General features: G+C 51.8%; 1 protein-coding gene and 2 long non-coding RNA genes across 3 annotated transcripts; 1 reads left to right on the top strand and 2 right to left on the bottom strand.

Annotated features, from left to right (window-relative positions):
* Positions 1-10,786: 10,786 nt before the first annotated feature.
* Positions 10,787-32,835, bottom strand: LOC123779249 (uncharacterized). The gene is made up of 3 exons (XR_015721899.1): positions 32,580-32,835; positions 32,001-32,095; positions 10,787-12,135 (listed from the first exon to the last, which is right to left on the bottom strand). It is a non-coding gene; the product is annotated as an uncharacterized LOC123779249 (long non-coding RNA).
* Positions 12,800-15,917, bottom strand: LOC148107731 (uncharacterized). Its single transcript, XR_015721900.1, has 2 exons — positions 14,047-15,917; positions 12,800-13,021 (listed from the first exon to the last, which is right to left on the bottom strand). It is a non-coding gene; the product is annotated as an uncharacterized LOC148107731 (long non-coding RNA).
* Positions 15,962-17,258, top strand: LOC123779251 (ras-related protein Rap-2a-like). The gene has a single exon (XM_045777164.2). It carries the CDS (start codon positions 16,039-16,041, stop codon positions 16,639-16,641), a length of 603 nt encoding a protein of 200 aa, XP_045633120.1. The 5' UTR covers positions 15,962-16,038; the 3' UTR covers positions 16,642-17,258.
* Positions 32,836-70,774: the final 37,939 nt, after the last annotated feature.

The raw sequence follows: 70,774 nt of genomic DNA, 5'->3' as shown, positions 1-70,774 counted from the left end.
CCGACCCCCAGGTCCCTTCCCAGCTGGCTTTCCCTGGTGTCTGTGGGCGAACAGGTATTTCCCGGACGCAGCAACTCCTTCCCCGCATAAGCTAGTCCCCTCGAGTGCAGACCCTATGCCCCGCTTGGGCGTGCCTGGTCATGACCCTGGTTGTTGGTCTGAAGGCATGAGGGTTGGTGAGGTGGGCGGCAGACCCCCCAGGTGAGGGGAGGCTGCTCTCTCTCCCGAGGCCACCCTCAACAAGCAGTCAAGGAGACTCAGCTGGCAAGAAGCCTCGTTTCCCTGGAACATTCCACATGCGAATTCCGAGGGCTCCCAATGGGGTGAGCCCTAGTGGCCATGGTGGGCCCCACTCAGCAGTGTACTTTGAGTGGCTGCTGGACGTCGGGCTAGGATCTGATCTTACGGGTGGCCGAGCTGAACATGGGACAGGTCTTTTATAACAAAGACGGGGCTCTGACAGGAACAGAGCAACTTTCAGATGTGGCTGAGAATCTGCAAGGCCACATTCCTGTGAGACCTCTGAGCCTGCGGGAGCAAGGCTCCCCCTCCCCCGAGAGTCCGCAGAGCTTCCCCCGAGGCAGGTGCCTCACACCACGTTGCTGGTGTCTGGCTCCAGGTCTGTCCCTGCCAGGCCTCCCTGCGTCCAGCTGATAAACAGGGGGCACTGAAGAGAGCCCAGCAGGGAAATGCAGGCTCTGCTCTGGGAGGGTGGGGTGCGTGGGGATCGCTTCTTCACCAGCGTTCCAGCGGACGCATGCACCTGGCTGAAGTCTGCCATCTGGCTGAGAAGGGGCCAGCAGATGCCGGCAGGGGAGGGGGTGGAGGGGACGGTGGTGAGATGGATAGACACGAGCGAGTGGGGATTGGTCTAGCTCTCTCTGTGGCTCAGTTTCGCTTCATGTAGTTTGAAGCTCTTACAGATGCATAAATATTGAGGTTTGCTATGTTCCCTTGATAAACAGACCCCCTTACTCTTTTTTATCTCCGATAATAATCCTTTCTCTGGGGGCGCCTGTGTGGTGCCGTGGGTTAAGTGTTCGACTCTTGGTTTCAGCTCAGGTCACGGTCTCAGGGTGGTGAGATCGAGCCCCATGTGGCCTTGGGCTCCGTGCTCAGCTGGGAGACTACTTGGAATTCTTTCCCCCTCTGCTTCTCCCCACCCCACCCTCGAGCTCTCTCTCTAAAATAAATAAAATCTTTAAAAAAATGATCCTTTCTCTGAAATCTATTTTATCTGATGTTATTAGAGGCACATAACTTTTCTTTGATTTGACATGGCACTTTTCCCATCCTCTTTTTTTTTTAAGATTTTATTTATTTATGTGACAGAGAGACAGCCAGCGAGAGAGGGAACACAGCAGGGGGAGTGGGAGAAGAAGAAGCAGGCTCCCAGCGGAGGAGCCCGATGTGGGGCTCGATCCCGGAACGCCGGGATCACGCCCTGAGCAGGGATCACGCCCTGAGCGGAAGGCAGACGCTTAACGACTGCGCTACCCAGGCACCCCCCCATCCTCTTGCTTTTAAGCTATTTTGTCTTCATATTTAAAGTGGGTTTCTTATATGGAGCATACAGCAGGATCTACATTTTTTTTTTTACCAAATCTAACAATTTTTACCATTTCATAGGGGAGTTTAGACCATTTGCACTTATGTGGTTATATCCTTTTCTCCTCTTTCATCTGCGCCATTCATTGTTGTAACTGGTGGCTTGTTCTTATCGTTATGGGTTCTGTTTTCCTATTTGTTGATGGTCTGATACTGGGAATTCAAATGATATAAGTTTACCTTTATGGTATTAAATATTTTTATAATCTATAAATATTCCTTTTTTTTTTGTTAAGATTTATTTATTTGACAGAGCAAGAATGAAAGAGAGCACAAGCAGGGGGAGTGCCAGGCAGAGGGAGAAGCAGGCTCCCACTGAGCAAGGAGCCCAATGCAGAGCTCCATCCCAGGGCCCTGGGATCATGACCTGAGCCGAAGGCAGAAGCTTCCCCAACTGAGTCACCCAGGCGCCCCTATTCTATCAGTGTTCTTGCTCTTTGTTCTGGGATGCAGTTAAGTTACTCGGTGGGATCCAACCAGCATTTGGTCTAGGCTTAGTTTCCCCCGACCCTGTGCATCGACCACTAGGACAGGACACAGAAGGTGAGCACATGCCAGCAAGCCACTGCCACGAACGGCCCCAGCAGCACCCTCAGAGGAGCTCACGCTGGGACAAGCGAAGAGCCAACCACAGGAGAGTGCACAGCTGTCGGCCCCACTCGGACACGGAACACGATTCCGCAGCACACGGAAGGAACGAGCTACACCCGCACATTCTGAGAGATCCCCACACGGAGGGTGACACCGCGGGCGTCCCTGTGGATGACGCCGACGACAGCGGAGACCAGTTCTGCTTCAAGAAGAAAGCGCGGTGCTTCCCCCTGCGCAGGGCGGGGGAGGGGAGACGACGAGGGCTGCGGGGGTACTGACACGGGGGTGTTCACACTGTGCAAATGCGTGCAGCTGCCCGTCAGTAATCCGTATCTATCTCTACAAGTACCTTACACTTCACTTTAAAGTTTTACCCACACGTGTTTACAGCCCGGCTCCATGCAGAAAGGGCCCCCTCCCTGGATGCCCTCAGGGGCCTGAGGCACAGGCCCTGGCTTTGACCCTGATCCCAGGCGGCACCGCCCAGGGGGAGTGAGACCCTGACAGCGAGATTTGCAGAGTGCGCGCCCCTGGCAACAGGGAAGTCACAGCAAAGACACACCAGCACCTGGGCTTCTCCTGCTAAAAGCCCCCACCCGCTCTGCCTGGGCGCAGCCACCCCCTCAACACCTCACAATCAACCCAGCACTGTTTCTGGAGCAAATGGCTGGCGAACAAGCCCTCCGTCATCCCCGGGCTCCCCCCGAGTTCTCACTTAGCCATCGTCCTGCCACGCACAGCGTGCTAATGTGTCCCTTTCTGTGCTCTGCCCACGAGGAAAAGAACAACGCAGAGACGTGCACTCGCTCGCCGTCCGCAGGAGCAGACGAAGGTCGAGGACAGCCGGCAGATTCAGGGCAACTGCAGCCACAAAGGATTCAGGGGAGCCCCCTGCCCAGGGCCCCTGCGACCAGCTATGGAAAGCTTGGCAGCTCCACTCAGAGCTTTGGCCAAGGCAGTAATTCGGGACAGGAGGCTCAAGGACCTTGGGGAAGACACAGAACGGTGATTTTAAACTGCTCCAAGAGCAAAGCGTTCACTGGAAACCACTAGATGCAGAATTCCTCCACGACGTCAGAGGACTCACACCTTCAAGCACAGTGAACTGAGTTCTGCAAGTACCTAGTACAGGATCCTGGCCACTCGGGGCGCATCCACGGACCCCGAGACCACACAGAAGGGGGGGCCTGGGTCTCATTTCCAGGCTTTCCAGGCAATTCCAAACCCCAGAGCTCCAGATCACTCCCACGGCGATGAGCGGTTTCGGAGGGGAAACGACCTGTCCCAAATGAACCACAGGTCCCTTACGAGTGTCACCTCATTTCCTAAACACACCAGGACTCAGAGACCCAGAGGAGCAAGCGAGCCCTCAGTTAGGATCTGTTCTCTCGGAGGGAAGGAGGGATTCTGGGCTTTCCCAGCGTCCTTTGGTCCATCTGAGACGTCTGCTCTCCTGCCCCATCAGAACGAGATTTGCCAGGACAGGGCCTGGGTCCCCAGCCCGTGGAGGCCGTGGGGCCTCCACACTGCGAATGCGATGGAGAAGCCGGGCCCCCACACCTCTGGGAGCCCGTACCCACGGCACCACCGGGGCCGCGGGAGAGCATGGGACACTCTGAGGGGGAGGGGAGAGCCCCCCTGGCAGCCCTCTCTTGCTGCGGGGGATGGGGAGGGCCTGCTGAGTTTTAGCCAGAGCGCACGGTGAGCGTTGCATCTCCGTGCTCTGTGACCGGCTGAACACGGAGTTGTGCTGACTGTCCAGAGCCAGTTTCCCTCATCTTGAAAGTGTCCTTGCGGGGGTGAGCTAGAGGCCTTGGCGCTGGGAGACCCCCGCCCCACCGCTTGCCCTTCATGCCACTGGGACCCAGTGACCTCCATTCTGGCCACACGTTCGAATCACCTGGGCAGGTCTGAGATCAACGGCTTCTGTCCGCTTTGGCCTGAGCCAATTCACTGGGGGTTTCTGTGGTTGAGGACTCACGATCCTCCACAAGGGTTGTCACCTGGGGTTAAGAAACACCGCCTTGCTCTAATCCTATGGGCTGCAGGGTTGGGGAGACCCTGGGGGGCTGTTCCTGGGCGGTCGGTGCTCATCTCTTGCCCTTCCTCCAGGTCCGAGGAGCCAGCAGTCCCTTCCCAGTCACACCCCCAACTGCAGGGCTCTCTCCGCTGACTTTCCTGAGCCTGAGCATGTGACATTCTGACTGGGTCGTTTCCTGCGTGACCCCTGTATTTCGGGGTTCAGCTACGATGTCTGGGACAGTATGTTCCTGTACATGGGCTGCGTTCATTCCCTGGGGGTTTGGCCCTGCAGGATCCCGTGTCTGGAAATGTGGGTTCTTAGCCCTGCCTCTGTCATGGGGGCCAGGCTGGTCACTGGCAGGCCTGGAGCCAGGCCCTGCCCATCCGGGGGTTCCTCCTGCCCCTCCTTCTCTGGGGTTTTCTCAGGGATGCCCACTGGGCTCAGGGGCTTTCTCTGGAGCCTCTGGTGTAGCCTAGGGGCAGGTGAGACCCTCCAGAGGCCTCCTGAACGGAGACTCCAGCCCTGAGGGCCGGGGCCAGGCTGCGGGGAGACCATATGGAGTAGGGAGGGGGGTGAGTTCTTCTCCACGTGGCCCCGAGTTCCGTCGGACACTCACCTGCTCTGAGCACTCGGGTGGCTCAGGAGCCTTGCTGTCGGCGAGGAGCCCAGGTGTGTGGTCTCACCAGGTCCCCACCTGTGCTGAGTGATACCCCCAAGCAACCTATTCCCTGGTGACCCCCGCAGCCTCACAAAGGAGGCTCAGAGGGTGAGGGCGAGGGCGGCCCCAGGTAGAGCTCAGGCCGGCAGGTGAGTGCCAGGTCCCAGGCGTGGGGCTCCGCTGCCCCGAGGTGTGGGCAGGGCAGAGCCAGTCTTCCAGGTGAGGCAGAGATAGGTGATTGGGCAGGTGAGCTCCGGGGTAAGGTCAGGAACCCTTGTTATCTCCAGGTCTTTGTGCTCATAGTTAACTGGCTCGATTTGAGCTTCTCCCTTAGGTCCAGACAGCTCGTGTGAGAACATGAGACACCCAGGCTCCAACAGGTGAGACGCTTCCACTCTATCTTTATATACCGCGAGCGACCCCGTGCCTTGTTAATGTGTTCATTCCATTTTGAAGCAATCAGAAAAAGAGGGTAGGAGATGGGGATAAAGACAACAGGTGCCCTTTAAAAACCATCAAAGCAGAGTAAGCCCTCTCAGGCCTGGGTCGGCCCTCGGAAGGTGTTAGGGCCATCAGAGCAATTCCCTAAGTCAGAAGACCCACGGGGAGGCGGACCCCACTGACTGAAGTCTTCAATCCTGCAGAGACCTAGGGGCGGGGGACAGATGGTGACACTGTCCCGATGGCTCAGGGCCGATGGGTGCTTACTTAGAAGATGTTAGGGGCTCATGACCCTTCAGAGCAACACCGCACATCGTGATAGAAAACCCCCAGCGCCCTGCGTCTAGCTGGTCTGTGACCAACTAATCCCGAGTGAATGGTAGGCTCCTTACAACACCGGGAAGCTATTTGTTGGAACGCTCTCGAATTGTGGTAGCCTCTTCAAAGTCAAGCTGCAGTCTGTGTAGCTTCTTGCTGGGTTTCCTGTCTGTCTGGAATCCACAGGACCCTGTCCTGGCCTGCGGCTCTCAGCCTGTGCTTGCGTCTCATTCCCCCACTGCCCTGATCTTGCTTGTGCCAAAGTCAAGGAAGAGCGCCATCCAGAGGGTTCTTTACCATGATCTCTCCCTGGGATTACCAAGGCGCCACTGGGCTGATCAGAGACGTGCTCCTTCCTTGCTAGAAACCAAGTGGGTTTGGAAGTCACCTGATTGGTTTTGCACTCACCAGATTTGAATTGAGCTCGGCACTCTTGGGAACAGCCCTGTTTACCCTGAGGGCAACAGGAGACCTGGCGGGTCACGAGTTCCACACCCCTGGCCTGTGTCTTCCAATAACGTTGAGGAGAATGGTCAGCAGCTGTGTGCTGAGTCCAAGTGCGCTGGGGCCGCCCCACCCACACCTTTCTGGAGTTGTGAGCCCTATGATACTGGTCTGCGGTATGATCAAGCGCGTTGTACGGGATAAACCAAAACCTCCTGGAGGTTCGTCCAACGTCCTCTCCCGGCATGGCCACTGACGAACGCCTTACGCGCCATGTTGTCCAGAGGACGCCATCCTCCTCCATTCGGACGTTAGGGGCTGTGGCAGGAATTCAGGGCTCTGAGTCCTGGTCATCCGCAAGGGCTTCTGCTTCTTCAGAAAAGGGGGAGGGGCCTTGGCCACAGAAGGGCCTTCCCTCAGGTCCTGGCAAGAAGACTTTATCAAGGGACAAAGGGAGGGACCGGTCATGATTCACATTTTGAGACGCTCCCAGGAGGAAAGGGGTCTGGAGGGGTTCAGATGGAGGCGGGGGTTCCAGGTATCCCAGGCATAGGAGGGGACACCAGAGACCGGGGCTCAGTCTGAAGCTTCCTGGCCGGCTCCCCCTTCATCTGCCCTTGAGTTTTGGGTCCTCCCAGCAGGGATGGGGGTGGACAGACTTCAAGGGCACTGCCCAGACATGCCTGACTTTGAGCAAGGTCAGCCTGGTTCTAGCCACGTGAGTGGATCCAGTGGCCAAGGAATCCCTGCATTTCCTGGGAGCATTCTTGCAGGGACCAGATCAGCCTCTGTGCCACAGACAGAAGGGCCTCTCCTTGGAAGCAGGGGGAAAGCCAGGGACTGAGTGAGGGACCCTGGGTGGGGTGGGGATCGGGCAGAGGCCAGAGAGAGAGGCTCAGAGCAGCACCAGCCGGCTCTCCCCAGCCTGGGCTAGGGTGGGGAGAAAGAGCTGGGTCACAGGGGACTTGCCCCAAGATCCAGGCACATGGGGAGAGAAGGTAGACAGGGTTTCAGCCCAGCTGATGGGACAGAGAGACCTGGTCCTGTCTCAGGGCCCCAGCCTCCCTTGCTGCAGAGATGGGCAGCTGACCCTGCAGGGCAAGGGCCCCTCTTCTGCCCTGGAACCTGGTTGTCAAGGCCTGGAGGGGGTCACTGGCCAGGGTCTCTTTCTGACAGTAGCCCCATGACTGCAGACTCCCCAGGACCCCTGCTCTGGCCCCACATGTTTTGGGTAGGGAGGGACCCATATTGTTATCTGCACAATGCCACTGTGGGGCATGGGAGGGGGGTGTGCTGCCCGAGCCCCCATCTGTAGTCAGGGGGACGCGCGTGTTCCAGCGTAGCAACCCGGAGCTGCGGCGGCGGCGGCGCAGGGACCAGGGCAGCGACCTGCTGGCCCAGCTGGGACCAGGCGGGACGCGCGGGGGATGGGCGATGCCTCCCTTCCGGAGGGCGGGCGGGGACACGCGCCACCGGACAGGGGTACCATGGCGCCAAGGGGGAGACCTGGGCCGCCTCCGCGCCTGGCTGCGCCCCCTCCCTGGCTCCCAGGACACCCCCCATCGTTCTCCGGGGGTCCCCGCGCCCCACCAGGCTCCGGGGCCCAGGAAGTTTGGAGGTGCAAGGGCAGCCCCAAGGCGGTGTAGGGTCGGCCGGGGGCAGGGCGGGGTCCCGGGGCAGGCGGGGTCGCGACTCTCGTCCCCTCCCCACTCCTGCCTGGACGCCCCGGAGCGATCGGAGCGCCGAGGGCCCCGTGGGCAGCCTGGCGTTGCCTTCCACCCGGTGTCTGCCCCGAGGGGCGCTCCATCCCTGCTGAGAGCAGCGCGGGCTCGAGGAAGTCGCGCTGGAAGGGCTCGGACGTCCCCTGGTGCCCGCATCCAGGTCCCAGTCAGCCTGTCCTCTCCCCACCGCCTCGCCCTGCCTCCCCCTGCAGGGCTCACTCCGAGGCCACCAGAGCGTCCGAGGGCGGGCAGGCGCCTGCGGCTCTGGGGAATCCGTTTGCGGGTGTGGCCCCCACGGGACTCTTTCCTGAAACCCGGCTCCCCGCGGAGGACCCTGGGGACGCGGGGTCCTGCCGGGTCTCCTGCCCTCTCACTCGCATGGCTCCTCCTCTCCAAGCAGGGCCCACGGGGGCTCCGTGGCGCGGCCCGCTGCCCCTCGCTGAGCAAGTGAGGCGGGGACCTCCAGGGCACAAAGGAGACGGTCCCCACGGTGGTTGGGCAGAGAGGAAGCTTCCTGGAGTGGTCACCGCAGATCCCGGGAGCACTTGGTGTCGTCCCCCTCACGCTGAGCTCCGGAACAGCACCCCGAGGTGGAAACCGCATGCTTTGGCCCTGGCTGAGCTGCTCCGAACTCATACGAGTGCGGGGCCACCCTGCGCTGCAGGCTCTTCCGCCTGACCTTGCCCACCCCAGGCGGTGGCCCGAGGGACAGCAGGAGCATCAGGAAGCAGCTTCTCCTTCCAGCCCGGCTCCCGGGAGCAGAGCGGCTGCTCTCCGTGTCTTATGTTAGAAGCCCAAGTCAAGTGAGACGGCCAAGTGGGGTCCTGTGTGGGGGTGTCCAGGTCTGCTGCCGGACATAGTGTCCACGGGTGGCTTGTCGGGAGGGGGGCTTGGTGAGCAGCATGTACCCCTCCAGTCCCTCCACCCGCAGCCAGCAGCAGCTCCCATGGAGACACACTGAATTCCAGGGCATGTGCTGCCCTGACTCTGGTGACTTCAGGATTCCGCACAAGCCGGTGTTTTTATTTAGTATCACGTTTGTTTCTCACATGACTCATCTATTTTTTGTGTCTTACTATTTATTTCTTTTATGTCTTTTATCTACTAATCCTACTGCCTGAAAATTAGAGTTTTTGTGGGCTCTGCTCGTGGCCTATGTCTCATCTGCTCAGTTATCTTTGTTTTTTTTTTTTTTTTAAGATTTTTTATTTATTTATGTGACAGAGAGACAGCCAGCAAGAGAGGGAACACAAGCAGGGGGAGTGGGAGAGGAAGAAGCAGGCTCCTAGCCGAGGAGCCCGATGTGGGACTCGATCCTGGAACGCCGGGATCACACCCTGAGCCGAAGGCAGACGCTTAACCACTGTGCCACCCAGGCGCCCCTGCTCAGTTATCTTTGGACCATGAACTTGAGCTGCAAGGATGACAGGACGCCCTGGTCAAGGTGCAGCTTTCTAGAGAAGCTAGCATTCATCGCTGGTGGTATCCTTAGGGAACTAGTCATCTGGCCCATTTAATGCTAATTTTCATCTTGCTGTTACCGGGACCTAAAGGGACGTTCAGTTTAAACCCAAACCTTCTGGAGGACCAGACTCTTGTTACAAATCTAACGGAAGATCCTTTCTTTTTGTCCTAGCATGAGTACTGGGTAGGACAATTTTTTTCTCATCTCCTTTTGCTGATGGTTGGAAAACTCTCGGAATCACTCATTCACTGAGAATATGGCCCTTCCTGGATGCACATGTCACATGGGGTCCTAGGGCTAACTGGGAACTTTATACAGGCTCCAAGTCTTGTCTCCTGTCTCCATGACACCCCAAAGCATTGATGGCCAAGATGGTGACTCCCCAGGGTGGCTCCCTGCCTCGGTGTCAGCAGGCACTTTGGTTTTCAGCAGTTTCTCTGGGGCGCTTCCTTTTTCCCAATATGGCAGTTACGCAAGAAAGCGTTTTGTGACGTTCATTCAGAATTTCTAGTCTCGGAGCGCCTGGGTGGCTCAGTCGTTAAGCGTCTGCCTTTGGCTCAGGACATGATCCTGGAGTTCTGGGATCGAGCCCCACATCAGGCTCCTCCACTGGGAGCCTGCTTCTTCCTCTCCCACTCCCCCTGCTTGTGTTCCCTCTCTCGCTGGCTGTCTCTCTCTCTAATAAATAAATAAATAAATAAAATCTTTAAAAAAAAAAAAAGCATTTCTAGTCTCGAAGATTTTTCCCACTCATCTAACCGACTTGATGGGCAGAAAGGGAGGGATTGCTGGGCTTTGCGATGACCGCATCCACATTTGTCCGCACGCATATACTTGCTGGCAGAGACCACCCGTGTGTTCACACTCTTTCCAGTTCATCTCAGAGGGTCCATTGTTCGCCCCCCACCCCCACCCCCCAGCCCCGGGCGGCTTGCACAGTTGTTCTCTGCAGATGCTGGCGGCAGCTGCTTCTTCCCCAGGAACGCTGGTCCCCCTCTGTACCTAGAGGTACTGGGATCCCAGTTCCTCCCTTTGGAGGTCAGAGATATTCTCTTTGGTCTAGGGCACAAGGTTCAGAGGGTAAAAGGCTCCCCAGCACTACAGGCTGAGATAATGAGGCAGGCCAGGAGCCTGGGGGTGGGGGGCACTGGGAATATGGTGTGAGGTTTACTCCTGCAGTTCCCCTCAGGGGCCGTGGCTCCCAGTGGAGGTGGACAGTGGATATACTGGTTTGCCTACCATGGGGCAGGTGAGTCCAAGGAAGGGACTGAAGATTAGGACGGTCTGTAGTGCAGCCCTCTAAAGGCACCTGCTCCAACCCAGAGGTCATCTGTGATAAGGTAATCATTGTATTTACATGTTCTTCAGTCCCTTTGCCAGATCTCTCTGTTGTTTGGGTCTTGGGCAGGACTACCTAAGGTGTCACTGACTGGGCCCCTCCCACCCTACGGCAACCACTAGATTGCTCTATACTATGCCGTTCGGCCTTTTGGAGACAGCCAGCCTCAACAACCAGTTAGCAACTTTATTTCGTTAGTATACTGAAAAAGTCACATCCCAGGATACATGAGGGTCTAATTAGAAAGGCAAGCATTTAACCAGTCAACAGATTTGGTCAGTTTGCTAGGATGCATCATCCTGTTTTATAAAATTCAGGGTACCCCACAAAGGTGCACAGTAAAAACCATGGCTCTCGTGGGGAAAATGGAGCTGGGGCAGGACCTTCAAAATATCTCATCAGTGACACACTAAAAACAGATAAGAACCTAAGAAAAAAGGGTGGCACACTTGTATACATGAAATTGTTTTGAAAAATACATTAATGCCGTAATAAATGTGCGCCTTTATCTAAAAGGCCTGAAGATAGCTTCCAGAAGTAGACATGGGGTGGGTCGCGGCCTGTGAGGTGCCGCGAGGTGGTGGGCGAGGGCCGAGATCCACGCTGCACGGTGCGCTCGTAGCGCCCCGGCGGTTATGCGGCAGCTGGGACGTGTGTGAGGCGTGTGCGTGTGCACTGTGTCTATCCCCTACACACCTCTGTCCAGCTGGGGCACTGTTTTCTGTGTTTACCTTGCCAATAAAATCACACAAAATGCAGAATTCACTCTGCTCAAATCATTCCATCATTCTTCAGTGGTGTTGGAAAAAACTCACGTTTCCAAACGGAGCATTATCGCAGAACTGTGGTTCCGGGCCCCGCGCAGAGTCAGCAGTGAGCCACAGCCTGTCTCCGCCCTGGCGGGAGTTACGTCGTAAGGAGGGAAACAATAAGCAAACAATTTCATATAGTACGATAGGTGCCCCTCCGTTCACCTGCTGCAAGTGAGCCCCCAAAGTGATGGTATTAGGTGGGGCCTTTGGGAGCGGTCAGGTGAATAGCGCCCGTATAGAAGAGACCCGGAGAGGTCCCTTGCCCCTTCTGCGGTGAGGGCTTGGAGAAATAACAGCCGTCTGTGAGCCAGGAAGTGGATCCTCACCAAACCCTGAGTCTGCCAGCGCTTTGACCTTGGACTTCCTAATCTCTGGAAGAGAGATCAATGGGTTTTGCGGAAGCCCTCCAGTCCGTGGACCAACGCAGCAGGACAGTAAGGGATGGATTTGTGGTAGGTGGTAACAGAGCCCCCCAGACGAGGGGGGTAACCAGGAATCTACTGTGTCAGGGTTCTGGAGGCCAGAAGTCCTAGATGAAGGTGTCAGCAGGGCTGGGACCTTCCGTGGGCTGTGATGAAGAACCTCTTCCTGGTCCCTTGCCCTCAGCTCCAGTGATTTGCCAACATCTTTGGCATTCTCTGGCTTGCCGAGACACCAGCCTGACCTCTGACTTCACCTTCATTCTTCCTGTGTATCTCTGTATCCGGATTGATCCCTTTAAAAAAAAAAAAAAATATATATATATATATATATATATATATTTAGAAAGCAAGAGTCGGGGAGGAGCAGAGGAAGAGGGAGGGGGAGAATCTTCAGAACGCTCCGCGCTGAGTATGGAGCCCTGACTGGGGTTCCATCCCATGACCCTTAGGTTAACCTGAGCCTAAATCAACTGTCAGATGCTTCGACTGAGCCACCCAGGCACCCCCAATTTACCCCTTTTATGAAGACACTAGTTATGTTGGATTAGGGGCCACCCTCCTCCAGTGGGACCTCATCTTAACCGATTATATCTGCAGCAACCCTATTTCCAAATAAGGTCACATTCGGAGGTACAGAGGGCTAGAACTTCCACAAATGAACGTAGTTCCACCTTTCACAGTTGCTAAGGAAAGACACCTTTAAGTAAGTGACATTCGAGCAAAGCCCCTCAATAACACGAGGGAGTGAGCCACGCAGACATCAGAGGGTACAGCATTCCAGGAGAGGGAACGGACCATGTGAAGGCTGTGTGATGAAACACAGATCGGCTGAAGGAGCAGTCAAAGGACCACCGTCTAGGGGGAGCAGGGAGAAGAAGAGGGGTGAGAGATGAAGCGAGAAACAGAACGACTTATCGATAGGAAATCCATCAACTATGAGTCATAAAATGAACAGAATTAAAGGAAGAAAAAATGATAAATTTATTGGAGACCCCCCTCCCCAAATCCCAGCAGACATTTCCAATACAAACTCTGAGGTATAAATTACACTAAAATTTCCTCTTATGGTGAAGGACACACATCATATGAGTGGTGTGTTGTGAAGGCGCTTCTGTTCAGCAGAAATGCAGAGGGATGCCAGCTGTCGCCTCTGTGGTTCAACATCGATGGTTTTGGAGTCTAGCTAACGCAGTAAGAAAAGGAAATAAGCAATGTACTCATCACTGTTTGCAGATAATATGCTCCTAGGTCACCCCCTTCCAAAGGAGGCATGTTCAAACTACTAGAATGGAGTCAGCCATCGTGTACGCCCTCTTCTTGTATGCTCTGGGTCCACCGGTTTGGCCGTCGTCACGGCTGTGGAAGCCGGCTGGCCACGCAGGTAGAGCCTGGCCATCCCTGGCCTCAGCTGCCCCACTCACTCCCAACTGTCTATCCCAGACTCTCCACTGCTGCTGCTTTCGATGCTTCTGGAGCTCCACCCAGCTGGCACACGTGCCCTCCTGGAAGCCAGAGGCGGAGCGCTGAGGGGTGGGTGCCAGCAGGCACATGCGCCCCTCGCTGCCGTGCACCTGCGCACTGCGCTGAGGCCCGTCGCACACTGCTCCTTAGAGCACTCCCACAGCAGTCCTAAGACCAAGATGCGCTCTGGCTTGGATCTCCTCGCTTCCCTGTTTCTCCCTTCCAGGGTCCCCATTCCTGATCTCCAAGATCGCTTCCAAAAATAAACCATTTGCGCAGAAGACCATGTCCCGTGTCATAGATCCTGCTTTTGGAGAGAAACTGAACTAAGAGAGGAGACCCTAAGGCGCAGAGCTTTAGGGTAGGATTGTAAGATCGATCACACGCCCTTCAGGCCCACTTGTAAGGACCCTAGTGTTGGCGGTGAGTGAGCTGGTGGCGAGCCTTGCCTGTGGCCCAGCGACTCACCAGGACGCCGATCAGGATATGGTACAGGTGGAAGGGGAGCCGCGGGTTCCCGTGATAGGGGTGGGGGAGCTGACTTTTGTTAATGGCTTTAAAAGTCCCCCAAAATACTAATGATAGGCTCAAATTAGCCAACTCTCAATTTAAGATACTCTAGGGAAGTCTGACACTTCTAGGCGACACTGGAGCCCCCATCTCCTACAGGCACAGGGCATTGATGACGAAAACCAGGCCAGATTCCCCACAACTCACCATGTTGCTGTTCTCTCTTCACTCACCTTTAATCTACTGTTTAATCTATCAATGGATGCTTTACGTTAATTAAAATAGTAAATTATCGTATTTTCTATTTCCAAAACGTTTTTTGTTTTTTCTTTTGGAGAAGCTCTTTCAAATTACTTGGCCATACTTTATAGTCTCTTGTTCCTTGCTCCAAATTTATTTTTTAAATTTCTTTAAACACGTGAAACATAATTATTATCCGTCTGACAATGCCAGTGTCTGCAGTTTTCTGGACATGGTTTTATTGTCTGTGATTCCAACGGCTGTCACTCAGAGTGGTTTTTTTCCCTCTTGCGTTCTGCGACTTTTCAGCAGTGACTTGCCTCGATTCCTGCAAAAGCTCTCTGTGGGACGTTGTTGAAACCTGGCTGGAACTCCCATCGTCCAGTGAATATTCAGTCACCCTTTTTAAAAAGGCGTTTATACTTTTGTTACTTTGCAGTCAGAGAGTGTCTCATGAGATGTCTCTATTTAGAAATCAAGTCTTCTGTTGTGTTCCATGTATGATTCATGTTATAAGTTAAGGATGCGCCACGCCCTGTGTATAGAAAAGCACCTTCTGTGACCACAAACACCAGTGTGAAGGGTGTATCCTGATGTCGTTTAAACTTCAATCTTAGCCAGCGTTGGGGCCCTGTCCCCCTCCAGGGCTGCACAGAATGACAGCTCAACGGCACCCCACACAGGGAAAGGGAAAGTGTAGATAACTTCACTTTCAGCCCGGGCCTGCGGGTCTGAAGTCCTAAGGCATCAGCTTGTGCCTGAGGCATAAGGTGGGTAGAGATCCCAGGACTTTCTACCCAGCCCCACTGTCCCGCACCCAGCCTTGCTCTTCTGATATCAAGAAATAGCAAGAACTTGTGTAGGCAGAAGCCTGAGAGAGAGTGCAGCAGGGGGGTCCGACCTGGAGGACCCTCTATAACCAGGGTGACCCCAAAGTCCTGTTGCCAGGGACTCTGTGGGTTTACGCTTGCTGCTGGGTGGAGGGGTGCACACTTTCATTTTCAAAAGTGACCAGTTTTGGATGGTGCTTATGCCGTCTCTCTTCTCTTAGGTCAGGAGGGCATGATGGAAAGCCAGGGAAGGTTGGAGTCGGGGAGTACAATGTGATTTACATTTTACAAAGTTCATTCAGCGCTGCTCCACGACAAAGGGGTCTGGAGGGGCCAGAGTAAAGGCAGGGGTGCGAGGTACTCGCAGAATAGGGGCCAGGAGTCACTTGGGGCCCTCCATCCAAAGCTCCCTCGCAAGTTACCCCTTCTCTGGGGTCCTCCCTGTCTGGAGAGGGGCCCCAGCTGCGCAGGCCGGCCGGGCCTGACCTAAAAACGAGGCCAGCCTGGCTTCCGGCCTCGAGGCTGGTTCTGGAATGGTGGAGAAATCCCTGCATTTCCCGGGTAGACATGGAAGGGATCAGGTTACCTTCTAGCCTCGGGACATAAGGGGCTCTTCTTGGAAAGGGGGAGCAGAGGGCAGGGACTGTCAGAGGGGCCCCAGCAGGTCGTCCCGTGGGGTAGGGGAGAGAGGCCTGGCAGGGCCTGGCTGCCGGGGGACCCGCCGGGAGCGAGGTCTGGGGAAAGGAGAGGCCTGGGACATGGAACTGGTGGGGAGGGCGGCGCCAGCACGCCCCGGGCCTTAGGCGGGGGCAGACACCCGGGTGCAGAGCGGGGCAGAGAGGCCCGCGGGGCCCACACTCCCGGGACACCCGTCTCGGCTGCGGGGCGCTCTCTCCCAGCCCGGCCGCGCTGGTTCCCGCGCCAGTCGGGACGCCCACCCAGGCCCAGCGCCGTGCCGCGCGTACCCGCCCTCCGGGCCCCCTCCCCGCCGCCGCGTCGCCGCCCCCGTCCCGCCCCGCCCCTCGTCCCCCTTGCCCGCCCCTCCCGCCCCTCCCTTCCTCCCGCCCCTCCCCCCTCCCCTCCCCCGGGCCCCCGCCTCCGCGCGCCATTCCTCGCAGTCCTCCGGCAGAGCGCCCCGCCAGCCGCGTCTCGGCCATGGCGGGCCCGGGGCCGCGACCCGCCAAGGGCTACCGGGTGGTGCTGCTCGGGAGCGTGGCCGTGGGCAAGACGGCGCTGGCCACGCAGTTCGCCTGCGGCAGCTTCCCGGAGCAGTGCGAGCCGTCGGTGGAGGAGCTCTTCAGCAAGGTGATCGAGGTGAACGCGGCGCCCGCGCTGCTGGAGATCGTGGACACGGTGGGCGCCGAGCACCTGGTCACCCTCAAGGACCTGTACATCAAGAACAGCGACGGCTTCGTGGTGCTGTACAGCGTGTGCAGCGAGGCCTCGTTCGAGGCGGTGCGGCCCCTGCGGGAGCGCATGGGCCGGCTGCGGGGGCCCAAGGCCGTGCCGCTCGTGCTGGTGGGTACCAAGGCCGACCTGGACGCCGAGCGCCAGGTGCTGACGGCGCGGGGCCGCGCGCTGGCCCGCGAGTGGCGCTGCCCGTTCCTGGAGGTCACTGCCAAGAGCAAACTGATGGTGGACCAGGTGTTCACGCAGGTGGTACGCGAGATGGAGGCCCTGGCCCCGCCCGAGGAAGAGGCCCCGGCCCCCCCGACGAATGCCCAGGATACGTGGCCGTCGGAAAGATTCATTGGCTAATCGGCCGCGGTTACTTTTGGCTACGTTCAGCGCTTTTCCGATTTCTGAAGCTCAGCCTTCCTTCCCTGCTTCTTCAAGAAAGTTACCAGCCGAAGACAAGTGGTCACTTCCGCGTGGTCACTCAGACTGGCGCTTCCAGCTGTTTGCAGAGCTTCTCAAATGTTTGCTGAACCCTCTGCCACGTTGGGCAGCCCCAAATCGGTATCTTTTTCCTGAGTGGAGACAGCACCACCCTTTTCTTCAAATGGGATTTATTAGAGGATTCCCCCACCCCACCCCGCCTTGTTCCATAACGAATGCCCTCAGATGTCATCCGACCTTTGAAATGGATTGAGGAACGTGAACTAAAGACTTGAAGCTTCGGATTCCAGCAGGTTTTCTCTCTGCTTTGCAGCCTCGAAGTGAACGGTCATATTTTCCTCTCTGCGTATTTCTAAATATAGTTATGACACACGCAGCATTGGTTTGAAAGGGATATTGTATACCCTGGGAGGGGAGAAATAATGTCTGCTCACCCAGACGTCGCTCAGCCCTGCCCTCCCGTCTGTAACTGACATCCAGTTGATTTTGCATCTGTAAATTGAGTGAAAATAAAGTGATTTGACAAGTCTTTCTAATCCTTAGAGCTGTAGCTCTACATTTGCATGCACCGTCTGCTCCCCAGTTACACTCCAGGAAGCACCACAGTAACCAGAGGGAAAATGGCCGCATGGGGTGTGTATTTGTCGTAGGCTGAGTAGGGTGTTTTGTCCGGTACCTGCATGGTTCCCAGTGACCCGGGGACTGAAGCAGAAGCAGACCGTGTAAGCATCTTTTTCTATAGTTTTCACATAACGAAACAAACTTTTCCTGCACTGGTTTAAAAACGCCATTGTTTTATAATTTTAAGAATTTGTCTTTGATGTGAGTGCGTGTGCCCGTTTTCACGACTTAATGATTCTGCCTCACCCGCTACAACAAATCTTCCAAATTTAGGAACCTAGATTACCACGTAAACATCTTCTAAAAGAAATAAGCAAGAACTCTCAAAACTGTGCCTGTGACCTGAAAAATTGCATTTTTTTTACAGGAAAGTTATGTATAAAGTGATGGGTTACGCACGGCTCTGAGAATTTTATTTACATTATATATGATATGTGAGCAGAAAGATGGATTTTATTTTAATGTTCTAAGTATATATTTTAGAACCTGCCAGTGCCTGACAGCCAGTCCGCCAGGGAGAGGGCTAGGTGGGGTGTCATCTGTCTTTTCTCTCTTCCTCTCTCTGGGACTTTGGGGGAGGGGGTGTTGGGCACTTAATTTGAAGCCTTGAAGTCCAGCTAACTCAGTCCCTCCTCTGACCCTCTGTGTTCTGGGGTCACTCCTCCTGGCAGTGTTTCCTCACACCCCCTTCCAGAATCATCTCTAAGGGGTCATTTCAAACACAGGGAGGAGGGGAGGGGGCCCTGTGGAGGTGTGTGTGTGTGGTGGGGGGAGGACCTTCCTGGCCTCAGCTGTCTTTGTCCAAAGCTGTCCCTTCCTCTGCTGAAACAGAGGCAAAAACCCCAGACTGTTCCCGGACTGGACGTTGAGCTGTGAGGAGGAAGCACGCAGGGAGCGAACAGCGTCCTGTTCTGCGTCGTGAAGCTGGGCCCCACGGACCGCAAGCTGTGTGACCCCCCCGGCCCTGCCTGCCCTGCCTTTCTGACTCTCTACCTGCTTGTGCTGTGGCCTCCTCGGGGTCTTGTGTCCCTGGATTCCTGTGCCTCTGGATAATAGGTTCAATCCAGGAAAAAATGTCCAAGTGGACATTTCTTCCTTTAGATTCCTGGGGCCGCCTCAGATCCTTCCACTCAGATCTACGTTTCGGCTCAGAGCCCAGGGTGTTCAACATGACGAATGATCAGGCCCACGTGATCAGCTCCTGTGACCTCAGGAATAGGTTTGAAGCAGTTTCTGGGTGTGTATGCGCACGCCTGTGCACGCGTGCACACACACACGTAAAATTCCGGACCTACACGCTAGATTTTCTTTCTCTTCGTGCATTTCTTACTTCTAACTTAGGTGTGCCACACACGGACTGCCCCTAGTCCCTCTGGAGCCAAGAGCGGCCCGGGGGACTCAAGTGGGTTTACGAGCAGCACGTGTGCCTCTCGGCAGGCCCGGGTGCTGTGGAACCTGGAAGCCCCGTGCCCGGGGGAGGGGGCCCCAGGAACCGGGCAGTCAGCGTCCTAGGTTGCAGGTGGTGGTACCGACTCAAGCCGTTCGAGGTCGGGCCCTGGGCCTCGGGCTCCGTGCGCGCTCAGCATCACCAGGGAATGGGAAACTGGTTTCCAGGCTGGTTGTAACAGTCCCGTACCCACGCGCTCCCGAAGCTCCAAATGGTCGGCAGCTCGGTCTGTGCAGACGCTTTCTTGCCGACGTGCCGTGGTTGCCATTTGTCTAAGTCAGACTGCCAGTGACGTTCACAGCCCTTTTGGAGGGTTTTACAGCATTTGATTTCCTCTCCAGTGAGATGCCGGCTCTTCGTCAGCTGTTAAAGTTGTGTGATCTGCCCTTTTCGTCCCAGTTCTTGGAGGTGTTGCTCTATCTCCGTGGTGGACAGCCTCTGAGGTGTGTCCAGTGACCCCACCTCCTGGTCCTCCTGCCCTGGGTGGCTCCCTCCCCTGGAGGGTGGGCAGGACCTGGTGACTCTCTTCTAGGGAATATAACAGGACAACAGTGACGGGATGCCCCTTCTGAGATTAAATCACAAAACCACCGCCCCCTGTCTTGATCAGGCTCTCTCAGGGTCCTTGTTCTGTGAAAGGCCAGCCGCCATGCTGTGACTAGCCTGGTGGAGAGGCCCGTGTGGCAAGGAACTGATGTCCCAGCCAGCAGCCAGCGGGAACCTGAGGCCTGCCGACAACTCCTTGGGAGCTTGGGAGGGGGATCCTTTCCCAGATGAGCCTTGAGATGAGGGCAGCCCCTGCCCACCCGTCACCGCTCCCGTGAGGGCGCCTGAGCAGAGGCCCCAGCGGAGCCGCCCAGAGCTGCCTGACCCACAGACACTATGAGGCGGGAAACGTTTATTGTTTTACACAGTAAGTTTTAAGGTGAGTTGTCACGCAGCGACAGACCACTCCTAACAGCTTCCTGGTGCCTGGGGAAGCGTACCGACATGCAAATGTCCAAACAGGCCAGAGTGGCTTTGGAACCAGACTGTGGACAGAGCCAGGTGGGGTTCGGGGGAGTGTTAGGCAAACACTAACGCACCCTGGACAGGCCATGAGTAGACGGCGGGGCTTTGAGGACACTGCAGGGAGGGTGCCCAAGAAGTGAGGACCACGGGTCCTGGGGACGGAATGGCAGAAGCATGGCCACCGTGTCACCTGCAGCTGCCTACTGATGCCCATGAGCCCACCAGGAGGTTTGCAGGCGGAGTGCTGGCCTCTTCCCGTGGCCTGTAGCACAGGAGGAGGAGGGAGGCAGGTTGAGAGAGCTGGGAAACAAAAAAGAACCGGTGCCTGGTAGTTTTGAAAATTTGCAGTTTCTCCAAATGGTAAAAGATGCTAAAATTAAGAAATGACTTCCCAGGGAATGTCAGATCCAGGAGAATCGGTCTGCAAGTGAAGCCAAGGGTGTGGCAGTCAAGGCCCCAGAAAGAGCAAAGGTGATCCCTCAGAGGGCCATTCAGGGCCTGTGACAAAGATTAAGGTGTACCCCACAAATCCTCTCCCCCAGAGACAGGGCCTCTCGGAAGCCCCCACATCGCCCCTCAGCCATCTCAGGAGCCCACGCTAGAGCAGAGCTCATCTCAAAGACCTTCACAGGTGTGCCTTTTCGCTAATGGGGTGAACCCAAACACTACCCACTTGGACGAAGACAAGGACAGAGCCATTCAAAATGAAGAGAGACTTTGGATTCCCCCACCCCCCACCCTGCACAATTTTACTGGAAGGAAGCAGGCTGAGAAAACTGCTTGCTTGCAAACATGTGCTTTCATTTAAAAAATGGGGAGGGGGGCGGGTGGTGCCTGGGTGGCGCAGTCAGTTAAGCATCTGACTCTTGGTTTCGGCTCAGGTCATGATCTCAGGGTCCTGGGATCGAGCCCAGCATGGGGCTCCGTCCTCAGCTCGAAGTCTGCTTGAGATTCTCTCCCCCTCTCACTCTGCCCTTCCCACTTGTTCTCTCTCTAAAATAAATAAATCTTAAAAAAAAAAAGGGGGGGGGGATGGCTCAGAGGGCAGACTAGAGGTCAGAGGACAGAGCCCAAAGCAAAGGAAGATTCTTTCCAGAACTTAAGACCTAATCAGAGAACTGCTTGGCTGGGTTTCAGAATTGCTATGGGCCAGTGACTCCTTTGTGTCCCCCACCGCCCCCCTTCTGACCAGGCGTGTCTAGAGCAGTTACCCCGTGTCAGCTCTGCCACTGGACACGATGGGGCGCATGGCAGCAGGGCGGCCGCTAACCTGGATCTGCTGTATTTGAGAAACGGTACCAGAGATGCCGCATCTTTGCCTGGACTCGATTTAGATGACACGATTGTGAACTTGAAGATGTCAGACATGGGAGATTATATTCCTCCATTTTATAATATTCAACCAACCTTGCGTTCCCAAGATAAACCCCATTGGTTGTTATTTGATATAAATATTTCTACATTTGAGGAATTGACTTTGCTATGGTTTTATTCCGTATTTTTGCATCTATGTTCGTGAATGAGACTTGTTGATACATTTTTTCTTATACTGCTCTTGTTTGCATTGGTATCATATTAGGCTAACACACACACACACAAATCTAGTTGGGGAGTATTCCTTCTTTTTATATTCTCTGGGAGGTTCTGTGTAAGGCTGGAATTATCTGCTTTTTCCACATTTGGTAGATATTGCTTGTAAATGCATCATTTTGGGAAAAAAAATAATGTCTTTAATGGTTATAGGTTTTTAATTTTCTTCTTAATTTAGTTTCCTAGTTTGTAATTTTCTAGGGATCTATACATCCTATGTCTTTCCAAACAAACTGGTATAAAATTGTTCATGACAACCTCCTAAGCAAGATTTTTATTTTATTATTTTTTATTTATTTTTTAAAAAGATCTTATTTATTTATTTGACAGAGAGAGAGACAGCCAGCGAGAGAGGGAACACAAGCAGGGGGAGTGGGAGAGGAAGAAGCAGGCTCATAGTGGAGGAGCCTGACGTGGGGCTCGATGGTTACATCCTCTCCTTTTTTCTAATATTGTTTATGTCTGCTCTGTGTCTACCTCCACCTCTGACTCACTGCACGATTCACAGAAGAGCTTGATGGGGTCTCAGAAGCAGACCCGAAGAGGAGTTTAGCTTGCAGGGCACTCAAGAAGAGCATCTAGGGGAAAGACTGACGGAAGGAAGGGAAGGGCAGCAGGAAGGCAGAAGAAGTTGAGTTACAGTGCAGCCCTAGAGATGGCCTCAGCCAACCTCACGAGCATCTCTGGGACTAGAACGGCCCTTTGCCTGCTCTGAACGGGTCAAAATAGCTAGGTCTTTATACTCCTCCCTCAGATCACTCATCTTATATGGGAAGTCCTCAGGGAAGGGCATTGTAATGAGCAAGGCTGCTCTCTACAGATGGGGTGGTCCCTAAAGGAGCTGACAGCTGAAGTCTTGTCCACCAGCAGCCCTCCCAGCAGCTGAAGCAACGACCCAGCAGAAGGAGACTCTGGGCAGTACATCTACGGTCCATCATGGTGGTGGTAGAGTGAGTGAGTCACATCTTTATTTCCCTCGGTCGGATTGCAGTCTAGCTAACTCATGCCCCATAACAGGCAAGCAAGAAAATACCCATGCCTGTTACCTCATCGTCTCTGTAACTGGTCATGAGGCCATAGTTGATTTTGAAATTGTGATAAAATACACATAACACAAAGTTTACTATCTTAACTATTTTTCAATGTGGTGTTCAATAGCGTTCAGTATCTTTACATTATTGTACAACCCGTCTCCAGAACTTCTTTTTTTTTTTTTTAAAGATTTTATTTATTTATTTGAGAGAGAGAGAGCAGCAGAGGGAGAGGCAGAAGCAGGCTTCGTGCAGGGACCCGATGTGGCACTCCATCCCATGACCCTGGGATCATGACCTGAGCCAAAGGTAGAGGCTTAACCGGCTGAGCCACCCAGGCCCCCCCACCCCCAGAACTTTTTCATTTGCAAAACTGAAACTCTGTATGCATTAAACAGTAACCTCCCCCAGCCCTGGCACCCACCATTCCACTCTCTGTCTTTCTAGGAACCTCACGTAAGTGGAGTCGTACAGTGTTTCTCTTTCTGTGACTGGCTTATTTCACTCAGCATCATGTCCTCAAGCTTCATCCCTGCTGGAGCATGTGGCAGAATTTCCTGGCTGAATAGGTTCCACTGTATGGGTAGACCACCTTAGGCTTATCCATTCACCTCTCAGGGGCCACTTAGGTTGGTTCCACTTTCTGGCTACTGTGAAGAATGCTGCTCTGGACGTGGGTGTGCAGGTATCTCTTCAAGACCCTACTTTGGATATACACCCAGAAGTGGAGTCGCTGGATCATATGTGAATCCTATTTTTAATTTTTTTGAGAACCACCATACAGCTTTCCACAGTGGCACATTTCCACCAACACCGGCAGTGCACAAGTATTCCGATTTCTCCACATCCTCACCACCACTTGTAACTTTCTGTTTGTTTGTTTTTTCATAATAGCCATTCTAGTAGGTGTGAGATGACACCCCGTTGTGGTGTTTGTTTTCCGTAACGATGAATGATGTTGTGCATCTTTTCACGTGTTCATTGGCTATTTGTATCTCTTCTTTGGAGAAATGTCTATTCAAACTCACTGTCCATTTTTAAATCAGGTGGGTTTTTTTTGTTGTTAAGTTTTAGGAGTTCTCTATATATTCTGGATATTAACCTCTTATCAGAGCTATGATTTGCAAATATTATTTCCCATTCCATAGGTTGCCTTTTGATATATATACATGTGATATATAAATAAGGATGTATAAAAAATTTTTGATGTCTTTTTATATGCATACAAAATCTTAACATTTTCACAAAGTCCAGTTATCCAGTTTTTCTTTGGTGGCCTGTGCCTTTGGCATCATATCTAAATCATTGCCAAATCTGAAGTTGTAAAGGTGACCTATGAGAATGCGGTTTGGGTCTATTTTATTCCATGGGCTACGTTTGTCTTTCTGCCACTACCACACTATTTTGTAATAGTTTTGAAATCAGGAAGTGTGTCTTCCAGCTTAAGACTGCTGTGGCTATTTGGCATCCCTTGAGAGTCCATACATATTTTAGGATGGGTTTTTCTATTTCTGAAAAAAAAAATGCCATTCAGATTTTGATAGGAATTGCTTTGAATTTGTAGATAGCTTTGGGTAGTATAGGCACCTTTACGATCTTAAATCTTCCCATCCATGAACATGGAATGTACTTCCATTTACTTCTGTCTTCTTTCTTTCAGCAATGGTTTGCACTCTTCATTACGCAAGTCTTTCACCTCCTTGGTTAAGTTTATTCCCAGTATTTTCTCCTTTTTGATGCTATTGCAAATGGGATTGTTTTCCTCATTGCCTTTTTGGATTGTTCATTGTTAGTGTATAGAAACACAATTGATTTTTTGTATTGATTTTGTATCCTGCAATGTTCTGAAGTTATTACTACTAACAGTTTTTTTTTAATGAAATCTTTAGGGTTTTCTGCATTTAAGATCATGTCATCTGAGAACAAAGATAATTTTATTTCTTCCTTTCCAAAGAGGATCCCCCCCTTTTTTTACTTGCCTAATTGTTCTGACTAGGACTTCCAGTACTACCCTAAATAGAAGTGGTGAAAGCTTGCCTCCTTACCTTCTCCCTGATCTTAGAGGAAAAGCTTCCAGTCTTTCATCATTGCGTATGACGCTCACTATGGGCTTTTCATATACCACTTCTGTTATGTTTAGTTTCCTCCCATTCTTAGCTTGTTGAGTGTTTTTATCATGGAAGGATATTGAATTTTGTCAAGTAATTGTTTTTGCATCATGTGAGAGGATCATGCAGGTTTTCCCCCCTTCATTCTGTCAGCATGGTGTATTACACTGATTGATTTCTGTAGGATGAAGCACTCTTGCAGTCTAGGAATAAATCCCATTTCGTCATAGCATATCAGCCCTTTAAAGTGTTGTTGGATTCTATCTGCTAGTATTTTCTTGAGGGCATAGTTGATATTGCCCCCAGCTCTACTGAGATATAATTGCCATGTGACATTGGATACGCTTAAGATATACGATGTGACCGTGCGATACATGTATATCTTACAAAATGATTGTCACAATAAGCTTAGTTAACACATCCTTCACCTCACATAACTACCATTTTTTTTTGCTGTTGTTGTGATGAGAACATTAAAGATCTACTCTCTTAGCAGCTTTCAAGTATGATTTTTCGAATTTTCTTCTTCCGTTACCCGTTCCATGTTTTCTCTCCCCTTAGGCAGGACCTTGGCTGGTGGGGTTTTTCATCTAGTAGTATGACCCAAACATACCCAAAAGGTCTGAATCCTCAGGAGGTTTCCAGTTTTTGATTGACACTATTTTCTGATGACCTTTTCCCTTTGGAATGGAAGTTCCAAGAGGCGCCTCCAAGGACCCACTCAGTTCCTGGGAATAATCGTGAGAGGAGCTAGTTCCTCTAGTACCCCTTGGCTCCCAAGTGGCACCTGTATTTGAGTAACTGCGTTATGACTCTTATTTAGATAAGGTCACAACCTGTCAGACGCAGCTGCACCCTCTCGGAGTGTTGCCTCCCACAGGGCTCACACGAGTCCTCACTGGACCATCTATCAGGCCACACGTTCTGGCTGGGTACATCAGGGTAAGAGCATTGAACTCCATGTGCGTATCTGATTTCCTCATGTCTTCTGCTGTAAAATTAATCTCTTTATCACAGAAATGTGCTGTGGGATTCCATAAAGGTCCACAAGGCATACTGTAAATCTGTGGACGGTGGTGCCGACAGAGGCATTACAGGCAGGGAAAGCGAATCATGTCCACACTAAATGTCTACACCAGTGAGGGCAAATTGCTGCTCCTTCCATGACGGAAGAGATCTGATGAAATCCGGCTTCCGCCAAGTGACCAGCTGGTCCCCAGGAAATGACACCATGTTAGGGGCTCCACATGAGTCTCTGCTCTTGGTGGGTTAGATTCTCAACTGCGACGATGTCCAGGTCATACCCGGTGAGGCCAAGTCCATGACACTGGGCCCACGCATAGCCTCCAGCCCTGCCTCCTTGGCCACTTCGTACATGAGCCCATCGAACAAGCATTTGGATGGCTGGCTAAAGAGGCTGGCTGCTGTCCCAGAATGGACTGTCCCGTCCAACTGGTTCCCGAGGGCCTCCTCTGCACCAGATGCCTTTGGACGCGTATTCACATGTGACCAAGTGTCTTTACAGTCCCTGTCTACCCAGAGAGGCCCCTCCTCATATGTCATCCCCAGATCACCTCATTACCGGTCTTGCAATGTGGTTTTTGTCTAAGGCTCTGATGAGCAAGCCAAGCCATTAGCAACCATCCATGAATCAACAGAGAGCCGTATTTCTGGCCATCTTTCAGGCCAGGCAAAGCAGACAACGGGCAAACGTGGTGCTTGAAGTAATGACCACTGAGAGGATTTCCCTTCACCTCTGTCCTTTTGGGTCACCACGTGAATGCTTGAACCCTCCGCTTTGGCGCCATCTGTGAACCAGGATAAAGCTCTTTCCTTCTCCATCAACTAGTCATAAAGCCCTCCCTGTGAGGTCAGAGGTGTGGACCGTGGGCGAGGAGATGCCGCCGCAGGAGCAGGTGAGAGGCACGGCCCCTCCGCACACTTGGACAGAGCGTGAGAAAAGCAGTGCCGGCCACGTGGGAGCTAGAGCTGGCCTGGGCCTCGCGGCGAGATGGTGGCCTCCTCCTGCTGCACGGAAACAGTCCCAGAGAACACCAACATCAGCAAGACACAGCCGCTCTGTGACCGGATGGACCAAGCCCCACAGGAGCCCTCTGTGATCATGTCTGAATACGGACAGAAATATGAGTAATTTCCAAACCACAGAAATGACCAAACACGCCCCTTTTGTGGTTTCTGCGAGTGACGGCTGCTTTTTCACCGGTTACAGCTGACGCCTTGTAGAGCGCGAGGTTTAGGGCGCTGACACCCCGCCGCGCGGTTGAAAATCCGCGTATGACTTTGACTCCCCCACACCAAGGACTGAAGTGCTAAGAGCCTCTGCTTCCTGGAAGCCTCGCCGAGGACATAGCGCGTTTTTGGTGCGTTGCGTGCGGTCTACACTGTATTCTCACAATGAAGTAAGCCGGAGGAAAGAGGATGTTAGTGAGAAAACCATAAAGAAGAGAGAATGCAATTCACAGCGCGGGACTGTATCTCTCCAACCTATCCGCATCTAAGTGGACGCAGAGTTCAAACCCATGTCGTTCAAGGGCCAACTGTACAGCCTTCCCTCCTTCTAGATAAGACGTACTATGAGAAATGTCCCCCACTTCCTGACAGCATCCATTCCAGAGAGAAACCCTACTTTCTTGAACTTTCACTAAAATCACTTCCTACAAGCCCAAATCCAAGTGCTTTCTAGCACCTTCTCACTGAGACATCCCAGGGCTCCCCATGGTGTGCGCTCCCCTCACTGGCTCAGCAACAGGTGTGTCCTGTGGGCTTAGCTGGAGGACACTGATGCTGCCCACGCCCCGTCCGTGCTATTAAGGCCACGTCACTGCTGGCAGCAAATCCTGTGGCAGGCAGGGCGAGGCAACAGAACCACTCTGGGTAATCTAAGCAGGGGCTGACTTAATAGACATAATCAGGTGCTGATGAAAGTTCTGCAAGACTTGGAGGAGAAGGCTCTGAGCGGCTTGGGGGTGGGGAAGTGTTGGACCCCTGCACCTGCCATGGGGTCAGGAGTTTACAGAACAACCAGAGTGGCCATTCCAGGCTCTGGTCCCCCCACAGAGCTGCTTCTGCTGTCAATGTCACGGCCTGTCACCGCTGTCCCAGCCCCCCAGCATCTAGGCAGCTGGGAAGAGACACTGAAACCTGCTCAGAAAGGCCCCGCCCTTCATGACCTTGTCCGTCAGCAGCGAAGAGCAGAGTGGCGAGGGGCAGAGCCCCCCCCTTCCCACTTCCACATCTACAGGGAGGACGCGCAGTGGGCAGAACCACTCTCCCATCCAGATCGGGGCGCAGGGAGCAGGAAATGGGCAGCTGTTAGCAACCCCCAAAGGTGGCCCTAAGCAGCCGTCTACCCAATTCCAGAATTTTTTCTTTCCTTTTTTTTTTTTTAACAAAACAAATGTTTAAATTTAACCCCACTGGGTTAAACTTCTGACTGGCAGCCACGTGACTCGTTCTAGCTTACTCCTTCCCTTGACCTTGGGAGGGGCGAACCCTTGGCTGCTTCCTTTCCCTGCGGTTTCCTCTCTAACTCTGACTCTTTCCAGCCCTGGCACCGCGCCCCCCCACCCCGCCAGGGCATCCCCAGCCAAGGTCCAGCAGGAGCAGGCTTCCCTGACATGAGTCCAGCAGGGTGCAGGGCCTCTTAGGAGTCTGCAGGAGGTCGGCGGGGGGGGGGGCTTCCTCTTTCCTGGGGGCTCCCTGAACAAGTCTGTCCTGTCGCCTCCTCTACAAGGCCCCACCAGCTCCCCTGGGGCCCAAGTCCAGGTCCTAAGGCACAAGCCCTGCCATCAACTGTGACAGAAATTGGCTCTTGGGGTCCGCTGGAAAAGGCAAACCTGTGGGGGAGTGGGGCCTGGGGTGAGCAGTATGGGGGCCATGAGGTGGTTTTAGGTGAAATGGGGGCAGATATTTAGTCCACAAGGAACAGAGTTCCCTGAACTATCTGAGGGCATCTGAAGGAGGACAGGAATCAGGTGTTCTCTGGGAGATCCATCCCATAGGGAGTGTACGCCTGGGCCCCTGACCTGGGCCTCCCAGACCGGCCTCTGGTGCCTTCCTAGAACCTCAACTCAGAAGGTCAAGGGCTTCTGGGAGGAGACCACTGAGCCCGGCGTCCCAAACACCTGTCATACTAGCCCTTGGTGAAGTCCCTCTTGGCCAGCGAGTTAGGCCCAGCCCCATTCCAGAGAGGACTGAGGGTAGCTGGGGAGGTGCCTCCCGCAGGCCAGGCCGGGAGAAAGGGCTTATTTGGAGATAGCGTGCATTTTCCCGGAGCTCAGTCTGCTATTTAGAGAGGCCTGGATCCGGCAGCCGTGGGTGGATCACAGCCCCCAGGGGGGCAGGGCTAGGGCAGGAGAAGCCCAGGACACTGGTCCTCTCATGGTGTCTGTGCTCTGACAGCTTTGGGACAGACTCACCAGAGGCAGGGAAGGAGTCTTCCCTAGCTACCCCAATGGCAGTGGACTTTGGTGCCCCTAGGGTGACTTGGAGGGAGAGCTGTCTCCCCATCCCCCTCTGACATGGAAAGAGGTCCCTGCTCAGAGTGTAAGGTGACACCACCAGGGGAGGGGAGGCCTCTGCAGCAAACTGTCCAGGGGCCCACCCAGCGTGGGAGGAGGGAAGCAGAGTCTTTTGGTTCCAAGGCTTCAAAAGTTAGTCCAACCCCTGGGAGGGAGGGGACAGTGAGGGAAGGCTCAGCCTCAGGCTGGGCATTGAGTCCTTTGGGTTTGTTTTTCTGTTTTGGGAGGTAGAAAGGTAAAAGCCATCACCTTACTTGAGTGGGATATAACCTACCAGCAGAGTTTCCCTTGACAAACTTGTTTATTGTTAAAGGCTGAACCCAGGGTGGGGTTTGCGGGGGATTTGTTTTACTTGGAAGCCAGGAGCTCCTACAGCTGGTGTAATAGCGGAAGTGCACAGCAACACAAACTTCTTAAAAAGAGCTAAACGGAATCCGTCCTAAAGTTATAACAGGTGAACGCTTTCGGGAAAGAGTTCCCATACGCTACTATCAAAATACGGGATATAAGAAAGTTCTTCCATTTTATAGGCTATCTTTCTGCTCCAATGCTCATGCTACTTTTAAAGTATTCAAACACTCAGGTACATAGTGCGGTCTGCTAAATAGCTTTTGTTCGTTCATTCATTCATTCATTCATTCAGCAGGCTCCACACCCAGTGTGGAGCCCAACACAGGGCTTGAACTCATCACCCTGAGGTCAAGACCTGAGCTGAGATCAAGAGTCAGAGGGTTGCCTGGGTGGCTCAATCCATGAAGCAGAGACCCTTGGTTTTGATCTCAGGGTGGTGGGATCAAGCCCTGTTGGGTGTGGAGCCTGCTTAAGACCCTCTTTCTCCCCCTCTGCCCCTCCCTCTCGCTCTCCCACTCTCTCCCTCTACAAAAAGCGTAATGATGCATATGGGTGGAAGCAAACAACAGCAGCATACGTACAGTATGATTAGACACCACAGGTCCAGTGCACGCACCCCCACGTCAGACAAAGTCAGAGCACAGGTTTGGAGGGCCGAGGGATGCAGGCTCGGGTGCAGCTCACCCATGCAGTCCACCCATGCAGTCGCAGACCAGCTGACCCACCCACTGAAGAGGGGCTGTTGTGGGGTCTGCACTGCTCAACCTTCCCGAGATCCTCCTCCAGCTTCTCCGACACCTGCAGCAAGAGTGCGTGTTTAGCTCAGCCATGGAGGCCCGGCTTCCGCGGGGTACCCTCATCACCAAGCTCAGACCACCACCGCTGACACGGATTTCAGCATGTCTCCCTGGGGGGCAGCTGCTGGGTGCGGGTGGAGGGACTGGGGGGGGGTACACGCTGCTCACCAAGCCCCCCTCCCGACAAGCCACCCGTGGACACTATGTCCGGCAGCAGACCTGGACACCCCCACACAGGTCCCCACTTGGCCGTCTCACTTGACTTGGGCTTCTAACATAAGACACGGAGAGCAGCCGCTCTGCTCCCGGGAGCCAGGCTGGAAGGAGAAGCTGCTTCCTGATGCTCCTGCTGTCCCTCGGGCCACCGCCTGGGGTGGGCAAGGTCAGGCGGAAGAGCCTGCAGCGCGGGGTGGCCCCGCACCCATATGAGTTGGGAGCAGCTCAGCCAGGGCCAAAGCATGCGGTTTCCACCTCGGGGTGCTGTTCCAGAGCTCCGCGTGAGGCGGACGACACCAAGTGCTCCCGGGATCTGCGGTGACCGCTCCAGGAAGCTTCCTCTCTGCCCAACCACCGTGGGGACCGTCTCCTTTGTGCCCTGGAGGTCCCCGCCCCACTTGCTCAGCGAGGGGCAGCGGGCCGCGCCACGGAGCCCCCGTGGGCCCTGCTTGGAGAGGAGGAGCCATGCGAGTGAGAGGGCAGGAGACCCGGCAGGACCCCGCGTCCCCAGGGTCCTCCGCGGGGAGCCAGGTTTCAGGAAAGAGTCCCGTGGGGGCCACACCCGCAAACGGATTCCCCAGAGCCGCAGGCGCCTGCCCGCCCTCGGACGCTCTGGTGGCCTCGGAGTGAGCCCTGCAGGGGGAGGCAGGGCGAGGCGGTGGGGAGAGGGCAGGCTGACTGGGACCTGGATGCGGACACCAGGGGATGTCCGAGCCCTTCCAGCGCGACTTCCTTGAGCCGGCGCTGCTCTCAGCAGGGATGGAGCGCCTCTTGGGGCAGACACCGGGTGGAAGGCAACGCCAGGCTGCCCACGGGGCCTCGCGCTCCGATCGCTCCGGGGCGTCCAGGCAGGAGTGGGGAGGGGACGAGAGTCGCGACCCCGCCTGCCCCGGGACCCCGCCCTGCCCCCGGCCGACCCTACACCGCCTTGGGGCTGCCCTTGCGCCGCCAAACTTCCTGCTCCTCATAGCCCGGCGGGGCGCGGGGACCCCTGGTGACCTATGGGGGGTGTCCTGGGAGCCAGGGCGGGGAGCAGCCAGGCGCGGAGGCGGCCTGGGTCTTCCCCTTGGCGCCGTGGTCCTCCTGTCCGGTGGCGCGTGTCCCCGCCCGCCCTCCGGAAGGGAGGCGTCGCCACATCCCCCACGCATCCCACCTGGTCCCGGAGCGGTGGGTGGCCGGAGGTGACGCGGGAGACGGGTCACTGCGCGGGTCCCTGACCCCCGCGGCCCCGGGTGCTCTGTGCTCTGTCATAAGCGACCCTCTCGGGCCCCCCGGGGCCGGACCTGAAGTCGCGCCCAGACCCGGGGCTGCAAGGGGGTGTGCCACTGGCGGGAGGAGGGCAGGCTGCCTCGCGGCCTGTCCCGTGTCCCCCGTCCCGCTGGAGCACCCTGGGACCGGCCTGGAGGGCGTGGGGTCAGAGCACCGCCAGACTGGGCCTCCGAGATGGATGCACCGCGAATAGGTCGCCGGCCGGATTCCGCGGGTTCTCCGTCTGCCCTGTCGCAGCATTCCAAGCTCCTAGGAACGGCTACATGCAAGACAATTTCCACCCCCGGTTTTCTTACCATTTCCCGTCTCCTATCTATTAACATTCAGGCGCGGCGTCGTCTACATCCCCAAGTGCCTTTAGGAAACGGCTGAACGCAGAACACGCGGGGATCTGAAAGGAGAGTAGGTATGAATCATCTGGGGGTCCACGGGGCCCCCAGCATTCTAACGCTGTTTCTGGAGGGCCGTCCTGAAGGACTGTGGCCAAGATCACATCTCCCACGTTCCCCCAGAATGGAGAGTCGCCGTTGGCTCGAGGGCCGGCCGGGCTTTGCGCTGTGGCTGCTCGGTAACCACAGTTTGTGGGTCCTGTGACTGAAGAGTTGAGCGCGGTCCCCGGAATTGGGCTGCAGACTTAGCCTCCTTCGCTGCGAAATTCCAGCCGGATCCTTTACTTTCCGCAGGCAGGACCTGAGCCCCACCTGTGAGAGGGGCTGGGATGCCCTCCCCGCACAGGAGAATGGGGTGCCAATAAACCGATTCTATTTTCTGTTCCTAACATTTCCCTTTGTGAAACGATTCTGTGGCAACTCTCCCCGCACTTTCCTTGCAAAGTCCCCTTCGTGTCCCCGTCCTTTCCCGGGAAGCACATTCACCTGGCAGAGGAGCTCAGACTCGGGCAGTTTCTGCACCAGTCACCAGTCCTTCTCCACGTGTGGTCTTTGCTCTCTCCAGGGGAGCGTTTTCCCTTAGGGACGCCCTTCACACCTGTCCCGGTGCCCGTGCCCACGTGTGGAAACAAAATGGAGCCATGTGGAAAACAGATCGACCTACTGTTTGTGACATGAATTTGAAAGAAATACTTCCACAGTATTGAAAGCCTTGCTGACTGTGGTTTGGATTTTCATTGTGCCTCTTTTCTCTGAGAAAAGTCGTTAACTGCAGGTTACTAATTACCAGGGATTTGGATGGCTGCGGCTCAAGGTCAGTCACTCGAAAATGCTGCTGAATTTATAACCGAGGCCGCTCAAGAAGGTGTATTTAACATTCATAGCTAACTAACTTTGTTAGGACAAGATGCTGGTAATGGTTAGCAAAGCCCGGCAGGTTCTGTGCACAGATGATGGCCCCCCTCCCAATGCAAACACAATCCTCACAGGTAAACATCCGGGACTTCGTTACTGACCCCCTGCAAGACTCCAGTGCCCACAATAGGCAGGGGCTGACCCAGGCCTTCAACACTTCCCTCTTTCCCCACAGACACAGGGGACTGACCTCAAAGCCTGAAACAAGAGTCCCTTCCCACCCAAACCCTGGATTAGCTGCAGGCTGTCCCTCCTCAGGGACCTCCCTGGGCAAGGTCACCCCGACCCTGAGGCAGATCACCTCCTTCCCCCCTTTCTGCAGAGACAACCTTAATCACCTATTGGCGCACAGACTGAGCTCACCATAGGTCTCCTGGGGGGGGGGGGGGGACAGTGGGGCCTCAGTGGGGAATCACCTTCTGGAAGCCTGTCTGCCCTGGCGGTGGAGCTGAGCCTGTCTCTGGAGTGGGGCAGATAAACAGGGCTAGACATCACTCCTGGCCCCATTCATGGCTGGGCCTGTGTCAAGGACAGAGCAGGACTCCAAGCTGCATATGGGGACTCGGGCAGCACACCCCCCTCGCATGCCCCACAGTGGCATTGTGCAGATAAGAACATGGGTTCCTCCCTACCCAAAGCATGTGGGGCCAGAGCAGGGGTCCTGGGGAGTCTGCAGTCCTGGGGCTACTGTCAGAAAGAGACCCTGCCCAGTCACCCGCTCCAGGCCTTGACAACCAGGTTTCAGGGCAGAAGAGGGCCCCTTGCCCTGCAGGGTCAGCTGCCCATCTCTGCAGCAAGGGAGGCTGGGGCCCTGAGACAGGACCAGGTCTCTCTGTCCCATCAGCTGGGCTGAAACCCTGTCTACCTTCTCTCCCCATGTGCTTGGATCTTGGGGCAAGTCCCCTGTGACCCAGCTCTTTCTCCCCACCCTAGCCCAGGCTGGGGAGAGCCGGCTGGTGCTGCTCTGAGCCTCTCTCTCTGGCCTCTGCCTGAACCCCAACCCACCCAGGGTCCCTCACTTAGTCCCTGGCTTACCCCCCCTTCCAAGGAGAGGCCCTTCTGTCTGTGGCACAGAGGCTGATCTGGTCCCTGCAAGAATGCTCCCAGGAAATGCAGGGATTCCTTGGCCACTGGATCCACTCATGTGGCTAGAACCAGGCTGACCTTGCTCAAAGTCAGGCATGTCTGGGCAGTGCCCTTGAAGTCTGTCCACCCCCATCCCTGCTGGGAGGACCCAAAACTCAAGGGCAGATGAAGGGGGAGCCGGCCAGGGAGCTTCAGACTGAGCCCCGGTCTCTGGTGTCCCCTCCTATGCCTGGGATACCTGGAACCCCCGCCTCCATCTCAACCCCTCCAGACCCCTTTCCTCCTGGGAGCGTCTCAAAATGTGAATCATGACCGGTCCCTCCCTTTGTCCCTTGATAAAGTCTTCTTGCCAGGACCTGAGGGAAGGCCCTTCTGTGGCCAAGGCCCCTCCCCCTTTTCTGAAGAAGCAGAAGCCCTTGCGGATGACCAGGACTCAGAGCCCTGAATTCCTGCCACAGCCCCTAACGTCCGAATGGAGGAGGATGGCGTCCTCTGGACAACATGGCGCGTAAGGCGTTCGTCAGTGGCCATGCCGGGAGAGGACGTTGGACGAACCTCCAGGAGGTTTTGGTTTATTCCGTACAACGTGGTTGATTGCACCGCAGACCAGTATCGTAGGGCTCGCAACTCCAGAAAGGTGTGGGTGGGGCGGCCCCAGCACACTTGGACTCAGCACACAGCTGCTGACCATTCTCCTCAACGTTACTGGAAGACACAGGCCAGGGGTGTGGAACTCGTGACCCGCCAGGTCTCCTGTAGCCCTCAGGGTAAACAGGGCTGTTCCCAAGAGTGCCGAGCTCAATTCAAATCTGGTGAGTGCAAAACCAATCAGGTGACTTCCAAACCCACTTGGTTTCTAGCAAGGAAGGAGCACGTCTCTGATCAGCCCAGTGGCGCCTTGGTAATCCCAGGGAGAGATCATGGTAAAGAACCCTCTGGATGGCGCTCTTCCTTGACTTTGGCACAAGCAAGATCAGGGCAGTGGGGGAATGAGACGCAAGCACAGGCTGAGAGCCGCAGGCCAGGACAGGGTCCTGTGGATTCCAGACAGACAGGAAACCCAGCAAGAAGCTACACAGACTGCAGCTTGACTTTGAAGAGGCTACCACAATTCGAGAGCGTTCCAACAAATAGCTTCCCGGTGTTGTAAGGAGCCTACCATTCACTCGGGATTAGTTGGTCACAGACCAGCTAGACGCAGGGCGCTGGGGGTTTTCTATCACGATGTGCGGTGTTGCTCTGAAGGGTCATGAGCCCCTAACATCTTCTAAGTAAGCACCCATCGGCCCTGAGCCATCGGGACAGTGTCACCATCTGTCCCCCGCCCCTAGGTCTCTGCAGGATTGAAGACCTCGGTCAGTGGGGTCCGCCTCCCCGTGGGTCTTCTCACTAAGGAATTGCTCCGATGGCCCTAACACCTTCCGAGGGCCGACCCAGGCCTGAGAGGGCTTACTCTGCTTTGATGGTTTTTAAACGGCACCTGTTGTCTTTATCCCCATCTCCTACCCTCTTTTTCTGATTGCTTCAAAATGGAATGAACACATTAACAAGGCACGGGGTCGCTCGCGGTATATAAAGATAGAGTGGAAGCGTCTCACCTGTTGGAGCCTGGGTGTCTCATGTTCTCACACGAGCTGTCTGGACCTAAGGGAGAAGCTCAAATCGAGCCAGTTAACTATGAGCACAAAGACCTGGAGATAACAAGGGTTCCTGACCTTACCCCGGAGCTCACCTGCCCAATCACCTATCTCTGCCTCACCTGGAAGACTGGCTCTGCCCTGCCCACACCTCGGGGCAGCGGAGCCCCACGCCTGGGACCTGGCACTCACCTGCCGGCCTGAGCTCTACCTGGGGCCGCCCTCGCCCTCACCCTCACCCTCTGAGCCTCCTTTGTGAGGCTGCGGGGGTCACCAGGGAATAGGTTGCTTGGGGGTATCACTCAGCACAGGTGGGGACCTGGTGAGACCACACACCTGGGCTCCTCGCCGACAGCAAGGCTCCTGAGCCACCCGAGTGCTCAGAGCAGGTGAGTGTCCGACGGAACTCGGGGCCACGTGGAGAAGAACTCACCCCCCTCCCTACTCCATATGGTCTCCCCGCAGCCTGGCCCCGGCCCTCAGGGCTGGAGTCTCCATTCAGGAGGCCTCTGGAGGGTCTCACCTGCCCCCAGGCTACACCAGAGGCTCCAGAGAAAGCCCCTGAGCCCAGTGGGCATCCCAGAGAAAACCCCAGAGAAGGAGGGGCAGGAGGAACCCCCGGATGGGCAGGGCCTGGCTCCAGGCCAGCCAGTGACCAGCCTGGCCCCCATGACAGAGGCAGGGCTAAGAACCCACATTTCCAGACACGGGATCCTGCAGGGCCAAACCCCCAGGGAATGAACGCAGCCCATGTACAGGAACATACTGTCCCAGACATCATAGCTGAACCCCGAAATACAGGGGTCATGCAGGAAACGACCCAGTCAGAATGTCACATGCTCAGGCTCAGGAAAGTCAGCGGAGAGAGCCCTGCAGTTGGGGGTGTGACTGGGAAGGGACTGCTGGCTCCTCGGACCTGGAAGAAGGGCAAGAGATGAGCACTGACCACCCAGGAACAGCCCCCCCCCAGGGTCTCCCCAACCCCGCAGCCCGTAGGAGTAGAGCAAGGCGGTGTTTCTTAACCCCAGGTGACAACCCTTGTAGAGGATCGTGAGTCCTCAACCACAGAAACCCCCAGTGAATTGGCTCAGGCCAAAGCAGACAGAAGCCGTTGATTTCAGACCTGCCCAGGTGATTCGAACGTGTGGCCAGAATGGAGGTCACTGGGGTCCCAGCGGCATGAAGGGCAAGCGGTGGGGCGGGGGTCTCCCAGCGCCAAGGCCTCTAGCTCACCCCCGCAAGGACACTTTCAAGATGAGGGAAACTGGCTCTGGACAGTCAGCACAACTCCATGTTCAGCCGGTCACAGAACACGGAGATGCAACGCTCACCGTGGGCTCTGGCTAAAACTCAGCAGGCCCTCCCCATCCCCCGCAGCAAGGGAGGGCTGCCAGGGGGGCTCTCCCCTCCCCCTCAGAGCGTCCCGTGCTCTCCCGCGGCCCTGGTGGTGCCGTGGGTACGGGCTCCCAGAGGTGTGGGGGCCCAGCTTCTCCATCGCATTCGCAGTGTGGAGGCCCCACGGCCTCCACGGGCTGGGGACCCAGGCCCTGTCCTGGCAAATCTCGTTCTGATGGGGCAGGAGAGCAGACGTCTCAGATGGACCAAAGGACGCTGGGAAAGCCCAGAATCCCTCCTTCCCTCCGAGAGAACAGATCCTAACTGAGGGCTCGCTTGCTCCTCTGGGTCTCTGTGTCCTGGTGTGTTTAGGAAATGAGGTGACACTCGTAAGGGACCTGTGGTTCATTTGGGACAGGTCGTTTCCCCTCCGAAACCGCTCATCGCCGTGGGAGTGATCTGGAGCTCTGGGGTTTGGAATTGCCTGGAAAACCTGGAAATGAGACCCAGGCCCCCCCTTCTGTGTGGTCTCGGGGTCCGTGGATGCGCCCCGAGTGGCCAGGATCCTGTACTAGGTACTTGCAGAACTCAGTTCACTGTGCTTGAAGGTGTGAGTCCTCTGACGTCGTGGAGGAATTCTGCATCTAGTGGTTTCCAGTGAACGCTTTGCTCTTGGAGCAGTTTAAAATCACCGTTCTGTGTCTTCCCCAAGGTCCTTGAGCCTCCTGTCCCGAATTACTGCCTTGGCCAAAGCTCTGAGTGGAGCTGCCAAGCTTTCCATAGCTGGTCGCAGGGGCCCTGGGCAGGGGGCTCCCCTGAATCCTTTGTGGCTGCAGTTGCCCTGAATCTGCCGGCTGTCCTCGACCTTCGTCTGCTCCTGCGGACGGCGAGCGAGTGCACGTCTCTGCGTTGTTCTTTTCCTCGTGGGCAGAGCACAGAAAGGGACACATTAGCACGCTGTGCGTGGCAGGACGATGGCTAAGTGAGAACTCGGGGGGAGCCCGGGGATGACGGAGGGCTTGTTCGCCGGCCATTTGTTCCAGAAACAGTGCTGGGTGGATTGTGAGGTGTTGAGGGGGCAGCTGCGCCCAGGCAGGGCGGGTGGGGGCTTTTAGCAGGAGAAGCCCAGGTGCTGGTGTGTCTTTGCTGTGACTTCCCTGTTGCCAGGGGCGCGCACTCTGCAAATCTTGCTGTCAGGGTCTCACTCCCCCTGGGCGGTGCCGCCTGCGATCAGGGTCAAAGCCAGGTGCCCGGGCCTGTGCCTCAGGCCCCTGAGGGCATCCAGGGAGGGGGCCCTTTCTGCATGGAGCGGGTCTGTAAACACGTGTGGGTAAAACTTTAAAGTGAAGTGTAAGGTACTTGTAGAGATAGATACGGATTACTGACGGGCAGCTGCATGCATTTGCACAGTGTGAACACCCCCGTGTCAGTACCCCCGCAGCCCTCGTCGTCTCCCCTCCCCCACCTTGCCCAGTGGGAAGCACCGCGCTTTCTTCTCACAGCAGAACTGGTCTCCACTGTCGTCGGCATCATCCATAGGGACGTCCGCGGCGTGACCCTCCATGTGGGGATCTCTCAGAACGTGCGGGTCAGGTTCTGCTCGGCGGCCGTGCGGGTGTAGCTCGTTCCTTCCGTGTGCTGCGGAATCGTGTTCCGTGTCCGAGTGGGGCCGACTGCTGTGCACTCTCCTGTGGTTGGCTCTTCGCTTGTCCCAGCGTGAGCTCCCCTGAGGGTGCTGCTGGGGCCATTCGTGGCCCTGGCTTGCTGGCACGTGCTCACCTTCTGTGTCCTGTCCTAGGGGTCGATGCTGGGTCCTGGGGTTTGGGTCGGTGCAGCTCTGGCAGATGGCGCCCATCAGTGTTGTGTCCAAAGTGGTGGCCCACAGGTGTCTTCCTGTCCAGCCCGTGAGAGGCTTCTGGGCATCGTGGCAACACTCAGTCTTCTGGGTGTTTTTTCATTTACACTTTGGTGGGTGTGTGATTGTGTCCAAGTATGATTTTAAATGACATTTACCTGATGAATGAAGCTTAGTGCTTTTTCATAGTCTGATGGCTATTTCTTCACATTTTCATTTAAGTCTTGAAAGCTCTAGTTTTTCCAATGAGTTTTCTTTCTTTTCCTCATTGATTTGGAGTTTTTGTGTCGTCTGGATATTAATCTTTTTCAGATACATGTATTAACATCTTCTGAAATGGGGTGGCTTGGCTTTCACTCTCTTAATAGTGACTTCTGAGGAATGTAAGTTTTTAATTTATGCTCGTCCTACATACCCTGTACCTCCCTCCATGGAAAGAGAAAAGCCCCCCCCCCCCCGCCACAGCTCATAGAAGCTGGTCCCACGCTCCCCTCGGGCCACATCGCTCTCCTGGAGGACATAAATCATCTCATGGACACCACGCTCGGACAAGGCCCCTCGGAGACAGTGATGGAATGAGACAAAGCGAGGCCACCTCATACCGTTGTCTAAGCGCAGCTGGAGATGAGCTGGCCGTGCCCCCCACAGACGAGGAAGCAGCCCCTCTCTGGGCTCAAGGGAGCGACGGCAGCGGCGTTACCACCGTGACTCGTCTTCCTCGCGGTCTGTAGAGCAGGGTTATGGACACCCTTTCTGACAGCATCCAATACAGAGCAAACCCCTGCTTCATTAGACCCTCTCCCAGACCCCCGGCCAAGCCCGTGTCAGGGCGTACACCTGCTTTCCCTGCTCTGACTCTCTTCCCCCTCCTGCCCTGCATAATAAGCTCCACTTGTCCAACAATGCGGGGGCGGGATCGAGTGGCCTTGGCTGAGGGCATCCACAGAGGTGAGCCCGTGCCTGCTAGGGAAGGTTCTTCTACATCCAGTCCTGCAGGAACGCTGCCTACGGCGTGATCCGCTGCCGTGGCCGGCACAGAACTGAGGGCGTTCTCCAAACTCAGGACTTCGGTTTTAAATCTGGGAAAGTCTTAGGCAAACTGGGACATGTTGGTCACCCTACCTATCAGCCCTGCAAAGCTGGAGCTTCTGCCCTGTGTGCTCGGGCTGCTAGGGACAGGAACTGACAGCCAGGACCTGCCCAAGGACGGGAAACCAATAGGACGCCCCTGCAAGTTTTAAAACCCTTTATTTGCACTCAGTTTTCAACTAGATGTCAATTACAGAACTGAGAAGCAGAGCTGGGCTGTTTCCCTGCAAGCTTAGGCTACCTGACATGTAACATCTCTCTTTAAAAGGCTTCACGAAGTAAGTCAGAACTGTAGTTAGAACTCTGTAGAAAGTAAGATGTGACTGCTCATGCAATCTATTCTATTTTTAATTAACCAAAATAAACAATGTTTTTTAAAGGACTTACTATAAAGCTGGAGTCGTCAACACAGTGTGGTATTAGTGACGGAACAGACAAATCGGTCAGTGGAACCAAACAGCCCGGAAACAGACCCCACGGACAAGCCAGCTGATGTCTGGTGGAGGAGAAGGCACAGCAGCAGAGACTGTCTCCTCAGCAGGTGGCGGGAACAGCACATCATCCGCGCACAGAAGCATCTCATCTAGACCCGGACCTCACGCTCTTCGCAGAATAGGCTCAAATGGGTCATAGGTCCAAATGTGAAATACGAAACTGTCAAACTCCTAGAAGACAATGGGAGAACACCGGGTGCCCTTGGGTGTGGTGGCGACTTTGGATAGAAGCCCAAGATCAAGATCCATGAAAGGAAGAGCTGGTGAGCTGGGCTGCATTACAGACAGGACTGCTGCTCTCTGACAACAATGCCCAGAGCATGCGAGGTCCAGCCTCAGACTCAGAGTATTTTCAAAAGACACATCTGATAAAGGACCAGTATCCAAAATATACTGAGGACTCTTAAAAGTCAACAGTAGGAAAATAAACAACTTGACTTAAAAATGGGCAAAACACCTGCACAGACCCCTCAGCAGAGAAGATACAGGATGGCAAGTGAGCCCGTGAAAAGATGTTCCCCATCCTCTGTCGTTAGGGAATACAAATTAAAACCACCCTGAGATACCACCACGCACCTATGAAAATGGTCAAAATCCAAAACAGTGACAGCACCAAATGCCGGTAAGGATGTGGAGCAGGACAGACCCTCGTCCGTCGCTGGAGAGAGTGGGAAAGGGTGCAGCCACTGGAAAGGGCACTCGGGCATTTCTTACAAAACTAAACACACTCACACCGTGTGACCCAACAGTCATGCTCGTTGGCATTTACTCAAGTGAAATGAAAACTTATGTCCACCCAAAAACCTGCACGTGGATGTTTATGGCAGAGCACGTGGCTTAAGGTTGAACCACAAGCCAACATGAAGGGTCCCTAGTTTCTTCCCTGGTTTCCAAGGTACAGACGGGGCTTGTTTTCTTTCTTTTTCTTTTGTTGTTTTTTTAAGATTTTATTTATTTATTTGAGAGAGAGTGAGCGAGAGAGAAAAGGAGCAGGGGGAGTGGGAGAAGCTCCCTACTGAGCAGGGAGCCCGATGCGGGACTCGATCCCAGGACCCTGGGATCATGACCTGAGCTCAAGGCAGACACTTAACCGACTGAGCCACCCCGGTGTCCCTCAGCGGGGCTTCCTATCTGTCTAAAGCTCAGACCCATACAAACATCTTCCGAGCCACCTTTAGATGGATTCAGTAGAAGAAATTTTCCATTTATTAGCATCCCAACTAAGAATTAAAGCACTTTTGTTATATTTCATCTAAAATGTCCAAGTGTGCTAATATTTGGAGGCTTTGTGGGACTTAAATCCACCTGAATTCTGGAAAGGCAAGAGGCATCTCTTCGGGTTTTTGTTTCATTGGTCGGTTTTCTTTTTGTTTAAGGCTACTTTTTTTAGAGCAGTTTAGGTTCACAACATACGAGATTTGTCTCCTGCTCCTGCGACTACGTAGCTTCCCCAGCAGAGAGGGGACATTTGTTACCAACAGTGACCCCACACTGACCCGTCATTATCACCCGAAGTCTGGGCAGACCGGAGGGCTCACTCCTGGTGTTGTGCGTTCTACAGGTTTGGATGAATGCGTGATGACATCAGTCCTTCATCATCCTCTCACACAGACTAACCTGCGCCCTAAGAATCCCCCGGCTCTGCCCGTTTGTCCCCTCCTCTCCTAACCCCGGCAACCACCGGTCGTCCTACTGTCTCCATAGTTTTGCCCTTTCCAGGATGTCCTAGAGGGGCAGTTACGCCTTTCCAGATGGGCTTCTTCCAGACAGTAATATGCACTTATGTTTCCTGCCTGGCTTCTCACCCACATGCAGGTGAGAAACTGCAGTTTCATGCAGGCTCTGTTCTGGACAGAGAGGATCTGCGTAGATGTGGCGACCCCATGACCCCATTGCTTGCAGTCCCTAAGGACCCGAGCCGCCCACACTTTTTGCAAATGTCAGCAGCTCACTCTTCTCTGGTTGTGAGTCTGAAGAATTTCAGGAATGCTCTGGAATGCTGGGTATGACTCACACAGCTCCAGCCGGCATGGCATGTAACCCGGTGACATCCCCCTGTGGGATCCCCAACTGCTGGGACCCCAGGTGTAGTCCTCGTGAACACACCAGTTCGAGAAGTCTTTCGTGGAGGCTGTAACTGGAGTGGAGACGGGCAGGTGAGTGGGGTGCAGATGCGAAGGGACTTCTGTCGTGGTTCAGGGGGTCAGTGACTTATCCTTCTAGATCTCTGGGCTTCCTGCCTGTTGGATCATAGACTCACCCTGGGCAGGGCCAGGGTGTGAAAATAAGGGCCTGTGTTCCCAGCAGGGCTATTCTGATTTGGGGGGCCTGGCTGGGGCCCAGGGGCTGGGCTCTGCAGGAGCCGCCCCCCCCCCCAGGGGTGGGGTTCTGGAGCACAGCTCAGCATGGGGACGCTTCCATCAGCCGGCAGGCTGCTCAGTGACTTCCAGGGGCCAGGAGTCTAGGAGGGAAGCAAAAGTAGATGGACTTTTGCTCTAACTGGTCATTTCAGGTGTCCCAAACTCCTGTCCTCCAGGGAGGGAAGAGATGTGGGCTTTATGCGGGGCGTGGCTTCGCAGATCTCCCCAGAGCTGTACATACCTCCTGACCTTCGGAGTGTCAGCTCTTCGTGACCATTCTTCCCAGAGCCATCAAACCTGAAGAAATGGCCCAAAGTAAACTCACTGTTGTTGCAGGGGTCACCAGTGACTGGTGCCAATTCTGAGCTGGGCAGAAGCAGTTCAGATTTTAAAATCAGGCTCCCAGACTCTATTTTAAACAATGCAAAAGAGGGCGCCTGGGCAGTGCGGTCAGTTGTGTCCGACTCTTGGCTTCTGCTCAGGTCATGATCTCAGGGTCCTGGGATCAAGCCTTGGGATCTGCTTGAGAGTCTCTTTCTCTCCCTCTCCCTCTGACACTCCCCCACCACTCTCTCTCTCAAAATAATCTTTTTAAAAATTAAAAAAAATAAACATGCAAAAGGACCCCAGTTCTGGTCAGATGCAATAACACGAACCAGGTTTACTCTCTGACCCAAACAACTGAAAACCTGACAAAAATACATTTAGAGGACAGGGGTCAAGACCGCCCTTCCCCCGCCCCCAGCATAAGGCGATGCAGGGCAGCGGCAACAAGCCAGGCGAGACCCATGCTCCCCTCTGTGAATTGGCTGGAGCGCTTACATGATGCAGGGGTGGGACCCAGCATCTCCTGAGTGCAGTCCAGGGAAACCACATGGTCTAGAGCCCACGGGCAGAGTACACAGAGAGAGTTCTGGAGCCCTGCAGAAGGTCTCCCTGCAGTGTCCAGCTGAGAACCGGTTGGCGCATGCTGGGGTTGGGAGGGAATCTCCCTGAGGGTGGGGAGGGAACTACCCAAAAGGACCGGAAGTAGCGGTGCCTGGTGCCCACGCAGCGGAGAGCAGCTGTCTATTCCCATCAGCCAGACTGGGATGTGACACTGGTAAGGATGCCAACAAGGTCTTAGTGCAGGAGTAAGGAAAATTAACCCTAGACTAAATGCTGCTTGGGTCCTCCTAAGTAACCACTGCATCCCAAAACAAGGATCGAGAATATTTACAGAATATAAAAATATCCAGCACCAAAAAGGGAATCTTCACATCGTCTGATTTCCCATTAGAAGTACCAGGTATGCAGGAACAAGGAAGGTAGAACCCATAACAAGGAGAAAAATCAGTCAATCGGAATGGACCCATAAATGGCACAGATGAAAACAGTAGGAGCTAGGACACCATGTAACTGTGGTCCCCGTATTTAAGAAGGGAGAAGAAAGACTGAACCAATGTCAGAAATAATGCAACCAGAAGACGGTGGAGCAGCATTTTATAGAACTGAAGGAAAGAAAGAAACACAGTTGATATAAAATTCTTTGCTCAACCGAAATAACCTTCAGAAACTAAAGCACAACAGGCTTTTTCAGACGTACAAAAAGCTGGAAGGACAAATCACCAGCAGACTCATACTATAACAAGTGTTGGAGGAAGTCCTGTAAGCTGGGTCTACACAGAGGAACAAGGCAAAAATAAGTAAATTGGGGCTGCAGTGCATGTAGGTGACACGTAGGATGGCTGTAGCACAAGGACGGGGCAGAAGGCAACAAACTTGTAAGTTTCCTACTGCACGTGCAGTGGCGTAATATCACTTGAGGGCAGACCTAGAAGGCAGACCGTGGTTAGATTAAAAATGTATACCATAAACCTAAAGCAGCTACTAAAACAATGAATTGTGACAGTTCATTAGCCAACAAAGCTGATTAAATGAAGTAATAAAATAATTCAAAAAAATACAGAAAAAGAGGGCAGAGGGATAAAATAAAACAGAGGGACAAACAGAAAACAAACAGAAGAAAGACTTAAAGTCAACCATACCCACAGTCACAGAACACACAGTCTGAGCTCCTGCATGAAAAGGCAGAAATGGACACATTGTTAAACAAAACAAAACAAAACAAAAAACAAGACACACACATGCTGCCTACAAGAAACCACTTCAAATATAAAGACACAGTAGCTTAAAAGCAAAAGGATGGGGAAAGATAGGCCACGTTCAATCAAAGAGAGCAGGAGTATCTCTGATGACGCCAGACAAGACAGATTTCCGAAGGAAGAATAGCAGCGATAAGCAGGGCAAAGGGGTCAGTTGATCAAGAGAACGTCACAAATCTAGATGTTTATGCACTGAATGAGGGCTTTGAAATAAACCAAACAAAATCTGACCCGGCTGCCGGGAGAAACAGACACACCCACAAATAAGGGGAGCTGGGGAGCTGGAGACCCGTCTCAGCAAGTGGGCAGAAATGCAGGAAGGAAACAGACAACACTGCCAACGAACTTGACGTCATTGACATCTACCGCGTGTTCTACCCACAGCAGCCCGGGATACAAGTATCTGCAAACACGCACCACCATTTGCCGAGACAAACCATACTCTGGGCCACAAAACAAGTCTCAGTAAATGTAAAAGTCAGACAAGGATTCAAGTCATACAAAGTATGTTTTCGAACCACAGTAGGATTAAATTAGCCAACAACGACAGAAAGATCTCTGAAAAAAACATCCTCACATATTTAGAAATAAACAACACACTTCTAAGTAACCTGTGGGTCCAAGAAAAACTCTAGGTGGAAACTGAAGACGAGACATGCCCCGTGCTGGAGGGGGCACAGGTCAGAAGGACGTGCGGTCTAACAGGCTGGGAAAGAACCGGACAAGTATTCATGAGAACGACAGACCTGTGAATGAGAAACAGGTGCTTCTTGTCTGGGGGCACGGTGTTTGCCCCGCAGCACGATCGCTTCAGAAGCTGGTCTGCGCACGGTCCTTCGGGAGTCAAGTGTCCACGGGAGGCTGCAGAAATTCTAATTCTTGTGTTAGTTCTGAGCATTCTGGCTGGCATTCTTCTAAAAGGATGAACATTCCTCGTGTTCCTTTTCAGTTTTTTAGCATAACTCTCAAGTCGTGGGCTTCACTTATTGAATGGTTTACAATGAATTACAGTTACGATTCCTTTTGAAGCTAAAATAACCCTACAGTTTACTAGTAGGAGCCTTACTCAGTGAGACTGCCCGTCCTTCTGACCTGTGCCCCCTTAAGCACTGGGCTCTTGCTTCTGTAGCACCGTGGAGGTCTCCCTGTTTAATGTATCTGTACAGTCCCTGAAACACCTGGAGGATCCACAATGATGATGACGGACTACTGTCACCTTAATCCAAGTGGCAGCCCAGATTGCTGCCCCTGGGCCAGAATTATTATCTTTACCCAAACCCACCAGCCTGCCTCTGGCACTGCATTGCAGTGACTGATTTGGCAAATACAGTCTTTTCGATCCCCGTCAGTAAAGAGGATCAAACAATTTGCGTTGACATGGGAAAGAGAGCAGAGCACATTTACCGCCGCGAGGACTCCGAATTCTCCTCTCTGCCGGCACCCTCCACCAAAGACTTGCAGTGAGCGAAGAGGAGCCAAGTCCGCTGTTTTCCTCCGTGACGCTAACGTGTCGAGCAGGAAGCAGCAAGCACTCAATGCACCGTTCAGTCACCTGTGTGCCAGAGAGTGGGGCCCAGACCCTGAATACATTCTGGGTCCTGCACACTGATGACGTTTTTAGGGGTCCGGTGGTCCCCAGTACGCCACGGCATTCCCTCTGAGATAAAAGACAAGTTATTGTCCATTGTCCCTTCACCATGAGTAGGGCCCAGAGCTGCCCTTTCATAGTGGATCCAATGGTACTGAAAATCTCTGTACTCCATAAAGATGCTGTGGGAAATCTCTGGCAAGCCTAATGGGGGAGTCACAGGGTTCTGGGGTGAAGTCATGACACGCAGAGCAGATAGCCACTCGCAATTTGGGAAAGCGCTTCTGGCGTGCCCCTGGGTCCTCGGAGAGTCTGAGCTCCTGGCCATAGGACATGATGTGACTGTGCGGCCATAGCTGCCTGTTCCGGATGGGATATTATAAGATCCACCAACTCTTAGAGTCAGGTGGACCCAGCAGCACTTCATCAGACGGTGGACAGCGTAAATGTGGGAGCATAGAGCACACGTGAGCAGGCGGCCCAGACTCACAGGTTACCCAGCCGCGCTGCACTAACACGTCTCCTTCACCACACACCTGTGCCTTCCTGAGAGGTTTCCTAAGACTGGCTGATAGAAGAGGACAAAACGTGGCCTGGTTCATAGATAGAACCACTTGATATTTTGGTGTGAGCTAAGCATAGCTTGCTTCCACACTCAGGATGGTCCCCCAAGGGACCGTGGTGAAGTGAAATCCCCCCAGTAGATGGCGCTATGAGAAATTCATGTCATCTGAGTTAGGGAATGGGGAGAGACCTAACCTAAGGATATTCCTGGGCAGTGGGGAATGGCTGGCTGTTTAGTTAGGGATGAGAAAAGAGTAAGGCTGGAAGACTGGACATAAGGAGTTCTGGGGAAGAGGTATGTGAACATGAGGGAGCCGGGCAGAAAGGAAGCAGATCTTTGTGACGCACCAGAGCCTACCCGAGAGCCCCCTCCCAGTAGGAGTTAGCCAGCCTCTGTCCTCCCCAGTGCTAACACTTGCACGATGGGACCGTGGCCAGACGAGCAATGTTGGCAGAGATGGAGGCTGTGTGTGGACTCCCTCTTGCTGAGACTTATGTCACCAGTGATGCTGCCAAATGCTGACCTGTCAGCGGAAGAGATGGCACCTTCTCCATGTGGTACTGTCCCTCAAGGAGACCAAACCACTCACCTGGCCGGTTTATTACATCAGACCTCTTCCAACCAAGAGGGAAAGAAATAGAACCAACACCTACTCTGGATATAGATTTCTTTTTCTGTGCCTATGGCTTCTCTGCCAGCTTGACTTTGCAAAGGTTTACCAGATGCCTGATAGATCTTACACACCATGCCCCCAGAGTAAAGACCACATGCATAGCAAAAGTGGTGCGACAATGGGTTATGGCTATGATACTCTATTCGTAATATGATATGATACAGATCATATCACCCTGAAGAAGCTGGCCAGTTACAAGACTGAAATTTTCAGCTAAGGCACTGGAGTGGGGTCTTCACCCTGCAGGGTTGGGGTTCTGTCCACCAGGATGCAGAATAAGCACTGGACCCATGGCCCATATACGGTGCTATATACAAATAGCTAGAAGACACTGGATGGGAATAGGAATGACCACTCTCAACGTCACTCCCAGGACCTACAGGAAGAATCTGCTTCCAGTGCCTGAAAACTTACGTCCTACTACACTACTATCTCGGGGAGGGGTGAATTCTTCCTCCAGGAACTGTAGGAGTTGGAAGCTGTGACTACCGTCTGGTCACTTTGAACTCCATCCTGATGGACCAGCAGGCGAGAAAAGGAGTTACTTTGTTGGTGGGGGAATTGACCCTAATTATCATGAGAAGCCATGGGGTGCCATACAATGAAGATGGAAAGGAGTGGGTGTGGAACTCGGCATTTTCCAGGGTATCTCTTGGTGCTTCTATACTCAGTGAAAATGGCGACTGGGCAGTTGGAGCAGCCACATCTGACAAAAGCAAGGCAACTAAAGTCCCGGACTCCTCAAGTCTGACAGACGTAGTCACCCTACCAAGCAGGCAACCTAGGCCAATTAAAATTCTTACTGAAGGGGAGGAAAGTCTAGCGTGAGTGGTGGAGCAGGAAGAAAATCTCAGTTACCAGCTCAGGTCCAGTCTCATCAATGACTTTAGCTTATTCCCTTAGTTTTGTGCACTAAGCCTGTAGGAGGAATTGAAAGAACCTGAAAAATTGGACTTGAAGTGTGACATGAGAGGACCTGAGTGATGCAAGAGGCCACTGTAGCTGACCCCTCCCGTGCCCCGTGTCACACACCATCAGTCCGCTCTGTCTTCAGCCACAAGGACAAGCTGAGACTCGTGCCAGACTGGCAGCGTCCCGAGTCAAGAGGGTACTATTTGTCCTTTCTACTCTCTACAGCAGGGCTGTAGTCAATTTTTTTAAAACAACCACAAATTCTTTGATGCTCATGCCATCAAGAGGCATTGTCTCTCTCTCTCTGCTGCTTGAATTCAGGCTTGGACATATGAGTTGCTTCGGTCAAGGTGACATTAGCAAACATCACCAACAGAGGCTTGAAAAATACTTGCTCATTGAGACCTGCCTTTCCAATTATTCCCTAACTATCGAATACAGGCCAATATGGTAGAAAGAGCCAAGTAAAAGCACCACCATTAAAGATATATACAAGGATGGTGGCCCTTCCACAATATTAACTCTGTTCACCTGTCTGGCGTCCACACAACCTGGGTGGGTTGTGGCAGATGATGACGGACAAATGTTAGCTTCCACAGGTGACAGTTCCAACTACAGCTGCTCTTCTGGATATGTTTTTTACCGGAGGAGATCAACTAAGCCTCTGGAATTTGATAAATGGTTATTGATGTAGTGAGTGGTTTCATTGCGATACCTATGAAGACAGAAGAGCAAAGACAGTTCAACTCTTTGTGATAAGAGAATTAACCTACCTCCATGTCTTGCCTCAGTGCTGTGTTAACAACTGCTCTCTGTTCCAACGTAGTCTATGGAGATTTGATCGTCTTGACGTTTCCATGACATCATGGTGGTGCACCATGCTGATGGCCTCAGGTTAATTGGACCTGTTACACAGGAAGTGGCAACTGCTCTGGATATGCTAGTAAGTCTCATATGTACAGACAATGGGAAATTTAATCCTAAAGGCTAATCAGTGGACTGCCACGTCTGTGAGGTTTTTAGAGGTTCAACGATATGGACATTCTGGAACATGGCCCCTAAGTTAAAGTACAAGTTGCTACTTCTTCCATCTCCTTCCACTGAACAGGAGCTACAGCCACTTAAGGGGCCTCTGTGTGCAGGAGGTAACAAATACTGCATCCATTTATTGAGTGATCCAGAAACTTCCAGTTTTGAATAGCGCCCAGAACAAGAGAGAGTACTTTCAGAAGGTCTAGGAAGCCTCTTGAGTCACAGATCCAACAGATCTAATGGAAATAAAAGTGTCTGGATTGGCTTTGAATACTATTTGGATTGTCTGGCAATCCCCGATGAGAGAATTGCTGCAAAGCCATCTAGCCTATGGAACGGGTCTCTGCCCTCGCCAGCACCTGAGAAACAGCTCCTGGCAAACTGCCAGGCCCTAGTAGACACGCAGCAGAGGATCACGGGACACAGGTGACTCTGCAACCAGGGTTCCCCAGCATGAGCTGTTATTTGACCCACCGAGTCATAGCAGAGCCATAGGAGAGGCACGCACAGGAGCAATCCGTCATGTAATGCTTTGAAAGCTTTGAAAGGCAAGGTTTCCTCTAAATATTGAGCAGCTGCTGGTGCTAGTGAACCAACAGACAGGAAATAGTAGATTCTAATGACCATGAGAAGCTATGATTGCTCCCATATGATGGGGGCAGGGAGAGATTGTCTGGAACTTGGGGATTCACTGGGACATCTAATCTTAAGACTTCCAAGAGATTGGCCACCACCTTGGGCGGGAGTCTGTGATTATTTGGAATGACACCATCCTGTTTCCATTAAAAAGAAAAAAAAGGAGACCCCAGAGCAGAGCATGGAAGCTAGATACAGAGGGAGGAGACGGATCTAGTGAAGCAAGGGAGAAGGTCTGTAACGGACACCCATGCCTTGCACCTCCCCAGGTGCCACCCACCTCCTGAACCCCTCTGCTGCTTGCTCCTCCCAGCCGTCTCCACTCCCAATTGACTCAACAAGGGCCCAGATTGTTTTGGGCCCTGGGACAGATTGGCCTTGTGCTCTGGGTATGCTGGACGCCCCTCCTTGGCCACCATTCCATAGTCAAACAAACCCAGCACGTCTGTGGATTGTTGGCCTCCTCTCTGCTCCTCTGGATGAAACACCATGCCCCAAACCGTGGGATCTGCAGTCTGGCCCCTGAAGGACCCACAAAGAAACTCAGAAGCGTGAGGAAGTGAACTCCTTCCTCCAAAGTAGGGCAAACTTTGGCCATTGAAAAACCAATGGCGGGAAGGATCTAGGCAGATCAATGCCCTTTCCTTCCTCTCTCTCAAGTGCTGAGGAAAACTCCTTCCAGTTTATCCCAAAGAAGCCCCACGAGCCAAGCAAACACCTGTGGTTCCTTTGGGGCTCCAAGTGACATGGCCACCATCGTGGCATGAACCATTTCACGCTGGGTCCTGTCTTCCCTTGCCTTTCTTCGTCTCACTCCCCTTGCTGCCTGGGTTGGTACCTCGCGTGAAAAGCATCGGTCCATTCATCTCTGCCTCAGGGAGTTTTCTAGGAAACCCAGACTTAGCCATACCTCATTTACTTATGTTTGTTTTGAAATTTTTATTGGATGAAGTAATTAAAGCTGCGCTCTTTTCTTTCTGTAATTGTTTCCTGTAGATTCTGGTGTGTAGCATTTCCATTATCATTCGTTTCTAGAAGGTCTTCAATCTTAGTTATATTCCCCCTAATTGTTCAACAAAGAGGTAAGTTTTTCCTTTTAAGGTGGACAGACTTTTTTTAAATTAACTTCGAGTTTTATTGCATTGCGATGACATTCGTTTATGTTATTTCTGCTTTATGGATTTTCTTGAGACTTTCTTTGTGACCTGGTCTTCTGAGGTATGAGGTATGCTTAGTCATGAATGTTCAACATACATTTAAAAATACGTATTTTCTTTTACTTGGTGGCACAGTTTACACATATATGATGTGTTTTATTGGTTATGTTGTGTAGAGCTTCTCGCCTGCCTTGTTATTTCTGTCAATTTAACTTCTGTTGGCCCAAAGTCCAGGAGATAAAAGAAGGCATAGAAAAAATAATAATCAGGCATAACTAGATGGGTGGCAGGGGGGAGAACACTAGAGGAGCTCCAGGCAGTGGCCCCTAGAGCCAAACGTGTGGGCGCCTAGGCCAGCAATGTCATTGCCGAGTGTGTGCGCACACGCACGTGCGTGTGTCTAACAAAATTAGGGCTTTGGTCTCACGAGACATGTTTGAAAATGTTCAAAGCGGCTTTATTCCTAAACTGGAAACCAAACGCCCATCAGTAGTAGAATGAGTACGTAAGTTGTGGGATAGTCATCTGATGGAATAATCTGCAACCATGGGAAAAGACAGTCTGCAGATACAGGCGACAGAGGGATGAATCTCGCGGACGTGGTGCTCGGTGAGCGGAGTCAGAGAGAACACCACGTGTGCGCCCATCGATACTATCAAAACCTGGCAAAGTTAATCCGCGTAATAGATTAAGAGGACCGCCCTTCCGGGGGGGTATATTGCCCGGGTGGGGGACACAAGGAATAACTGGGGTCAGGAAACTGTCCACGTCTTGATCTCGTTCTACCAGTTCTACAGACGTAAAAACCAGACTCGAGGTTTGTGCACGCCGCTGAACGTAAGTTGTAGCTCCATAAGTCACCATGGTACTTACATTTAGTCAGATACATTCAGGAGAGTGATGTGACCGTTTTATTTTTAAATTTCAGTGTTGGCAGTATCTCGGAATTTACATCCCTGGAAACAATTTAAAATTCTGTTAAAAAAAAAAAAGGTATATGTTCCTATAAAAAAGTGTGGGACGTTTCGATAGATGTCAAAATTGTTTCAGTGAGTACTTTAGCAACAAGTGTCGCGGTCTACTCCCTGCTTTTCCTTGGACTGATTTTCTGTGCCATTGGGTGCTGATGAGCTGCCTTGACCTTGCAGTGAGAACTGGGTCTTTCACCCTTAGCTCCAGGGGAGTAGCCAAGGGGCTCTTCTCCTGGGCGCATCCCTCGCAGCCACCACTAGGGGGCAGAACCAGCACGGTGGAAGAGAAGGTGCACGCAGGCCCTGGCTTCCAGATCAGGGTATCAGGCCAGGGCCTGCAATCTCCAGAGAGCTTCCAGCAAAGCCTAGATGGCCCGTCTTCTCTTCCCCAGGGGACCCTGCTCTCTGAGGCTCCTCTGGAGGGAAGGGCTCCTGGAAATCCCATTACCCTCACCCCCAGCTTTTTCTACAGCTAAGGTCTCCTCAGTGTCCAGGGACACTTGCTCTATGAAGCCGAGTGTCCCGTACTCCCGGACAGTCCCAGGGACCACTGCCTGACTGACACCCTCCTTCTGGTGGCCGCACCCTTCCCGAGAGCTCCCTGCTCCAGGCTGCAATCTGGGCACACAGGTGGGCTGTGTGGGTCTTGTGCCTTGATGTCCAGGGCCATGGACGGAGGGCTGAGTGACATGAACAGGGCGGATGTAGGACATATGTCATCAGGACAATACCCAGAAGGGGAACCCAGAGTAACGCTGGCTCTGGCCAGCAGGGAGAGTGCTGGACCATTCCCTCCTCTCCAAAGCCACTGGAGAAGGGGGTCTTACATATTTGCATCTCACCAGTGAGGAAATGACCAGCCCAGCGTCCACTACCCATGGGTGTCCCCATGGGTGACCAGGTTGTTCCCCACCAGTGCAAAGGGGAGGGGCTGGCGCTGGGCTCGGGTCGCCTCCTCTTTCTGGGGTTCCTGTGGCCTCACCCCACTGGTTTTGCCCCATCCAGCCACGGTGCCCTGTTCCCTCGGGAATGCCAATGCTGCCGCTGCTGCTCTCAGTCGGTCTAGAAGTCCGCAAGGCGGCTCAGCCCTTGCTAAGCAATTCTGAAACAACCCGTGGGTACTTTGGAGAAAACGAATGCCCCTTCTCCTTGCTCTACTCACGGCACTCGGGCACCTGACAGAGCTGCCCCCTCCTTGGTGTGGGCTTGGGGGAGCCGAGGCAGAAGCCCTCCTGGCTAAAGGGGGACTCTTGCACCCCCAGTCGGGCTGGGGGAGGACCCAAGGGCTCCTGCACACAGTAGGGCTAGGTCTCTACTTCTCAGGGAGCAGGATGGCCCTCTGGGCAACAGGAGGGCATGGCTAAGTTGATGGGGCTGGTCCTGGGAGGCAGTTCCTGCCCTACCAGTTCCAGACCTTTGCCCACCCCTGAGAAACAGCAGCCCTCCTGGTCCAGGAGCCCATCTGCTGACCAAGCCTGACCCCCTTCAGTCTGGGGCCAGATAGCAAGAACTGTCCACTCCATTCCACCCCACCCCCGGGTACTTGGCAGCCCCGCGTGGGCTTCACCTTCCTGTGGCTCTGCCCTAAACCCACACGAGTCCTGGGGGTCCACAGCTGGCCCCCACCTGGCCCTCCTGGCTGTGGTCTGCCAAGCTGCAGGTCCGCAGTCTGTCCCTGCCTCCTGCCCTCCCCCAGCCCGCCTCAGCCTCCAGCCTCCAGCCTCCAGCCTCCATCCTGAGCTGGACTGGGTGCTTCACGCAAGAACTGGCAGAAGGAGCGACCAGTCGGGTGGGAGAAGTCCCAGCCCTGCCCCCAGAGGCCGGTCCACCTCCGCCCTCCAGGTGACCCGGTCCCAGTTTTACATAAAATCCTAGGCATCCTTTCCTCTGTTATATAGACTTTTATTAAAAACATTGTTTTCTAGCTTCAAAAACACTTCATTGGACAAATTAGCTAAACTACGTAAAATATTGAAATAAGGTATTGAAAATCACTCACAAATCCCAATAGACTCAAGCATTACACATAGGTCTTCTTTTTTTAAAAAGATCTATTTATTTTTAGAGAGAGAGGGAGAAGAAGGGCAGAGCAGAGGGAGAGGGAGAGAGAGAATCTGGAGCAGACTCCGCGCTGAGCGTGGAGCCCACTGGGGGCTGGTCCCACCACCTCAGATCGTGACCTGCGCGGAAACGAGGTCTGAGGCTTAACCCGGCGGAACCCCCCACGTGCCCCTCGATGTAGATCTTCGACGCCTTCCCCACCCTGTACAAAAATAGTATTTTCAAAAATCTGAACAAAGAGGAATCTCCTGGGTTGAAAGTCTTGGTTCACCTTAAGCAAGATCTTTGAGGTAACAGCTCTACTTGCAGGGAATATATGGCTGAGAAAGAATAGATGGTGAGGAATTAGGTGGAGTACAGACTTCCCCCAGCCCAGCAATGCTCTCACGCCCCAGCCCCAGGCACAGGCCATGTTAGCATTTTGTACCAACATCTATGTTTATGTAGCAATCCTGCTATAGACCGCTCTGCAAATCTGCTCGTTCACTGAATGATGTGTCAAGGACATTTTCCCCACCCGTGACAATGGAGCCAGCGAGGCGTCCGAATGGCCACACTGTCCTACGTGGTGTAATTGTTTGCCTCATTCCGTTTTGCTGGATATTTGGGGATTTTCCAGTTTTCCCTACAGTGAAAATCTTTGTGTGTGTGTGTGGGGGTGGGTGGGTGTGTGTGTGGGGGGGGCTGTGTATACATATATATGACATGTGTTTGTCCTATTATTTTGAAACATATATATTCCCTAGAAGTAGAATTATTACCTCAAAGATCTCATTTAAGGTGAGCCAAGACTCAACATCTTCATTGCAATAAGCAATCTAGCAGAGATGTCCCCTGTCTTGTGTTTGAGAAATCTGCCAGGTTCTTGTTCTGTGTAGGAATCCAGAATCATGATTGCACACCCCTGCCAGGGCAACAGTTACCAAGTAAGACAGAGTTCCAGCTTTCTATCTGAAGTGATCTTCTTAGAAATATTGTAAGACCCTTCTCCTTAAATACCAGATTCACTGAAGCCGAGAAATGAGCAAGGTGGTAACAGTTATGAATGTGCAGACAAGTCCCGGTTTTGCATAGACATGTAAGATTTACACGCTTGTAAACGATCTGATTCAACAACTTACTGAATCAAATTCTTTGAGTCTCATAATTCAGAACGATATCTTTCCCTCCATGATTTCAGGGGGAAAAAAGACATCTTTAACTCTTTCTTAGGTTCCTTTTGTTAATTATATAGACTTTAAAAAAAATATTATTTATTTATTTGAGAGAGAGACAGAGAGAGAGAGCAGGAGTGGGGAGGAGGGGCAGAAACAGGCTCCCCGCTGAGCAGGGAGCTGATGTGGGACTCGAATCCAGGACCCTGAGATCATGACCTGAGCTGAAGGCAGACGCTTAACTGACTGAGCCACTCGGACGCCCCTAGGCTTTCATTTTTAAAGCCAGGCTGTGGAAATTCATTAGTTGGACCTAGAACTCGTGGAGCTTAATTTTACTGAGACAAAGAAATAAATGAATAGCATCTTTATAACAGCTTATATTTTTTCTTCCCCAAAGAATAGAAACACTTTTTAATGGATACTGCAAAAATTAATTCCAGAAAGAATTACGTCAATTCATTCTTCCAGGGATAGTGCAGCCAGTTTCCTCACAGCTTTGCCAAACCTGGAGGCAATTATCTTGTTTATTTTTTGACAATCTAATAAGACCAAAAAATTACCATGTGTTCATGTTTTTTTAAAAAACAGCTTTACCGAGAAATAATTGGCATGCAATAAACTGCACATATTTAAAGTATGTTAATAAGCTTTTATGCACGTACTCATGAAACTATCACAATGATAAAGATAATTAACACGTCCATCATCACCGAAAGTTTTCCCGTGGTCCTTTGTAGTCATGCCCCGAGCCCTCCCCACTCACCCTTGCACAGGCACAGACCAATCTGCTTTCTTAGCTAGATCACTTAACATTTTCTACGTCGCGGCTGACAGCCACCAGAGTGCTCCCTCACTGCTCTGGGAGCATAATTTTGCAGGTCCCTGTGGAGGGCCCTTTGGCGATATCAGTCCGGCTGGCAAAGCCTCCTGTGAACCAGCCATCCCCCCTTCCAGGAATTTATCTTACTGGTACTCTAACATCCATGCAGAGTGATGTAGGTACCAGGTCAGTTACTTCGATTGTAATAGCAAAATACTGGAAACTCCCTAAATGTCCATCAGTAAAACCCAGGGAAATAATAGCAGTGCACCGAACAATGGAGTACTATATAGCTGTAAAAAGAAGGAGGAAGTTCTCTCTGTCCTGATGCAGAAATTGCTCCAAGATAGGAGGTAAAGGGGAAGTGGGTGTGCAGAGGTGGGTGGTGTGCGTGCCTCTTTCCTATCTGGGGGCATCCATGGAGCCATGACCCTGACCTCGCCTCTTTTATTCTCCCCTCCCCCTCACCTCAGGAGAAGGAGGAAGCACTCAGTAACCATTACACTCTTTGTCTTTACGATTTTGGCTGCTCTAAGTACTTCCTCTAAGTGGAATCATACAGTCTTTCTCTTTCTGTGACTGGCTTATGTCACTCAGCATCATGTCCTCAAGCTTCATCCATGCGGTAGCATTTTGCAGAAGAATAATTTGCAGAATAATGATTAATTCTATTTTTAGACTTTAAAAAATCTGAATAATTCATTCCATTTTAATTCAATGAAATTCTGTTTGATTCCATTGTTCGCACATACCACACTGTGCTTATCCATTCATCCATCCACAGACACTTTGGCTGCTGCCGTATTTTTGCTGTTGCGAATAATGCTGCTCAAACATGAGTGTGCAAATACCTCCTTGAGACCTTCCTTCCACTTCTTTAGGGTACATACCCAGAAGTGGAATTGCTGGATCATATGGCAATTCCACTTTTAAGTTTTTGAGGAATGACTGTTCTGTTTTACACAGTGGCTGCACCATTTACATTCCACCAACAGTGCACAAGAGTTCCAATTTCCCCACACCCTTGCCAACACTTGTTTTCTGTTTCGTCTTTCCTTCGATGGCAGCCATCCCACTGGATATGAGATGTATCTCCTTGTGGTTGTGGTTTACATTTCCTTGAACATCTTTTCATGTGCTTATTGGCCATTCATATATCTTCTTTGGAGAAGTGTCTGGTCAAGTCTTTTGCCCATTTTTGAACCAGGTAGTTGTGTTTTTATTATTATTATTATTATTATTATTATTATTATTATTATTACTATTATTATTATTACTACTACTACTACTATTACCGAGTTTTGGGAATTCTCCACATATTCTGGATATTAAGCCCTTATCAGATCTATGGTTTGCAAATGTTTTCTCATTTTCTCCCATTCTGTGGGCTGCATTTTTACTCTGTGGTTCATGTCTTTTGATGTACACATTTTTTAAGTTTTCATGAAGTCCAATTTGTTGATTTTTTATGTTGTTACCCGTGCCTTAGTGTCACATTCAAGAAATCACTGCCAATTCCAATGTTGTACAGCTTTTGACCTATGTTTTCTTCTAAGAGTTTGATAGTTTTAGGTCTATCATTTAGGTCCTTGATCCATGTCAAGTTAATTTTTGTATATGGTGTGAGGTAAGGGTGCAAATTCAGTTTTTTGCATACAGATATCCAGTTTCCCTAGCACCATCTGTTGAAAAGACTCTCCTTTCCTCTTCGAATGGTCTTGGAACCCTTATCAAAAATCATTTGATGAGGGCCACCTGGCTGGCTCAGTTGGAAGAACAAGCAACTCTTGATCTCAGGATCATGAGTTTGAGCCCCACCCTAGGCGTGGAGAGCACTAAAAAAAAAGTAAACTTAAATAATTTGATGATATCTGTGAGAGTTTATATCTGAGTTCTTCATTCTATTCCGTTGGTCTACTCTTATCTTTATGCCAAAGCCACAATGTTTTGATTGCTGTCGCTTTGTAGTAGGTTTGAAATCAGTAAGTGTGAGTTTTCCAGTTTTATACTTCTTTTTCAAGATTGTTTTGACTACTCAAGGTACCTTGAGATTCCACGTGAATTTTAGAATGAGTTTTTCTATTTTTGCAAATAATGTCATCGGGGTTTTGATAGGAATTGCATGAAATCTGTAGATTACTTTGGGTGGTATTGACAGTGTGACAATATTAAGTCTTCCAATCCATGAACATCAATGTGTTTCCATTTATTCATGTCTTCTTTAATTTACTTTAGCAATGTCTTGTAGTCTGCATTGTGTCCTTCACCACCCCCACTCCGAGTTAATTCTTAAGTATTTTATTCTTTTTGATGCTATTGTAAATTGTTTTGGTTTTGTATTTTCTTTTTCAGATTGCTCATTGTAAATAGAAATGCAGCTGTTTTTTTGCGTTTTGACTTTGTGTCTGACTTTGCTCAATTTATTTATTAGTTCTGATAGCTTTTTGTGGGGTCTTTTCAGTTTTCTACATATACGATCATGTCACCTGCAAACAGATAATTTACTTCTTTTCCAAATAGGATTCCTTTTATTTCTTTGCCTTGCCTACTTGATCTGGGTAGAACTTCCAGTACTATGTTGAAGGAAGGTAGTGGAAATGGGCGTCCTTACTTTGTTCCTGATCTTGAAGGAAAAGCTTTCAGTCTTTGACTGGTGAGAATGATGTTTGCTGTGGGTTTTTTTTATATGTGGCTTTTATTATGTTGAGGTATTTTCTACACTGATTGATTCTCATATGTTTAACCATCTTTGCATTCCAGGAATAAATTCTATTTGGTCAGGGTGCATGATCATTTTAATGTGATGCAGAATTTGGTTTGGAATATTTTGTTGAGGATTTTTGCATCAGGGCTCATAAGGAATACTAGTCTGTAATTTATTTTCTTGCGGTATCTTTCTGGCTTTGGCGTCAGGGTTATGCTAGCCTCACTGAATGAGTTTGAGAGTGTTCCCTCTTCTTCAGTTTTTTGGAAAAGTTTGAGAAGAATGGTATTAGTTCTTCTTTAGTGTTTGGTAGAATTTACCAGTGGAGTCATCAGATCCAAGACTTTTCTATGTTGGAAGTTGTTTTTGTTTTGGTTTTTTAATTTAAGTAGTCTCCATGCCAGTGTGGAGCCCAGTGCAGGGCTTGAACTCACCACCCTGAGATCAAGACCTCAGCTGAGATCAAGAGTCAGATGCTTAACTGACTGAGCCATCCAGGTACCCCTATGTTGAGAGATTTTTGCTGACTGATATAATCTCTTTATTAGTTAAAGTCTATTCAGATTTTCTATTTCTTCATGACTTGGTCTTGGTAGGTTTCCTTTTTCTAGAAATGTGTCCATCTAGGCTATCCAATTTTTTCCTGCACAATTGTTCATACTACTCTCTTATAATCCTTTTTATTTCTGTAGGGATCAGTGATAATGTCCTCACTTTCCCTTCTGATTTTAATAATCTCTTAGTCCATCCAGCTAACAGTTTGTCAATTTTTTTGATTTTTTAGAAGAAACAACTTTTAGTTTCATTGATTTTTTCTATTGCCTTTCTGTTTCCTTTCTCATTTATCTCTGCTCCAATCTTTGTTGTTTCCTTCCTTCTGGTAGCTGTGGGCTCAGTTTTTTCTTCTTTTTCTAGTTTCTTTAGTTTTAAAGTTAGATTGTTGATTTGAGATCTTTTTTGTTTTTTAATGTAAGCATGTATAGTAATACAATTTCCCCTTTGCACAACTTTCACTGTGTCCCATAAGTTTTGGTATGTTGTGCTTTCAATTCCATTCATCTCTAAGTATTTTCTGATTTCCCTTATGATTTCTTCTTTGAAAGTATGTTTAAAAGTATGTTGTTTAATTTCCACAATTTTGTGAATTTTCTAGTTTTACTCTTGTTAATTGATTTCTAACGTCACCCCATTGTGGTCAGAGAAGAAACTTTGTGTGATATTTGTTCTCTTAAATCTATTGGGACTTAATTTGTGACCTAACTTACGGTTCATCCTGGAGAATGCCCTTTGTGCACTTGAGAAGAAGTGTGTTGTTGTTGGGTGGAGTGCTCTGTGTGTGGGTGTGTGGGTGTCAGATCTGGTCAGTTTATTGTGTTGTTCAAGTCCTGTTTCCTGATTTATCTTCTGTCTGGTTGTTCTGTCCATTGGGAGTGGGAGATTGAAGCCTCTGACTATTATTGTAGAATTGTCTGTTCTTCAATTCTGTCGATTTTTCCTTCATATTTTTGATGGTCTGTCATTAAGTGTGTAAATATTGTAATTGTTATATCTTTCAGTCGTTTGAACCTTTTATTTATTTACTTGTGATTTTATTTTTGTCAATTTTTTTTATTTGAGTGCAGTTGACACGCAGTGTTACATTAGTTTCAGGTGTACAACTTAGTGATTTGACAATTTTACACATGAACCTCATATTAACATATAAATTAGTCTTTGTCTCTTGTAAACTTTATTGATTTATAGTCTATTTTGTCTGATGCTGGTATAGTCACTGCTCTGTTTTGGGGGCTATTTGCATGGCCTTTCTTTATCCTTTCACTTTCAACCTGTCTGTGTCTTTGGACCTCAGTGGAGGCTCTTGTAGACAGTATGTTGTTGGGTCATGTGTTTTTATCCATTCTGCCAGCCTCTGTCTTTTGATTGAACAGTTGAACCATTTACATTTAAGGTAATTACTGATGATGTGCTCTTTGTTTTCTATATGCCATGTAGCTTTCTTGTCCTTCATTTTTGGCATTACTCTCTTCTTTTGTAATTCGTTGAGTTATTTTTTTTTTTTAGCTAAATATTTAAATTCCTTTTGTGTATATTCTACGGCTATTTCCCTTGTGGTTTCCATATGGATTACATTTAACATCCTACAGTTATACCATCCTAATTTGAATTTATACCAGCCTAACTGCAATAACATACAAAAACTCTGCTCCTTTACAGCTTTGTTCTGACCCCTTTTGGTTACTGATATCACAAAATTACTTCCTTATACATCGTTGTGGTCTCAGTCCCAGCCTATTGATGGTAATGCCCTCAGCTAGGAATGTCTGAGCACTGGCTCATACAGAGCCCCACAGACATCTCCCTCAATGGGGCCGATTATAGCTGGGCCAACCCTTGATTTCTTATTGTGATTGCAGGATATACTCCAGAAAAAAAAATCAAGGAACTTAGAGAAACAAGTTTTATTACTCATGGTTTTGGAAGGTACAGAGCACACCTGAGGCCACAAAGTGAGGTCATGGAAGGAGAGTGAGAGAGGGAGAGGGAGAGGGAGGAGGAATGTGGATCTGGGGCTCTGCCTCTATTAGGGTCCAATGGTGGGATTTCTGGGGTTTCATGGTGTCTCTCATTATTGCCTAATTTGAAGCATACGAAAGGAAATTAGGGTGTGGGAGGGTGGAGGTCAGTCAAGTGGTCAGTTATCTAGGTTGCCCCCAGTTTCCTGCAAGGGGAACTTCCCGGGTGTGGCTAGCCTCATTCCCCATCTGGTTGTTTTGCTGTGCCTTACGGCTGGCAATATGTTTATTCAAAATGGGTGTCTTTTGAAATGACTACCTCAGCAACCAAAAGCTTAATGTCAGGCGCTTCCACTTTTGTTCTCAAAAACATAAACATAGTTTTTTTTAAGAGGCATTAGTCTCCTACATTATGTAGAAAACAAGATTTGGAGTTTCAAACCAAGTTCCAGTAATACTAGCTTTTACACTAGTAATTGTTTTTTTTTTTCAGGTTATTAGATTCTTAATCATGTAGGAAATCAGCAAATGTACAGTTATAAACCATTGTTACAACAATACTAGCTTTTATAATTGCCTATGTATTTACCTTTATTAAGATCTTCATTTCCCCATACCTCTTCACATTACTGTCTGATGTCTTTTCATTTCATCTTCTAGGACTCCCCTGAGTATTTATTGCAGGGCAGGACTAGCGGTCACAAGGTCTCTCAGTTTTTGTTGATCTGGGAATGTGTTAATTTCTTTCTCACTTTTGTCAGATACAGGATTCTTGGTTGATGTTTTTTCTTTTAGCCCTTTGCATATATCACCCCACTGTCTTCTGGCCTCCAAAGTTTCTTTTATTTTTTTAAAAACATTTATTTATTTATTTTGAGAGAGAGAGAGCGAGCATGCGTGCACAAGCAGGGAGAGGGGCAGAAGAAGAGAGAGAGAATCTCAAGCAGACTCCCTGCTGAGCGCAGAGCCTGACATGGGGCTTGATCTCATGACCCTGAGATCAAGACCTGAGCTGAAATTAAGTGTCAGACCCTTAACCAACTGAACCACCCAGGCACCCCTGGCTTCCAAAGTTTCTGATGAGAAATCTGCTGATCGTCTCACAGCAGGTCACTCAGATGTGATGGTTTGCTTCTCTTGCTGCCTTCAAGATTCTCTTTTTCTTCTGAAAGTTTGACTATAATGTGTCATGGCGTTGATCTCTCTGAGTTCTTCTTACTTAAATTTTGTCGAACTTCTTGCATGTTTATATTCATGTTTTTCATCAAATGTGGGAAGTTTTCAGCCACTAAGTCTTCAAATGTTCTCTCTACCCACCCTCTTTCTTTTCCCTCGGCCACTCCCACGATGTGTATCTTGGTCCTCTATGTACACAGGTCCCTTAGGTTCTATTCGCTTTTCTCCCGTCTGTTCTCTTTCTGCTCCTCAGCCTTGATAATTTCTATTGTCCTACCTTCACTGATTCTTCTTCTTCCTCAAATCTGCCTTTGAAACCCTCTAGCAAATGTTTCATTTCAGTTATTGCACTTTTCAGTTCCAGAATTTCTTTTTAATTTCAACTTAGGTTTCTCTCTCTCTCTCTCTCTCTCTTTTTTTTTTGACATCTCCATCTTGTTCTCACATCACTCTCTTAGTGATCTTTGAACATCTCTAACATAGTTTTTTAAAGTCTTTGTCTAGTAGATCTGTCATCCAGTCTTTTTCAGGAACAGTTTCTTTTTATTTACTTCTTTTTTCTTTGAACGAGCTGTACTTCCTGGGGGTTTTTGTTTTTGTTTTTGTAGGGCTTGTAACTTTTTGTTGAGTCATGGACATTTTTAAAAAAGATTTTATTTATTTATTTGATAGATAGAGAGCACAGCAGGGGGAGCAGCAGAGGCAGAGAGAGAAGCAGGATCCCCACTGAGCAAGGAGCCTGATGTGGGGCTTGATCCCAGGACCCCGATCATTACCTGAGCCGAAGGCAGATGCTTCACTGGCTGAGCCACCCAGGCGCCCTGAGCCATGGACATTTACATGTAATAATGTGGGAATTCTGGAAACAGATTCTCCCCCTTTCCCAGGGTTTGCTCTTTGTTGTTACTATTTTTGTTTCTTGTTTTTATTTTTTTTTTGATCATTGTAGGCTGTCTCTATGCCGAGGATCAGTCTGAAGTGTAACTATAATGTCTTCTCGGGTCTTTTCTGAGACTTTCCCTGGGTATTCATGGTCATTTACTAATTTCTCTGATGTATACAGTTGTTTTTGAATGCCCTACTCTTTACTGTCTGGCTTCCAGAGGGGGAGAAAGTAAAAAATGAGGGGTTAAAAGGGCACTAGCCCCTTAAATGTCCTGGAAGTCACTTCAGCCAGAGGGGGAGGGTCTTGCTACAATGTGAGGAAGTGCCACAACAGTGGCCCCCCGCTTCTAGTCTGCACTGTGACCAGATGCAGCAATCAGTGCTCAGAGCACAGATCCCCAGTATTTGGAGGACAGGGTCTTTTGGCCGACCCGGATTCCCACAACCGTGTGCAGGCCGCTCCAGGAACGTGTGCACAGCTGCCTGCCTCGTGGCAGGCCTTGGGGGGAGGGGGGAGGGGTAGCTGCTGCTGTGCTACGAGTTGAGATTGACCAAAATTAACCACAATTTATCGTCCAAGTCTTGCCCTAGAAGTTGCAAGCCTCCAGCAAACTCCAGAGCAGCCAGATTTTGCTGGCCCAATTGTTGTCTAAGTGCAGAGGCAGATTCCTGATGCTTCCTACTCAGTTGTCTTCCCAGGATCTTCTCCAAGGTGTGTATATTTTACGCAAGACGCTACACAATGCATGTATGAATTCGTAATCCCCCCAGTGATAGGATTGTTCAGGCTTTTAGAACAAATAATACAATCTGATGAGGTCACTGATTACAAGATAAAGGTACAAAACTCACCAGACTAACGCTTAATGCCCGGTACCTAATAAGATAATTTTTATGGGAAATGGTTTGCTTCACAGTATTGGTAGGCATTCTGCATTTCTAAAAATCTTCCAGTGTATGCCAGTGTGGATAATCTTTTGACCACTCCATTAGTATCAAGATCTTAACATGCTGATGTTTTTTAATGTAGTCAAATAAAAACACCAAAAAATTTTATTTTAATCTGTGCTTAATTTACTCCTGTCTTTTAAAAATTGTGATAAAATGTACATAACCAGAGACTTCCCATGTTAGCCAATTTAAAGCGCACAGGGCAGTGGCCCTAAGTACATTCACACCGTTGTGCAACCAACCCCACCTGCCATCTCTGTCTTGCGAAACCAAAACTCTGTACCCATTAAATAATAACTCCCCATTCTTTGTCCCTTCCAGCCCTTGGCAACCATCATTCTACTTTCCATCTCTATGAATTGATCTTTTTTTATCTTAACATTCCACACTGTATGACACTGGCCACCACATTGATGACATTATACTGATTGGCTCTGATAAACAAGAAATAGCAAGTATGTGAGATGCCTTAAGAAGACATACGTGAACCTGAGAGTGGGAGATGCCTCTCCCCTCAAAAAACTCAGGAGCCTGTGATTTCTAAGTTTCTGAGAGTTATTTGGTCTGGGGGATTTTTGAATATAAGGTAAAAGACAAGCTGTTGGGCCTCTTATCATCCACCATGACAAAAGAGGCAAATGCTTGGTAGGACATTTTGGATTTTGGAAGCAACACATTTTCGCATGCTGTACTGTCATCCATCTAGCCAGTTTCAAGAGGAGAGCGGAAGGAGAGAAGGCTCTGCAGACTTAGGCCGCTCCGCACACACCAGCCGCCCTACCCCCCGGGCCCCGGGGTCCAGCCGATCCACCAGCACTCAAAATATCCATGACTTGCCTCAGTGGGAGACTCACAGCCCGATTTCTAGAATTTGGGAGCAAGTCTGTGCTCTCTTCTGGAGATGACAATTTTCCTTCTGACAAACTGCTTCTGATCTTCATCTGGGATTCGATGGAGACTGAATGCCCAACCATGGGACACTGGTGACCATTTCTCCTGTTTCCCATCACGAGCTGAGAGTTGTTAGACCCACCTCGCCGTAAGGCTCGGTATGTGTGGCAGCATTCTATCATCGCATGGAAATAGTACATGGGAGTCTGAGCCCGGCACGTCCAGGAGCCACAATAACGTGCACGGAAGGTGGCTCAGGCTCCTTCAACACCAGCTCCGGCTGCGCTGCTTCCCTTCCCGCCGTCCGTGCCTGTGGCCTGTTGGGTTGCTGAGCAAGAAAAACTCAAGCCCGGTTGACCGATGGGTCTGCACGATGTCATAGTTTCATGTGATCGTGGACAGCCGGGGCAGCAGCCGCAATCGGGGGGATCCTGAAGGACCATGCCCCCAGGGGGCAGAACTTTGAGCAATACATTCGGCTGTCCACCAGGTCTGGATTGAGAGATGGCCAGAGGTACAGACCTACGCTAACCTAGACAGCTGCTCACAGTTTGGCTCACAGGGCCTCGGGGCGGCGGGGGGGGGGGGGGGGTGACGGACACAAAAAACAAAAAACCAGAACTGGGAGTTTGGTGACAAGAAAAACTGGGGAAGAAGTGTGTAGATGGACATCTCCAAGTGGGTAGAGAGTATGAAGAACGTGCACACTGTATGGGTGCCCACCCAAGGGCATCCGCCCCAGAAGAGACCCTTAATACTGAGGTGGGAGAATGAAGCTCTGTAGAGATGTCTCTGTGTTCGCTTGCTGGGGTGCCATGAGAACGGACTGCAGACTGTGGTTTAAACAACAGAAATGTGTGTCCGCAGTTCTGGAAGCTGGAAGCCTAAGAGCGGGCTGCGGGCAGACCGCTTCCTTCCGAGGCTGGGAGAAGCAGTCTCTCCCGTGCTGGCGGCTCTCCGCAGGCTGGCGTGCCTGGCTTGGAGGGACATCACCCCGGTCTCTGCCTTTCCCGTCACATGGTGCTCTCCCCGTGTGTGTCTACCTCCCCAATTCCCTCTTCTCTAAGGACACAGTCATATTGGATTAGGACCCACCCTAAAGACTTCATTTTAACTTGTTCACCTCTGTAAAGATCCTCTCTCCAAATAATGTCATATTCTCAGGTATGGGCATTAGGACTCCGATATGAATCTGGGGGAGACACAATTCAGCCCATAACAGCCTCTTTGCCCAGCCACTCCATGCTTTCTCAACAGACCCACAAACAAAGTAGCTATGGTGACAGGGATGGGGCTATTTGTGGGCTCAACGACACAGGCTTCCTCTCACCAGGCGCTCTGGCCGCTGCCAAGCGCCTTATCCGACAGCAGCGAAGACCAGCGCTTAGCCCTCGACAGCCCCGTGGCCTGCAGAGAGCAGCCAACCGCCCGGTAGCGGGTGGATCGCACGGGACCTCCTCTATCAGGGAGGGGACAATGAGTCATCCTCTGGAGGAGACGCACTCTGGACATGGATTCGGCTTCCTTGCTCCCGTAATGCTGCTGTTGGCACCACCACGCACAGACTCACAGAATGCCTCGTCTACCATCATCCCCACAGCACTGCTTCTGACCAAGGAATTCATTCCACCACCGAGGAAATGCAGCCGGGTGGGCTCACGGCCATGGAATTCACTGGGCTTACCACATACCCTGTCACCCGGAAGTGGCCGGCCTGGCTGAAGGCTGCGTGACCTCTTGAAGATTCGGTTCTGGTGCCAGCTGCGAGGCATCCAGGAAGGATGGCGCTGTCTCACAGGATTCCACGTGGAGTTATTAGTACACACCGGGGTGGGTACAGTTACTCTTGGCGCTGCGTCTCCTCACCGTGGGGAAGTGTCTTCCCTTGTGGGAAGGACGGATGTGCAGTGTTCGGCAGGCATTTTCATCAAGGTTCGATGTGTGTAGAAGAATGTGTGTGGAAGCTGAGTGCCTCTTGTCAATCTGCTGCCTCCCTGCCCCAAACTCATCTTTCATTGGCCTGTGTGGGTATTCTGGAACTTTCTCCCTTGTCTGCTGGCGAAGTGCTAACCTTTGTCAGTAGAGGGCGTTGGAGAGACAGTAAAGGAGGAAGGGCTTTCTAGGGCACACCTGGAGCGTCTCCCCAAGGACGGCTTCCTCCACCACGACCTTGGGAGGGGGGGGGGCTTTGCAGCAACTTTGAGCACAGCACTTGTCTGTGCATGGCTTACCTGGATCTCGGGGAGCAAACTTCCAGCAAGTTCTGCTGGCAGAGCACCTCAGTGAACCTCCCAAGGCTGCATTCTCTCCAACGAGGTCTGACTGAACCCCAGTGCTGGTCTGGGGGGTGAGGAGACTCTTCTAGATTCACCCCATCCTTGGCCCTCAGGTGGTGGCTGCATGTCTGCTCTGTCTACATTCTTAGAGTTCTCATCCTCTCCCACCTGACCCCTGGTTACCCCAACCCCCTGCAACAGTCCTTCTTTAAAAGTGCTCTGTTCCAATTCCTGGGGGGCTCCCCACTCTTGATTGGACCCTGAATGATGGAAAGACTAGGAAGTTGCTCAGCTACCAACATGGGCCGTTGGTTACGGCAAAGGAAGGCCCCTCAGAGGGCAGAGCTCGGGCACAGACCCAGGATGGTGGAGTCTAGGGCTCTCCGGGAGACCACACAGTGGCTGGCCTTCCGAGCTGCCTCCTGTCCCTCCCGAACCCTTATTTTTTAAAGATTTATTTATTTATTTTTGAGAGAGCGAGCGAGCGTGCAAGTTGGGCTAGGGGCAGAGGGAGAGGGAGAGAATCTCAAGCAAACTCCCTGCTCAGCACAGAGCCCGATGCAGGGCTCAGTCCCACAACCCTGAGATCATGACCTGAGCCGAAATCAAGAGTCAGACGCTCACCTGGCTGAGCCACCCAGGCTCCCCATCACCCCCACCCCCTTTTAAATGATGTCCCCAACTGTGGCCATCCTGTCCCCTCAATACCACTCTGTTTTGAGCGTGTCAGGTGACTGATTTGTCTTTTTAGTTCATGGGGTGTGGGTCTGGAGTTGCTGGCCCAGGGAGCTACACTGGAGAAACTCCTCGACATTCGGTGCCGCTAAAAGGTCAGAGATCATGCATGGCCCGCCTGATCTATGACTGGATGAGACTGGGAGACCTGGGGATGGGGCGAACCTGTGTTTCACAAGGGAAGCATGTAAGTACTTATAGTCACAAGGCAGATTGGGGGAAATGCCACAAACACTCCAGTTTCTCCCATCAGAGGGGATCCTGTTTCTCCAGCCCTGGACTCTGGACCTGGTCGTGTGACTGGCTTTGACCACGGGAACATTAGCAAATGCTCACAAGCAGAAGCTGGAAAAGCCCTCATGCACCAGGCTCACCTTTGCTTGTTTTCAGAACCTTCCAGTGAACAAGCCCAGGCTAGTGTCCTGGGAGAGGAGAAGCCCCGGCTGTTCCAGCCATCTCCCTTGACCCTGACAACCCCCAAGCCCTCAGGGTGTCTCTGCAGGGACAGTCACTGTCCCTACGGGAGCATCGACCTCCTAACTCACCGCCGTCCTGAATGCACCATCCACCTAGAAGGCTCAGAGAATCAGGGTGCCACTCCTTCCTGGGGTCACCCCAACACAGCCTTGCCGCCTAGCTCTGGCACGGCCCGTCACAGGCCTGATCCATCCACTAAGTCCCAGGACTGTCTACTGCTCTAAGGCGAGGGACAGAAGCAGGGGCTAAAGCTGAGCAGCGCCCACCTACCCTGGCAGGCATGTCGTCTCGCTTCTCCTCACCCTTGCTGCCCTCCGCTCACCACTGCGTCTCTCCCTGGCATCCTCAGAGGACAACAGCTCCATGACTTCATCAGTGCTCTTGGGGGCTTCAGCATCCACAGGCTCCCTCCTGGTTCCTTGAGCCCTCAGCACTCCCAATGTCAGCACACCCTCTCGGGTTGTGCCTCCCTCCCCCGCCCCTTGTCCTCACCAGTGACTGCATCACCACCACGACCTCAACTGTAAGGGTCCTCCTCTGTGACCAGAGCCCTCTGGCCCCGCACTCCCTCCCTCCTGTGACTCAACCCCAGCAGCCTTCCACCACCCCGCCCCTCCTCTGACCCAGCCCGATTCCACGGCCCCTCACACATTCACACATTCCTCCACCCTCCTGCCAGCCCAGCCCCCATCCATGGCCCTGACCTCTCCCGGTGAGCCCCTCTCCACGCGGTGGCGCTGCTCATCCCCTGGTGTGACCGCCTCACCAAAGCCCCGTTCTCAGTGAAACCCAACGCTGGGACTCCGGGTGGACACCTGAGGACTAAACTGGGCTGGAGAAAATCTCAGGCTGCTGATGAACCCACTTCAAAGGGCACTTGACATTGCTGGACAATCCCACACCCGAGACCGGGGCTCTTCTCCTCTCCCCTTGAACCTCCCACCACGCTGGCTTCCATCCTCAACTGAATGTCAGATTATAAAATGTTCACGTATAACACGCTCGTGTGGTTCAGTAGTAACCACTTAGAACAGGATATACAGTGAACTATCTCCCTCCCACTTCTGGTACGCGTGCGCACGCACACACACACCCCCCACACCCCTGTGTAAGCACACACGATCGCTCTTACTAGCTCCTGGTGTACTACTGCACACGCAGGCAAATACAGATGAATATATTATATATACACGTGATCTGTAAGACACAAGATTCTCTATCTTTCCCCACTTTTATTTGAACACACACACCGCAAACTGTTCTGCGTTGTGCTTTTCCCTCCCTGACCTTCTACGTCGGAGCAGTGTCCACATCAGAACGGAGAGAACGTCCTCGCGCTTCTGCTCAGCTGTGCAGTCCCCCGTTGTCTGGTGCACTGCGTTCTTTGCCCGGGGCTGCTGCTGGACAGGTGGGGAGTGTCCCCCGCTTCGCTGCCATGCGGTGACTGGCCTGGTACTTGCACCACTTCTCGTGGGTATTAAGAGTATGCATGAGATTCGTTCCTGGAAGGGGAATGGCTGGGTCACAGAGTTGTTGTTGACTTGACTGATGTGGCCAGATGGTCCTCCGTGGCGGCTGGGTGAAAC

This window comes from Ursus americanus, chromosome 26, assembly GCF_024610735.1.
Source record: "Ursus americanus isolate L20-20 chromosome 26, mUrsAme1.1.p, whole genome shotgun sequence".
Classification (NCBI taxonomy): domain Eukaryota; kingdom Metazoa; phylum Chordata; class Mammalia; order Carnivora; family Ursidae; genus Ursus; species Ursus americanus.
The sequence above is the reverse complement of the archived record's forward strand: the minus strand, read 5'-3'. Positions and strand labels throughout refer to the sequence as shown.

Coding starts and splice junctions, on each gene's coding strand:
- LOC123779251 (XM_045777164.2), top strand. CDS start 16,039: ATGGCGGGCCCGGGGCCGCGACCCGCCAAGGGCTACCGGGTGGTGCTG.